Source organism: Quercus suber, unplaced genomic scaffold (genome assembly GCF_002906115.3).
Source record: "Quercus suber isolate HL8 unplaced genomic scaffold, Cork oak 2.0 scaffold_150, whole genome shotgun sequence".
NCBI lineage: Eukaryota > Viridiplantae > Streptophyta > Magnoliopsida > Fagales > Fagaceae > Quercus > Quercus suber.
The window spans coordinates 1,132,832-1,204,920 of record NW_027069611.1 but is presented as its reverse complement, the minus strand read 5'-3'; the positions used below and the strand labels follow the sequence as shown (position 1 = coordinate 1,204,920).

Here is a 72,089-nt window from a genome sequence, read left to right as displayed (position 1 = left end):
ACTTATATATGTGTGTGTGTGTGTGTAAGGTTAAATGAAATGTCAAAAAATGAGATCATAAAATTTTTCAACTTTATTTTTAATATAATTTCTAAATTACTGAAGAATATCTTATTTTTAGTTATGATAGGAAATATAATTTTCCTAGTTANTTTTTTTTTTTTTTTTTTTTTTGAGAAGCAAATTAGTGCTTTTCAATGTCTCTACTTTCTCGAGAATTTTTTTTAAGCTTATTTTATTTTTTATTATTTGGTTTATCTTTACTATTATTTATGAATTTTATTATACTTTTAATATTTATATTATTTCATCTAACTTTTAATTTTATTTATGGTATTTTTAATAAAAAAAATTCAATTTAAGCTAAAGAAGCATTCTTAAGGTGCGTTTGAATACCGCTTATTTTACTGAAAATTAAAAATAATAAAAAAGTTATTGTTTACATGTAAGTTAGTATTTATATGCTTGATGCACCGTTTATGTCTCATGAACAATGCACCAAGCGCTAGTAAAAAAAAAAAGAGGGAATGCAAAACACGTAAATGTGAACGTTATTCAAACGTTCACTTAGAGGGCGTTTGGACTCAGTTGAAAGCTGAGTTCACGTTTTGCGTTTTTCCTTTTTTTTTTTTTTTTTTTTTTTTCCGCAAGTGAACAGTAAAATCGCATAATTTTACTGTACAGGAGAAAAAAAATACTGTTTATGCACTGTTTACACACTAAAAAATATTAAAAATGAGTCCCACGGTACTATTTACATATTTAAAAATTATTTTATTACAGTATTTTTAGTTTTCAGTTTTCAGTTTTCAATTTTAGCAATAATAAATTCAATCTAAACAGACTCTTAGTATTTATTTGGTATCAACTTATAAACATACTTTAACAAAAAGTTAAATAAACTGTTCCTTTAGCGGCAAGGCCACTGTCAAGAGGAGAAAACCAATTTTCATGCGACTTTCGTGGACTATTACCTTATTGGACGTACTGATTGTCCAAAAAAGTATACAATCTTATTGGACAACCGAGAAAATCGTAATAGACATATTGCAATAGTGGCCCCTATTCAGTATCAATCAGTTAACCCTATCTTAGGTAGGGAGGGGGCCCCCGGTCTAGACTTTAGGAGCCTTTTTTTGAGAGAATTCCTACCTCTCTAAAGTCTAATTCCCCTCCCATTGGAGGTGGTATAAGGTGTTTGTGGGCCATTTTTATGTGAGTGGAAAGATACATGTATCTAAAATATTTTGTATTTTCTCCTCTTATTAGCAGATAACCATCTCCTCCACCTAAATTACAAAGGATTGTTTTTTTTTTTTTTTTTTTTGTTAGAAAAAACTACAAAAGAATCTCAACAAGCATGTGGGGCCTCTTTCTTATTATTTTAATTAGTCGTAGACCCACGCGTTATGCGTAATAATTTTTTAAGTAAAATATTATTTTAGTCCCTAGACTTTACAAAAAGTTTTTTTTTTTTTTTAAATAATAGTTTTATCATATTTTTCATAATCTTGTCTTGTCTATAACATTTTTTTACCATTATCATATATTTATTGATTGGTGATTTGCATAACATAGACATTAAATAAGACGTAGAACTGTTCATTAGATTTTTTTTTTAACTCATGGTGTATAAAGATTATGATTATATATATAAAGTAAGACTTAGGAACAGTATTTAAATGTTGTTCTTTAGATTTCCTTTTTAAGATTTTGCCACGTGGATTTTTTCTCATGAGATGGAAGTGTAGTTTTTAGTTAAATAGCCACATGGCTAAATCTTAAGAGGGGAACCTAAGGAACAATACCTAAAATACTGTACTTATATGTGTGTGTGTGTGTGTGTGTGTGTAAGGTTAAATGAAATGTCAAAAAATGAGATTATAAAATTTTCCAACTTTATTTTTAATATAATTTCTAAATTACTGAAGAACATCTCATTATTAGGTATGATAGGAAATAGAACTTTCCTAGTTAGAGTTTGATTAGTTTTAAGTTTAAATTTTGTATTATTATATTTAATTTCTTATTATTTATTTAATTGAGTGAATGTAATGGTTGGTTTTATTGCACTATAATGTTTTCAATGTCCTCCGTATAGTCATCTCTATTTTATTTCTTACTTCTCTTGACCACCTTTTTATTTTCCAAATAACAGTTATTAATCGACGTTTGATTTTATTTCTTTTTTTCTTCTTTCATTTATTCTTTATTACTTTGTATGTTCCCTTGCTAGTTGTAAATTTTATGGTTATCATTGATGACTTAGATAGTTATAGATGAAGTTACGTTAACGTTAGTGGTATGTCAAAGAGTGGCTATTAGCTCGTAAATTTACTTGTAAAACAGGCCTACCTGAGCCTCTGATTGTAATATGTAATTTCTCTATGTATGAATTAATAATATCAAGATCTTTCGTTTTTCTCTTTCGTTTTTTTCTTTTTTTTTGTGTTTTTTTTTTTACAATAAATACTTAGAACTTAGAACTCTTATCTTATTCAATCTACTGTAAAACAAATACTTAGAATTTGGAACATTATCTTTTCCAATCTACCGTAAAACCAACACTAAGTACTTAGAACACTTACCTGGTGCGCCGGCCAGCACCCTAATCCTTCCTACAGACGGCGCCAATTGTAGGGACCCAATTTGAATTGAGTGTTGGGTTTCAGCCCAATAAGCCCAAACAATAAATTTATAGAGAGTGGGTTGACAGGCTTAGGTGCTGGCCGTCGATCACCACGCTCAAACTTTTTCTTATAAAAAAGGGCTAAGTGTTTCCTTACAAATAGGGGAATGCTCCTCGGCCATAGGCCGAGGATGCCTTCAGGTTTTCCCCCCTCCTTTTTGGCTTTACTAGTTCTTCTTTTATAGTTTTCATCTTCCTATCTTCTGCTTCCATCTGTTGATCGTCTATTTGCTTTTCTTCTGGTTGTCCGTCCCATCAGAGGCATTATCCGCACTCAAGTGGCTCACTCTAACCAACGTTATCCTGTCAAGGGGTTACCTCCCCATTAATGCGGCCAGGGGGGTTGGTTGAGTGCATTCAATGCGATAGTGATAGCTTACTTTGGGGTTAACCTCTCCCCAAAATCACCTTTGTCAGGCCGAGGACAAGGTATCCTCGGCGTGGATCCAGGAGAATAAGCTTCCCCCCCTTCTCTTCAGGAATAGCTTGCGATCCTCGGCATGGGCCTTGGGCCTGCTATATGATGGGCCGAGGCCATCAGGCCCACGGACCCCACAATTAGTTTTAAGTTTAAATTTTGTATTATTATATTTTATTTCTTATTATTTATTTAATTGAGTGAATGTAATGGTTGGTTTTATTGCACTATAATGTTTTCAATGTCCTCCGTATAGTCATCTCTATTTTATTTCTTACTTCTCTTGACCACCTTTTTATTTTCCAAATAACAGTTATTAATCGACGTTTGATTTTATTTCTTTTTTTCTTCTTTCATTTATTCTTTATTACTTTGTATGTTCCCTTGCTAGTTGTAAATTTTATGGTTATCATTGATGACTTAGATAGTTATAGATGAAGTTACGTTAACGTTAGTGGTATGTCAAAGGGGTTTTTTTCCGGATTTTCAAGGAAATATGAAAGATATTTCTCTAGTTTGGTCTCAATCAATTAAAATATCCATAATATATTAACAAAAGTAATAATGAGCCTTGAATATTTTTTAATGTATGAAGTGGTTACGTTAGTGGTATGTCAAAGTTTTTTTTTTTTTTTTTTATTTTTAAAATAATTCCAAGGAAATGTAAAAGGCATTTTTTTGAAAAAAAGAAATTGTGACTTTTTGACATTTCATTTTACCTAAAATACTGTACTTATATGTGTGTGTGTGTGTGTGTGTGTGTAAGGTTAAATGAAATGTCAAAAAATGAGATTATAAAATTTTTCAACTTTATTTTTAATAAAATTTCTAAATTACTGAAGAACATCTTATTTTTAGTTATGATAGGAAATATAATTTTCCTAGTTAGAGCTTGATTAGTTTTAAGTTTAAATTTTGTTTTATTATATTTAATTGTTGATTATTTATTTAATTGAGTGAATATAATGGCTGATTTTTTTTTTTTTGAAGATGATGTTGGCTTTCATTCATTTAACTGAACCGAGTCATGATGCAACGCATTAAGAGCTGGTGGAGGGGCATCCTCCATCTAGTACATATCTCCCTTACATGTTTTGCATACCGAGCCAAAATGTGTGCCATAGAGTTTGCACTCCTATTGACACAGCTGAATCTTACCCATCTAAGACCTTGAGCCAGTCATTGAATATCTTGGATAATATGGCCAAGTCGTGACTGGTTTGCCCTTGAAGACGTGAGAACTTTCATGACCGCTGCGTTGTCCCCTTCCACGATCAACTCTGTGAAGCCTGCATCAATAGCAAACTCCATAGTCTTTCTGCATGCGAGTATCTCAGCCTCTTTGCTATCATTAATGGTTGGACCCCTTGCGGACATCGAAGCCATCACTTCTCCCTTTTTGTTGTGAATGATTGCTCTAGCGCCTGAACAGTTCAAGTCTGAAAAAATTATGGCATCGAAGTTGAACTTTAGAGCTGGATTCAGAGGGGGTTGCCAAGCTCTTGTAGTTGCACCAGAGTGACTCGTTGGAGGTTGAAGCTGTTCTTGTGCTTGATGAAACTCATCCAAGAACTCCCTAGCACTTTTATTTAACCACCTCGAATCTTTCACTTTACCCCCATGCGCCACCTCATTCCTCTAGTTCCATATCAGCCAAGATTGAACTAGGAATAACTCAAACTTGGCTGTGGACAGTCTAGTCATCATCTCATGGAATAATTCAAGTGTATCCAGTTGGCCTTGACAACTTTTTTGCTGTCTAATCAAACACCTCGCATGGACCCCTATTTCAGGCACCCCAGAGCAGAGCAAACAACCATCTTCCTTAATAATTTTTCTTCTCACCAAATTTGCCCGTGTAGGCAGTACATCTTGGCAGTCTCTCCAACTAAACACCTTGATTTTGTTAGGCACATTAGTTTTCCACAGTGTTGTCCAAACTTGGCCACCAATAGGTCCTATGGACGTCTCTTCCACATTTTCATTTTTCTGGATCTGTCTCGCCACATGGTAACCCGATTTAACCGAGTACACCCCCTGTTTATTGTGTTGCCATACTATTGCATCCGAACTATGTATGTGGCTCAGTGGTATTCTTAGGATAGCATCAGCATCATCCTTGTGAAACTTTTCAGTGATTAGCTCTCTTCTCCACCATTTCAAGTTCGGGTCAATAAGCTCTGAAACACGCCATTCCCACTCCTCCTCACTTGGTGGGTGAATCACACCATTTGTTGGGTGATTTGGGATCCACCTGTCTGATAGGACTCTAATATTTGAACCATCCCCAACTCTTCAGTAGCACCCCTTTAACAGGATTGGTTTGGCTGTCATAATGCTCTTCCACACATAGGAAGAGGCTGGTGGGTCTGAGGCCTCCAAGAAGTGACTCCGTGGAAAATATTTGGCTTTGAAACATTTGGCCATTAACGATTCTTGCTCCTATATTAACCTCCACCCTTGTTTTGCCAACATGGCAAGATTGAAAGTCCTTAGATCACGAAAGCCGATACCTCCCACCCTTTTGGCTTCTGTTAGTTTACTCTAACTCTTCCAATGGATTTTTCTCTCATCCCCCACCTGCCCCCCACCAAAATTTTGCACACATTGAGTATGTAGGAATAGAGTGAGCAATTGCCTTTATCAACACCTCCTTCCCTGCTCTAGCTAACATCTTCCCGTTCCAATCCTGAAGCTTTTTGCATGCCCTATCTTTGAAGTTTGAAAAGGAGAGATATTTTGTTCGGCCTATTAACATTGGCAGACCCAAATAAGTGTCAAACTTCACCACTTCTTTGACCCCCAATGATTTTTTGATCCAGTTTTTCTGCTCTATTGGTGTATTGCCACTAAAAAACAAGGAAGATTTCTCCATATTAATACGTTGTCTAGAGGCCCAAGCATACACCTGCAAAATCTCAACAATCTCCTGAACCTCACGTTGGTTGGCTTGAAAAAATATCATTGAATCATCTACAAACAATAAATTAGTAATTCTTGGAGCTTGCCTACATAGAGACACTCCTTGTTTCTCCTTTCATTTTCAGCTCTTTGTAATAGTGAAGTGAAGCCCTCTGTGCATAAGAGAAACAAGTAAGGTGAGAAAGGATCTCCTTAATGGAGTCCTCTAGATGGAGTAATATGGCCATATGGTTTCCTGTTAATCATAATAGAGAAAGTAGATGTAGTAATGCAACACATCACTTTATCCACCCAAATCTCAGGAAAACCCATCTTAACTGTAATACCTCGAAGGAATTTCCATTTAACTCAGTCATAAGCCTTACTTATATCTAATTTAAGAGCAAGGGACCCTTTTTTTCCTTTTTAATGACCATTCATGGTGTGTAGTGTCTCATATGCCACCAAAAAATTATCCGTAATAAGGCAGCCAAGAACAAAGGCACTTTGGGTTGGGGAGATTATATGGGGGAGGATTTTTTTCAATCTATTTGCTAGGACCTTGGATATTATTTTATAGATGACATTACAAAGACTAATAGGGGGGAAATCATATATTTTTTCAGGGGCTTTAATCTTAGGGATTAGGACAATATGAGTGTGATTTATTTCAGGCACCATATGACCAAATTTTAGAAAATCTAACACTGCATTGACTATTGTATCACCCATAACATGCCAGAACTTTTGATAAAAAAGAGCATTCATACTGTCGGGTCCAGGAGCTTTTGTTGGTGCCATTTGGAATGATGCTGTTTTGAACTCTTCTGCACAAAAGTCACTACCCAAAGCTTGTTGCATGTCAGGAGTAATCTTTGGAGTAACAGTATCCAAACATTCCTCTATTCTTTTACATGTACCTGTCGTAAACAACTTCTCAAAATAATCTTGAGCCACCCCTGCAATATCCTCCACCTTTTCCACCCACCTGTTCTCATCAAATTTTATGCTTTGAATATAATTCCTTCGTCTTCGTTGGGATGCTTTGGAGTGGAAGAACTTTGTATTCTTATCACCATGTTTCAGCCAAGAGAGCCTAGTTCTTTGTGCCCAATAAATCTCTTGCTTAAGGTGTAAAGCATCGAGATTCCTACTAGCCATCAAAAATTTTGCTCTGCTGTCCTCAGTAAGATCAGCTGAATTCAACACTTCAAACTATTTTTGAAGCTTCTTAATCTCCTCTGAATTGGGTTGGGCTTTGGAGGAACCCCAAGCTTGTAACTTCGTTGCACATGTTGCAATTTTTTGTTTTGCCAAGCCCAAATTCGAAACATCAGCACTACCTGTTTCCCATGCTATTTTGATCACTCCATCACACTCATCAGACAACAACCAAGCTTCCTCGAACTTGAATCCCCTCTGACCCTTATGTCTTAACTTCTTGCAGCCTTGAACTTGCAGAAGGATGGGAAGGTGGTCTGAGGCACGAGGAGGTAGGTGGGTCACTAAGATAAGTGGAAATCTCGCTCTCCAATTCATAGTTGTCGTAGCACTGTCCAGTCTCAATCTAGTGTTTGCGTCTCCAGCCCTTTGATTATTCCACGTGTATTTGTATCCTTTAATATTATTAGGGCTGTCTCTTGCTTAACTTCTCTGTGGAGTTTTGGATTGCATTAAAATCTCATATACAAACCCATGGGCCGTCCACCATAGATCCGATATGGCATAGAAGCTCTCAAGATTTAACTTTTTGACAAGCTAAATCAAACAAAAAATGAAAAAAAAAAATGAGAGAGAGAGAGAGAGAAGTAAAATTTTTTGTGTGAGAAAATTATGCATAGAATGAAAAAAAAAAGGTCAAATTTATACTAAGATGTTTAGAATAAGAAAAGTCAAAATAAAGGAAGATAAAAGGATAGAGAAATAATGATATTAAGGTAGAAAGTAGTGGAGAGATGAAGAGGTAAAAGGGAGCGAGAGTTTTGGAAATCAATAATAAAAATAATGGTTAAAAGATATTTTAATTTTTAAATAATGGAGTTTTTAAGTAACTTTAAATGAGAAAATATTTAAAAAAATATATAAGAAAAATTGGAAACGAAAAAATGATAATAACGTGGCTGCTGATATGGCTCAACAGGAGCGTAGCAAAAATAAATGCTATGCTTAAGCTTTTAAATATATATAGACTAGTCGTTAACCTATGTGATGCATGGGTTTATGATTTATTTGACTTATAGAACATGTTTTAGTGTCCATTAAGGGCTTTTTCTTTTTTTAGTAGAATAGCGTCCATAAAGTTGCTAGTTGAAATGCTTAGACATGTTATGTGGTTCAAGCTAATACAAAGTTAGAACATTTGTGTTTGTAGCTTACTCATGAACAAATAATTAGAAAGCCGGTATTACATTTTGAACATAAGTTGATAATACATGTTCACCTTATAAAATAATACAAAACAAATAATTAGAAAGCAAATAATCCTTTGCTGAGTAGATAACTTAAAACTTTCTCACATCTTAATCCTCGCGTAGTATATTGCAACCTGCTAAGATAATTTCCCTCTGGATTCTCCCTTGATGTTTTGGTCTTCTATTTGAACCATTCACTTTCCTCTTTGATTGCTTATCATCCAAATCAAAAACTACAATTGATCCTCCACCCAAGATGGAAATTCCTACATACATTTTCTTTGGGTCTAGCACTAAGACTCACACAAATATACACATAAATATGTACATAAATATTCATACTAAATGATATACTTTTAAGATCTTAGTGATATCAAGTTAGGATTTAAGACACAAAAATCCATCTCCAAAATATGCATGCAAATTTGGATCTAAGACACACACACACACACGTATAATTGTGTAAATTTCATTTATAGTTATAGTAACTATGTAAATTTGCATTGGAACTATTCATTTTGCATTTAATTTTTTATTCATTCTTTAATTACTTTAAGAATGAAGAAAAAGAATGGATAATTATTGTTGTGTGTGAATTTTTTTTTTTATATTATAATAAAATAGAGTTTATAATAGATAGTTTAATGTGAATATTTTTGAAGAGTAATTACATAAAATAGAAAAAATAGATTAAACTGATGTGAATACACTTAAAAAAAAAAGGAAGTACGACTTCGAGTCCGTCTCAGACTTTTCTTTACAACGGATTGGGATCCCATATAACTCCTACATAAGACATAACTACATTGAGTTGTGTCCTTCCGTCTCAGCCAAAGACGCTATTACAAGTTTCAAACGAAAATAACCTGTCAAGGGAGTTGGTAATTAAGCAATAAATAATAATAGAATAATTGTTGTCACTTTACAACATCCTAATTAAATTTCTTCTTCATCTTATTCTTCCCCTTTCTCTTTTGTTTTTGTGTCCGCTTTCCAGCTCCACGTAAGATAGGCACGATAATCTTAATAGCTTGACTAATGGCTTGTTTGGAAGTTTAAAGAGGGAGGAGAGTAGAGGGGAGGAGGGGGAGGAGAGTAAAGGAGAATGGTCATCCTTCACCTTGTTTAGATATTTTTAAAATTAGTAAGAGGGAAGGGAGTAATTAGCCTTTCCTTTTATTTGGATGTTTTAAAAATTAGGATGGAATAGAGAGAAAATGATTTAAATAGACAAATTTACCCCTATTTGAAAATGGACTTGCAACATTGGTCTATGATTAATTTGTTAGATTAAATAATTATTTAATCAACATTCTCATTCCATCAAATACCACTAATAAAAGTACAAACTACTATTAACTATTATAAAATAATTTTTATTACCTCAAAAAAAATTATAATAAAAAAAAATTCAAAAATTCAAAACCCAAACAAAACCATGAGTTCCACAAGAGGTTCAATGAAGGGTGGCCGAGGCAAACCAAAGTCCTTAAAGTCTGTTTCTCGGTCATAGAAAGTTGGGCTTCAATTCCCTGTGGGTCATATCGCCCGGTTCTTAAAAGCCGGCAAGTACGCCAAGCATGTTGGTGCCAGAGCTTCGGTTTACCTCTCTGCCGTGCTCGAATACCTTGTTGCTTAGCCTTTGATTTCTTTTTTTTTTAGGTTCGATTTCGTGGGGGTGTATGGATGCCGAGAATATGTGGGAAACTGGGTGTGACTAATTTTGTGTTTTGTGATCATTGCTCTGTTAGTTTATGGATTTGGGTATTGGATCTTTGGATTTATGCAATTAGAGACTTTGTGTAGTATTTGGTTTTGGGTTTCTCTTTTCTGTTTGGTTGCTGAGAAAATATTGGATAGAAACTGTAAAGATACTAAATTTAGTAGAAATTGTGTTTGGTTTGTAAGAAAGCATTGGGAAGATTTGTCATTTGTAGTGTTAAATTTTCTCAAGAAACAAAGAAAGATTATTTATATAATTGGTTTGGAATTTTGTTAATTTAGAGAGGGTAAATTGGGGAATTCATTTGGTCAATAATTTATCTCTACTCTCAATCAAAATCTCTCCAATTTGGGGAATTAAAAATAAGGGGTTAGAGGTAATTGAAACCCCTCCAAACCCCTCATCCTCCTTAAAAAACTTCCAAACAAAGTAATTGAATTACTCTCCCTCCTTTTACTCTACTCCCCTCCTTTTGTAAACTTCCAATTTCCAAACAGCCCATAACAGTTGAAAGCAAAATAACCTATAGCTGTGCTGATCTGATAGTTTGTGGGAATGGCGATTCTCTTAATAAAAATAATAATAAATAAATAAATAATAGTGCTGATCTGATAATTGTGTTGTTGACCGCTGTATCTAATAGGAATAGAACGAATGGTTTAGAAGCAATCATATTATAGAATCAGATTATATATAATATGATTCTTCCGTATTTTTGGTTGATTTATTACTGTCCATAAATTTTGAATGTCAACATTTGTATCATTATTCTAATATTTACAGTATGTTTTTGATTTGGTTATTAGAGTTATAAATAGTGCTAATTAAATTATGGTAATCTTAGAATCGGGTGTGTAATTTGTGGGTTTGTGAGATGTATGAGAAAGTTAACTGGATGGATATAGCAATGAAGTGAATAATTTAATTCTTTCATGTTTTGACGATATTGCTAGACCGAAATGTCTACCAAGGGTAGGGTGAGACTCATCGCTGCCAATTGATTTTCAAAATCTGCACTTCGTCTGACATGTTGCCTGACAGCCTAATATCGCTCAACCGAGATTCTTCAGGCAGTAAATCTAATCCCAGCATTTGAACCCTCATCTCAAATAAAATATTGCCATACAATTACATGAAGGTTTAATATGCATGAAAATATTATTCAGTTATAATTTGGTCCCAATTCAATTAACCAATTACTCTAGTTGCCGCATTCTCAAAAAAAAAAAAAAAAAAACAAAAAAACAAAAAAAAAAACTCTAGTTGCCTAATTAATTTAATTACTTTCAAAGTCACGTTAAAGGCATAATCACATCGCCAATCTATAGTAAGTTTAGTGAAAAATAAATTTAACATGATGATATGGCTACAAATGGAAAAACCTTCGTAGGAAAAATCTTAACAGTTGATTATGTAAGTCACCACTCCTAAAAAATCTCCACTAATCAATTGAGGTTGCAGAGTACAAAGATCTTAATTTATCCTAAATATCTATTTACAATAGAACCTACTAATCCTAGCTCAGCTCCTACCTAGTTGGACTTTTATCTTAATGGATTTTGTCAATTAGCATAAATCTCATATTTACGTAGCTAAGAGTTGCATAAATCTCCTATTAATGTGACTGACAATAATGTTCTTCCATGGAAATAATGTTTTGGCCACTGAGCGTGAGAGAAGGAAACTTATGCTTGTTTGGCACAAGGCCAGCCTTAAGGTAAAGCCGTAAAGCCAATCACTCCCAAGGTCGATGAGTTATAACCTATGGATTGTGATGAGTTATGAATATGATGAAATACCAAGAATACCGGCACTGTGGAGAATGTTGGATGCTTGATCTAGAGTTAGAACTCTCATTAAGCTTATATGCTTATCAAAAAGGTTCACCAAAGATATTATGTGACGAAGATTTATGTTATTATAATCATGAGAGAAATATTCTAAAATATCTAGAAGTATGAATTAAACGATTATACTGCTATAGTGTTATTTTCTTATGACTACGATGTTGTTCCAAGTATTGCAGTACATGTTCGTCGATCTGTGAAAAGCATGAATTGAGATTTACTTTATTCTAAGAAAGTTTTCTTGTAGTGTATCCACAGAATATGAAAGGATTTAATGTATAAATACAATCTTACTAAAAATTCTCCTGTCACCTAACCCTAACAAGCTTTACACTCACCCTTGACTATTTTTATAGTAATACTGGGATAGTGTTCTTCTCTTGAATGCAATGACAGTGATAGAGATGACAAGAGGATCTGTAATTTCCTTTATCTTTGTCTTTTAGATTTTTGAGGTATTTTGTATAAAAACGAAGATGCATGCACTTTATTCCTATTAAGCATAGATGTATTTTTTGGGTCTCTAGTTTAGAAGCAATCATATTATAGAATCAGATTATATATAATATGATTCTTCCGTATTTTTGGTTGATTTATTATTGTCCATAAATTTTGAAGGTCAACATTTGTATCATTATTCTAATATTTACAGTATGTTTTTAATTTGGTTTTTAGAGTTATAAATAGTGCTAAATTATGGTAATCTTAGAATCGGGTCTGTAATTTGTGGGTTTTGTGAGATGTATGAGAAAGTTAACTGAATGGATATAGCAATAAAGTGAATAACTTAATTCTTTCAATTGAACTTGGTATAATAGGTCAGGTATACTCACAAATCTCTGGATTACGGTTGTGACACTTTTTACCAAAAAAAGCTTATGTAAATGAACAGGGCCAGCATTGTGGCCTTGGGCCATTTAACATAGAAAGACTAGGAGAGGAAAGAGGAAATAGCTAATACGTAGGCCCAGTTTCAACCATAGGTGGAGAAGTTACTATCTATACTACTATTTAAGGATTTCTCCTATTTGGAATTTTTTTTTTTTGGGTTAAAAAATACCCATATACTTTAATGTTTATGTAAAGACAGAACTAAAGGACAATTCAGTAAAAGTACAACTCTAACTTCCACTAAAATATCGTCTAAAAAATATAGTCTGTAGGGTCTGTTTTTGTAGCCCAAGCCCAAGAAGGATGGATTACAAGCCCAATGAACCCAAGACAATGAATTTGTAGAGAGTGGGCGAAAGAGCTGGGTTTGTTGTGAATTAAACAGTGATTAATTATGATGTTTAAAGATCCATTGGCACAAGATCATGCTCATCTCACTTGACAAATGTGTGTCCGAAGAGGTGTGTTATTAAATGAAAGATGATTACAACTCTTGGAGCTACAGTAAAATTATCTCCTACTTCTCTCCCTCTTTTTCTCGATCCATATTATCAGAGACCTCTTCTCCTTATATAGCATCCTCCCCCATCATCTTCATCGTCCACTTGTTCTTCATCTAAGCATCCACTTGAGTGTATGTCCTATCAAGTATTCTCTTTACCCTTCCGTGAGTGGTAGTAGCTGAGATTATACTGTTCAGGGATCTTCTCCACATTAATGCGGCCAAAAAAGCAGCTGCAGTGCATTTAATGTGGTGGTGGCAGCTTTTCCTTGAGATATTTCCTCATCCTTATCATCCCCAAGTATGGCCAGAACTTATCTTTGTCGTTGGGATTGCCAGAGAGTTCATTTGGACCTTCAATTTGTTGGCTTGATCAAGACTATTCGTATCTGAGGAATAGAACCTCTTTGGACAAAAGGTGACCTCTTCGGATGTTACTCTTCCTACATTTCTGGGTTGGCTGTGTTCAGATGAATTCTACCCCAACCTGTTATTCCTCTTCGGACGTACAGTACTCCTCAAGACAGGGCCCCCGGCCCAATAGGTATGTCTGGGCTTTTACCCCCCCACAATAGCCCCTCAAAATCCTAATTTCTCCCTCACATCCGAAGAGAAAAAGTGAGATTTTGACTTGTCACAAGGTGAGAAGCTTGAGAACAGACAAATATCTGAACTGGCACATGTGTAGGCCTAGATATAAGCGCTTCATCATTGTCGCTGTTACTTTCGTATTTCCAAGGCGCTGCATTAATTACTCCAGGCGGTGCCTTGTCCTTTGTATCCAATGGTGGTTTGTTGATCTAACGGGCGTGGTTCCTCTCCGGGATTTAGGCGAGGTAACTCCTGCCTCTTCGTTTGACCTCGTATAAAATCTCAGGAGAAGTTACTCCTTCTTCACTTTGCAAACTATCAGACTTCCCAGCAAAAACAAGCACACGACTCCACCACGCTCTTTCAGTCATCGATCCCAGTCTTCTCCAGAACCTTTGAGGATCCTTGTGCGAGTTCGAAGATCAATCTCTAGTTCAGTTCCTGTAAGTTTTCATCTTTTTGATCCATCAATTTTCTCTTCGGACAATTTTCTCGACTTTTGAATAATCACTTCCTAGTTGCTACGCTCAGTGCTTCCATCTTTCCGTTTAAGTGTGATGGGTAAACTCCAATATCTGGTGGACAGTCCTGCCCAGTTGGAGGAATTTAGGGCCACCTATCGCATACCCCCAAATGTGGGTGTGAGGTATTACCCTCTCGAAAAAATACTAACAGATCGGAGAACGGGCGAAGTCGTAATCCTCGTCAGCGCTTTCCTAGAAGGGGGGATGACAATCCCCATGGGCCCCATCACCACTAACTACCTTCAAAACCATAGACTTAGTCCCGGCCAGTGTGCGCCCAACATGTTTAGGATCTTAGGAGCAGTTGAGGATCTTAACCGTCACCTAGGATTGGGGCTCACTTGGCTGGACGTGGTATACATGTACAAGTGTCACAGCCAGTAAGGGGCGAGATATTATCTAAAATTCCGGTCCGATATTGTTAGCCTTGTCTCCTGTCTTCCTAAATCCAACAAAGGGATGAAGGACGACTATGTGATAGTCTCGGGCGCATGGCACGACAGTTATCATTGCCTAACCAAGCCAGGAGAGCCAGGTGGGACATGCTAGACTTAGGTTCACTAACAATAGGCTTAGGGTCTTTGACTTTTAGCAATTTTTAATTCTCTTCGCACTACTATTTTTAAGTCTCTGATCGAATTTTGCTATGATTTCTAACGAATAGAGACCAGGTTACTCCTCGGCTCAGCCTCACAAACACCGCCGCCCTCAATTACCTGCTAAGATCGGAGATCTTTGTTAGCGAGGACGGGCAGCTCCGGTCGGTTCCACTTATCCTTGGGTATACAGCGAAACCGAAGGATTATCAACCGATCGGCAATGCGATAATGCAGAGAGATTATCGTCTCAACCACATAGACGTTGCTCGGAAAGGTTTTTTGGCACCGTACGACCTCGCACTCGTTCCACATCCAAACCCTCAAGGTGTACTCCCGCTCGTCTAGCTGATCCAGCAAATTCCCCTTGAACCGGCTGTAGTAGGCGAAAGGGTTGGTTCTTCTACCTCCTCGCTAGAAGAGCAGATAGATAAATTTGAGTTCGGGGAAGAAGCTTCAGGAGGGGAACGAGTGATAGAGCTTTCGGACGCCGAAGAAGAAGCCGACAGGCAGTCCAATATTCATCCCATTTTGATAACTGCCCTTTTCGAAGACTCTTCGGACGAAGATATGGTGGACTTAAAAAGTTTAATGAAAAATAGGGGCAAAAAGACAGAGACCAAAGGGACTGGTACGTCCCAACCAGCTGCGAACCTTCCACTGCCACCTCCTCAGATTCCTCTAGATCTTTGCATCAAGCAAGTGCCAGATCTGAAGAAGAAGAGACCCATCGGTGACACTGAGGAGAGGGAGGTGGTTCCCCCAAGAGGGACCAAGTAGCAAAAGGTGGCGAAAGGTCACCGGGACAAGAGGGCCTCTTCTACTGAGAGCCGAGAGGATGTTCATGTAGCCGAGGTGCACCGAGGGCCCCGCACTTGGTCCCCAACCAAGGCTGGAGCTAGATGGCGTTCCAATCCCTTGGGATACCTCCCTCAGAAACTACGATAGGGGAGAGCAAGTGTTGTTGCCGAGGCTCTGGAGCAGCCACTTCTCCTCCCAAAGGATATGGATTCGTATCGACGCTTCAATCAATATGACCTTTTCCTATCCCTCAAGAGGGATATAGCCATGGTGAGTGAACTGATCCTCTTAATTCAGGTGCTGCTTTTTATTTTACCTCCTGTCTTTACTCTATGTTGAAAATTCTTTTCATGCAGATTACTCAGCAGATATATTTGGTCAAGGAGTGGAATAAGAAATCCCACCTCGAAGCCCAAGTTGCAGCCCAATCTCAATCAGAGGCAAAAAGATCTCTAGGCAGCCTGAAGAAGAATTATTCTCTGTTCTTCGAGCAATTAAAAGAGATGACCAATCAGAGGAATAGCCTCAACGCTGGGCTCAAAAATGCTAAGGCTCAGGTCGAAGATCAGCGTAAAAGGTTGCACATGGCAGAGATTAACCTAGCGACCGAGAGGGAGCTGGTGAAGGGTCTCAAGGCCGAACTTCAAAAGGCCAAGGAGAGCGCCTAAATAGCCGAGCAGAATGCTCGACTGGCCCAAGAGGTAGTTGAGGCTGAGAGGAAAGCAGCTTACTAGCTGGGGGTGGATGAGATCGGGACCCAGCTTTCGGAGCAATTTGCCTCGGTTAGTCGAGACTACTGCGACATAACTTGGCAAAAGGCATTGGATGTTGCTGGAGTCCCCCCGGAATCTGACTTAAGGTTACCTAGGAGTGTATACTATGATCCTGAAATCCGAGAGCTCCCAGGGTCTGATCCCCCTCCTCTTACATAGCTTCCTGAGGCTTCGGAGCAATCCTTGGTCGGCCAACTCCCACCAGTCAGCCTTGAGGTTTCCAAGGAATCTAGTCGGCCTAATGATCCGAACAAGCCTATTGAGGCTCCCAAGGGCAAGGATAAATTTTTGGGGGAGAAGAAGACCCTCCCAGAGTCCAAGGACCAATCTGCTGATCCCTTGGTCTCTCAGAAGAAGGCCTAGACATTTAGGGGTTTCCATTTTGTACTTATAATAGTTTCTTCTATTATGCAAGGATTTTGTAAACTCTTTTTCTCTTAATCAATGAAATTCTTGTCTCTTCATTGCATATCTTATGACTTATTATTGTTGCAAGCAACTGTCCCTTGTAATTATGGTGACAATATAGATAAATTTATCCACCATATCATGTAGATGACGTAAGTAGTTAAAATTGGCACTAAAAAGAACAGTTAGTATAAGGCTTACCAACAAGCCACAGAAGCAGCAATTAATTATAGGAGTTTCGCGAGTCTTTTCAAATATGCGTAGAGAGCATTATTACCCCTTGTTTTTGAATTAAGTATGATTAAGGAGTCCTATCATAAATTTGAATTAACTTAAATACATTCGAGAATTTCAATTTCAATTAACTAACCTAAATCATCTGGTCCGAGGACTATAGGCATGATTAGATTTAAGTTTAAACACTTAGAGAAATTGTAATAGGGTGTTTAACTAACCTAAATCATTTGGTCTAGGGACTACAGGCATGATTAGATTTAAGTTTAAACACTTAGAGAAATTGTAACAGCGTGTTTAACTAACCTAAATCATCTGGTCCGAGGACTATAGGCATGATTAGATTTAAGTTTAAACACTTAGAGAAATTGTAACAGAGTGTTTAACTAACCCAAATCATCTGGTCCGAGGACTACAGGCATGATTAGATTTAAGTTTAAACACTTAGAGAAATTGTAACAGAGTGTTTAACTAACCCAAATCATCTGGTCTGAGGACTACAGGTATGATTAGATTTAAGTTTAAATACTTAGGAAGATGTAACAGAGTGTTAATGTATCAGAGTGTTAACTAACCCAAATCATTTGGTCTGAGGACTACAGGCATGAATGGATTTAAGTTTAAACATTTAGGAAAATGTATCGGAGTGTTAACTAACCCAAATCATCTGGTCCGAGGACTACAGGCATGAATGGATTTAAGTTTAAACACTTAGGAAAAATGTGCTTCAAATGACGAGTTGGCATGCTGATTAAAGGGAAGATTCGATTAATAATAGTACCTTTTGAGGTTATTTACATTCCAAGGGCGGGGTATCACATGGCTATCTAGATCTTCCAGGAAGTACGCCCCTATGCTAGCCCCTGAAGTAATACGATATGGCCCCTCCCAATTAGGCCCTAATTTTCTCCAAGCTGGGTTCTTTGCAATGCCGACAACTTTCCTCAGCACTAAATCACCAGGTTCCAAAGGTCTTGGCCTTACGTTGGCGTTGTAGCCCTGCCTGAGCTTTTGTTGATAATATGCCAGACGAACCATTGCATTTTCCCTTTTTTCCTCAACCAGGTCCAAACTCTTCTCCAGTTGCTCATTGTTGTCAATCGGATTGAATGAACTAGTTCTCAACGTCGAGAACCCAGTCTCCAAAGGTATTACAGCTTCAGCCCTATAGGTCATTGAAAAAGGGGTCTCCCCGGTAGATTTTCGAGGCGTAGTTCTGTAGGCCCAAAGTACATGCGGCAATTCTTCTACCCATTTGCCCTTTGCGTCGCCCAATCTCTTCTCTAGGCCATTTACAATGACCTTGTTGACAGCTTCTGCTTGGCCATTACCCTGGGAATAAGCTGGGGTGGAATATCTGTTCGTGATTCCCAATTCGCTACAATAACTCCTAAACGCTTTGTTATCGAACTGCAGACCATTGTCCGAGATGAAAGTATGAGGAACCCCAAAACGAGTGATGATATTCTTCCACGCGAACTTTTGTACGTCTACATCTCGGATGTTGGCAAGAGGTTCAAGTTCGACCCATTTGGTGAAGTAGTTAGTACCGACTAGCAGGTATTTCCTGTTCCTTGCGGCCTTAGGGAATGGCCCCACGATATCTAAGCCCCATTGAGCGAATGGCCACGGACTGGATAGTGGGTTGAGGGTTCCACCTGGCTGGTGTATATTCGGCGCAAATCGTTGACATTGATCGCACTTCTTCACATACTCTTAGGCTTCTTTTTGCATGTTCGGCCACCAATAACCTTGAGTAATGGCTCGATGAGCCAAAGATCTACCCCCAGTGTGACTCCCACAAATCCTTTCATGTAGCTCTTCCAGTAGCAACTCAGCGGCTTCAGGATGAATGCATAGTAGGTATGGTCCTGAATAGGAGCGTTTGTACAGTTTCTGGTCCTCAGATAGCCAGAACCTAGTCGCTTTCCTTTGGACTTTATCAGCCTCACCCTTTTCTTTGGGCAAAATATCACACTGCAAGAAGTTAATGATAGGATCCATCCAACTAGGCTCGGCTCTGATCTGGTGAACCTGCACTGCCTCTATTCCTGCTTCTGTAGGCCCCTACAGGTCCTCGACGAGGATGACTCTCGGTAAATTCTGCACCGAGGAGGTAGCAAGCGTGGCTAGAGAATCGGCATGTGCATTACCATTTTTGGGGATGTGCAGCAAATTAAAAAAGTCAAACCCCGACCGCAAGTGCTTAACTCGACTCAGGTATCCCTGCATTCTCTCATCCTTCGCTTCGAATTCACCTTGCACTTAATCGACCACCAATCTCGAGTTCGAGAATGCTTCCAATGATTTTCCTCCCATTCTCCGAATCATGGCCATTCCTGTCAACAGGGCTTCGTATTTGGCCTCATTATTTGTGGCCGTGAAGTTCAGTCTTAGCGATTTTTCGATAACTATCTTCTCTAGAGATATTAATACTAGTCCTACACCAGAACCCTTTTGATTTGCTGCGCCATCCACGTACATTTCCCAATGGGAGGGGCCTTGTTGAGAGATCATGCCAACCAATTTTTCATCCATGTCTGACATTGGTATCGCTTCTTCTAAATGGGTTCCGTGAACTCAGCCACTAAATCCGCAAGGATCTGGCCTTTGACTGACGTGCGAGGCATATATTTAATGTCGAAGCCTTAAGATCGTACCCCATTTAGCAATCCGTCCGGTGTAGTCAGCGCTTCAGAGTACAGCCTTGAGTGGGAGCTGAGTGAGGACGATGACCGTATGGGCCTAGAAATAGTGAGGTAGCTTTCATGTACCAAGCACTACTACTAGGATGGCCTTCTCCAGTGGCAAGTAACGGATCTCGGCTTCATGCAGCGACTTACTTACGTAATAGACTGGTCTTTGCACACCGCAATCTGCTCGGACCAACACCAAGCTCACAGCATAGGGGGCCACCGCAATGTAGGCAAACAAGACTTCATCCGGCTTAGGGCTGGACATGATTGGTGGCCGAGCTAGATAATCTTTGAGTTGCTGAAAGGCCACAGCACATTCTTTAGTCCACTCGAATCTCTTCCACTTGTTGAGCAGAGAGAAGAAAAGCCGACACCTGTCTGCTGACCGGGAGATAAATCGATTCAGGGCAGCAGTCATTCCAATCAGTTTCTAGACTTCCTTGGGATTCCGAGGAGCTCGTAAATTGTTGATGGCCTTTATCTGGTCGGGGTTAACCTCAATTCCCCTGTGAGTCACCATGTATCCCAAAAACTTGCCAGATCCCACACCGAATGAGCACTTGGAAGCATTTAGGCGCAGCTTGTACTCCCTAAGGACTTCAAAGGTACTTTCAAGGTCTTTCACATGCTCAGCAACAACCTTGCTTTTCACCACCATGTCATCTATGTAAATCTCAATGTTTCTACCGAGCTGTGGCTCAAACATCCTCGTCATCATTCTCTGATAGGTAGACCCCGCATTTTTTAAGCCAAATGGCATTACGTTATAGTGGTAGTTACCAATAGGGGTGACGAAAGCGGTCTATTCCTGGTTGTCCAGGGCCAAGGGTATCTGGTGGTAGCCTTGGAAGGCATCCAGGAAGCTCATTCGAGGATGGCCGACAGTGGCATCCACTAGCTGATCGATTTTTGGCATAGGGAATGGATCTTTAGGGCAAACCTTATTTAAATCGGTAAAGTCCACGCATACTCGCCATTTCCCATTCTTTTTCTTCACTACCACAGTGTTCGCTAGCCACTCGGGGTAGAAAACTTCCTTAATAGCTCCAGCTTATTTGAGTTTCGCTACTTCTTCCTTTACTGCCTCAGCGTGTTTCTTGGATGGGCGCCGAAGAGGCTGCTTTTTAGGGGTTATCAGTGGGTTGACTCTCAGATGGTGACAAATGAATTTTGGGTCCATCCTTGGGGCTTCATAGGCGTCCCAGGCAAACACGTCAAGGTTTTTCTTAAGAACTCTACTAACTCTTCCTTTTTTCGAAGAGGCAGCTGGGATCCGACTTGAAAGAATTTTTTCGGATTCTCTCCGATGGTGACTTTTGTCAAATCTTTGCATCTAGTTTTCTCTCCTGGGTCCTCGGCGGGCAATTCTTGAGATTTTAATTGCTATAAACCCCTTTCGGCCCTGAACGAGGACTCGGCTTCGGGCTTATGTTGGATGGTAGCCACTAAGCACTGTCGAGCTGCAGACTGATCCCCTCGGATCTCATAAATTTGTCCTTCAGATGGGTATTTGACTTTCTGATGCAAGGTAGAGGAAACAGCCCTTAGTGTATGAAGTCAAGGTCTGACCACGATTGCCGTATAAGGCGAATACACGTCCATGACTACAAAGTCCACCTCCACCACTTTAGACCCGGTCTGCACAGGTAGGCGTATTTGGCCTTTCGAGGTGACGACCCTTCCTTCAAAACTCACAAGGGGGGAGTTGTATGGCATTAAGTCTTGAGGTTTTAGGCCTAGCCCTTTGTAGAGATCGGGGTACATTATCTCCACAGCACTGCCCTGGTCCACCATCACCCTTTTCACATCATATTCCCCAATTTTGAGGGTAATTACTAAGGCATCATCATGGAGTTGGATGGTCCCCATCTTATCCTCATCCGAGAACCTTATAACCAATTGAGCAGCCACCTTAGCTCTCTTTGGATCTTGGCAGGAATCCATTGTGGGTGAACGGGCAACTGACATCACCTTCGATGGCAAGGATCCTGTTCTTCCCGGTGCGGCAAAGAAGACATTAATAGTTCCCAACGGAGGCTTGGACAAGTCGTTTCCTCGGGATTCTAAGCTCATCTAACTTCCTCGGCCACTAGAGTAGTGCAGGAGGTGTTTTAATTTACCATCCCGGACCAGTTGGTCCAAGTGGTCCCACAGGCTCCTACAATCCTCCGTGGTATGTCCATGGTCCTGATGATACTGGCAGAAGAGATTATGATTGCGCCTTTCGGGGTTCCCCACCATCTTATTTAGCCATCGAAAGAATGGTTCACTCTTAATCTTTTCCAGAACTTGGTGTACTGGCTCTTTGAATACAGTGTTGACTGCTTGAGGGTTTATTGATCTTGTTTGCGCAGAAAAATCTCTCCGCAGTTTATTGCCGTTGTATCGATCCGACCTGAAATCCCTCCTTTCTTGGGGGATAACATTTTCCTTACCCTTCCCTTATTGCTGATCTTCTTCAACTCTTATATACTTTTCAATACGGTCCATCAGCTGATGCATGCTAGTGACTAGCTTACCAGACAAAGATGTCCTTAAGCCATGGTCAGTGGGGAGGCCGAGCTTGAACGTGTCGAGGGCCATCGCGTCAAAGTTGCCCTCTATATCGTTAAACATCTTCCAGTACCTATCTGAATACACCTTCAGAGTCTCACCCTCTTGCATACTCAAGGATAGCAGAGAGGACAAGGGCCTGGACATTCTTCGGCAGGTGACGAAACGCAAACCAAAGGCTTGAGTGAGCTCTTTGAAGGAACTGATAGAGTCTGCCTTCATGCTGTCAAACCACCTCATCGCAATCGGTCCAAGACTGGAGGGGAAGACCTTGCACATCAAAGCTTCGTTCCTGGAGTAAACTACCATTCGTTGATTAAAATGACTGACATGTTCTACCAGGTCCGTTTTACCATTATAGATGGTGAACGTAGGCTGGTTAAAACGCCGGGGGAGTCTCGCTTCTTCGATCTTGCGTGTGAAGGGTGATCTAGAGATTTGGTTCAAGGCCTTGCTTATGGCATCGTTCCCTACACCTCCGCATGGTGGGCTCTGAGGTTGCCTCTCATGATGACGCTCCTCCTGGTAGGAAAAGGACTCACTGACTGGCGTTCGTGATCTTTGTTGGTAAGTGAAATCCTGTTGGTCGTCAGACTCCTCATCGTAATATGAAGGAACCCGTTTCTGTTTTGCATGATGCAGCTCTCTTTTTAACTTTTCAACCTCCAGTTGCAAATCCCGGTTCTTCTATGCATGGGATACATGACTCCCATCATGTGACTGGCTTTGCCCAGTGTGCACGGTGTGCGCACTGCCCTCACGATCCTATCTCTACTCCAAATTAAGGAAAGGGTCCACATGCTGGGATGCCCTAGACTCTGCCTGTTGTTGACTTCGTTCAACCATCATCAACTGTTGTTTTCACCCCTACACAAGCTCTTCCCACAGACGGCGCCAATTGTAGGGTCTGTTTTTGTAGCCCAAGCTCAAGAAGGATGGATTACGAGCCCAATGAACCCAAGACAATGAATTTGTAGAGAATGGGTGAAAGAGCTGGGCTGGTTGTGAATTAAACAGTGATTAATTATGATGTTTAAGGATCCATTGGCACAAGATCATGCTCATCTCACTTGACAAATGTGTGTTCGAAGAGGTGTGTTATTAAATGAAAGATAATTACAACTCTTGGAGCTACAGTAAAATTATCTCCTACTTCTCTCCCTCTTTTTCTCGATCCATATTATCAGAGACCTCTTCTCCTTATATAGCATCCTCCTCCATCATCTTCATCGTCCACTTGTTCTTCATCTAAGCATTCACTTGAGTGCATGTCTCATCAGGTATTCTCTTTACCCCTCCGTGAGTGGTAGTGGCTGAGATTACACTGTTCAAGGGTCTTTTCCACATTAATGCGGCTAGAAAAGTAGCTGCAGTGCATTTAATGTGGTGGTGGCGGCAACTTTTCCTTGAGATATTTCCTCGTCCTTATTATCCCCAGGTATGCCCAGAGCTTATATTTGTCGTTGGGATTGCCAGAGAGTTTATTCGGACCTTCAATTTGTTGGCTTGGTCAAGACTATTCGTATCTGAGGAATAGAACCTCTTCGGACAAAAGGTGACCTCTTCGGATGTTACTCTTCCTACATTTCTAGGTCGGTTGCGTTCAGATGAATTCTACCCCAACTCGTTATTCCTCTTCGGACGTACAATACTCCTCAAGACAGGGCTCCCGGCCCAATAGGTATGTCTGGGCTTTTACCCCCCACATAGTCCATTTCCTATTGATTTTCAAATTAATTTATCTATTTATAAATTAGATTCTCAAAATAAAAATTATATACATAAAATAAAAAACAGGTTTTTTTTTTTTTCTACAAAATAAATGTGTAATATTTGTTGAAGCTAGTCTCACGATACTCTTAATTGTATTTATAGTTCTAAATACTTAATATTAATGAAAAAACATATAAGTCTAAAATTAAAATGAAGGAAAATGACGACACAATAAAATAAAATAAAGCTTTATGGCACGTGTGAAGAGAGCTGGTTGCTTTTGATGGCTTCAGTTTATTCGGATCAATTAACGCAGAAATAAAAACAAGGGAAGGAATGGAGATGCGGGGTATCGATCCCCGTACCTCTCGCATGCTAAGCGAGCGCTCTACCATCTGAGCTACATCCCCATCTTGCTGTTTGATTTCACGCTTGTAAAGGTTTACGCAGGCAATACTCGAAGTGTCGCTTTCGCTTCTTGTAGTCGAGTCTCTACTACCACCGCGTTCGACTTGTTAGCTTTCCATAACACGTTTCTTTTCCTCTTCATCTTCTCAAATCCCAAACAGTCATTTCGTCGAACACTGAGAGGACAATGCAAACGACTCCACTTCTCCACCCTCCGCCACCATATCCGTCCACCGTTCTGGACTTTACAACTCACCTGTCAACAATCAATCTCAATAAGAACAAAATTTAGATAGAACAAACCACGTGGCCGTACACCAACACCCACGAACTTTATCATCAAATTCTGAAGAGGTAAGATAAAAAAATCTGAAATCTTTTGCATGGTTCTAATGGTGGTTGCTTAACACATGTGTTAGTAAATTCATTTGATGTTTGTGTTTGTGGTTTTTACTTTCATCAACAACATAGTATTTTTTATTTTTTTTTGTTTTATGTTTAAATATGATAAAATTTGCTGTAACTAGGAGATTTGAGGGTTACGGATGCTTGGTGCTTATGTCCTGCCATTTGGGAATGTGCAGTTTTCAGCAACTTATTTGCTATAGGTGATACGCAGAAAAGCTAGTTCTGGTGCTTATTTGGTTAAAGGTAAGACAAAAAGCAAGTGGCTTGAAGCAAACAGTTTTTCCCAAAATTGAGGAAGCTTGAATGTGATATAAAGTTTATAACTTGTGTAATTATTTGCTTTCTTGATTAATGGGTTGCATTACATGATTTTCGACCATTTGGGAATGTGCAGTTTTCAGCAACTTATTTGCTATAGGTGATACGCAGAAAAGCTAGTTCTGGTGCTTATTTGGTTAAAGGTAAGACAAAAAGCAAGTGGCTTGAAGCAAACAGTTTTTCCCAAAATTGAGGAAGCTTGAATGTGATATAAAGTTTATAACTTGTGTAATTATTTGCTTTCTTGATTAATGGGTTGCATTACATGATTTTCGTATAGTGAAAGACAAATTGCATACCAGTTCTTATGTTCACAACGTGTCCTTTTTGTGATTTAATAAAAGCTTGATTAATTATTTAGTTTTTTGCTAATTTTTTTTTTTTGGCCTATATGCTAAAGTATACTTGTGTACTTTAATAAAGTGAGAAAAAAAATAAGAAATAGTGATGTTTTAAAAATTTGTATATAAAAGCTAAAAAGCAAAAAGTTAGCTTATAAATTAGTCCCAAACACACACTATAGCCTGTGGGTGTCATATCTCACGTTGAAATAATGTGAATCAACTTTTATGGCAAATGGACTGCCTAAATGGAAAATAATATTTCTATCAATACCTAAAATTGTCATGGGCATATTTTAGTCTGCCACCTTATAGCTCTAATAGAATCTGAAAAATAATATGGTATTGAAAATTCACTGTTAAATAGTATGAATACAGTGAAGTACGTCAATAAAATTGCCAGTGATTTAAGCTAAGAGGTTCAAATAATTTTTGTAATAGGGCTGAGCTGCAGGGGAATAATATGCTTATAGAATATTGTGGAATTTATTTTGAGATTGGGGTTAATGGGCTGGGCTGAAATTTGATATGAATAATATCAGTATGAACTATGATATCTATTAGAGAAAACTTTGTTGTGGTCTTGTTCTATGTTTTTATGCTTGAAAGAAAGACATTAGTCTAATTGACTAATTGCCAGTTTTTCCTACAATTTCTTGTTTCTTAGAATACATGTAGTAGTTACTTTGTTTGTAAGTGTTATTTATATATATATATATATATATATTTTTTTTTTTGGATTGGTGCGTTATGTTATTTGATGTGTGTAATTGTGTTTTGGGAATCTCTTAAAGGTGGTGTTAGGATTTCTTTGTTCCTTGAGAGTTTATGTTGCGAGATTTATGAGATTAAAATGCTAGTATTAAGTTGTAATCCTTGGCTTAGATGATGAGAACATCAAGACTTGAGCTCCTTTAGGGCTAAGATCTTAACCCTGCTGGTTTTCAAGTAAGGGACTTGTGATATGGGTCATTTGTTAGATCATGAGATTTTATTACAAATTATTATGTATTGAATTGTTATCTACAATTATATTTCTCAAATTTCTCAACTAAAGCATTTCCCTAAGTTTTTGAAATATGATTACATTATTTCAATTGGTTGAGACTTAGTTACAGTTCTTTAAGTACAGTACCTTAGGTCCAATTAAATCAATCATGTAGTTGCATTGGTCAATAAGTTATATGGTTGAATTTATTTTTCCTTGGGAAAAGATAACACTATCTTGTTGTATTGGTCAATGCAACAACATGGTTGAATTTAATTGATAAACTTAAGATACAACACTTAAGGAACCATACTAATGTTTTATATATTTTAATTATGTAAGAATAATTGTTTTAAGAGAATGCCATATTAAGAATGTTGTGGAGGTGCTGGGTTACATCTAAAATATTTGAAAATTTTATGGTTTTGAGAGTATAAATGAGCATTTGTGGTGGCATGCTGTGAATTTAGCCAGTAAGGGCTAACAATAATGGTCTTCCATGGAAATAATGTTTTGGCCACTGAGCGTGAGAAGGAAAGTTATACTCATGCTTGTTTGGCACAAGGCCAGCTTAAGTTAAAGCCAATAACTCCCATGAGTTAACCTACAAATTGTGATGAGTTATGATGAAATACCAAGAATACTGTCTCTGTGGAGAGTGTTGGATTCTTGATCTAGATAGTTAGAAGTTAGAACTCTTGCTAAGTTTACATGCTTATCAAAAAGGTTAACCAAAGATATTATGTGGCGAACATTTATGTTATTATAATAATGAGATAAATATTCTAAAGTATCTAGAAGTATGGATTTAATGATTATACTGCTATAGTGTATTAGTTTTATTTTCTTATGACTGTGCTATGTTGTTCCAAGTATTGCAGTACATGTTTGTTTGTGAAAAAGCATGAATTGAGATTTACTTTATTCTGAGAAAGTTTTCTTGTTGTGTATCCACAGGATATAAAAAGCTTTAATGTATAAATAGAATCTTACTAAAAATTCTCCTGTCACCTAACCCTAACAGGCTTTACTCTCACCCTTGTCTATTTTTAAGGAACTAGTGTTCTTTCCTTGAAAGCAATGACAGTGATAGAGATGACAAGAGGATCTGTAATTTCCTTTATCTTTGTTTTTTAGATTTGTGAGGTATTTTGTATAAAAACCAAGATGCACTTGATTCCTATTTAGAATGGATGTATTTTTTGGGTCTCTAGTTTGTTGGAACATGTTAAACCCTTGATATTTTGTTGTTGTTAGTGTTTTTTTTCCCCCTTTTTTTATGAGTTAGAATATTGTTGCATATTGCTGAAATTTGGAAAGAAAATATTTGTAGGTTACATGGAGATATTCATGGAGAAGATTCTGTCCTTGATGATTTCCTATCTACTTAGGGATGTAACGTTTTAGATGTTTTGTTTTTATTAGGAAAGAATAGAGTACTTGTCTACAAATTTGTTTTGGTTAATGTTAGTATTCAGTTGAACTTGGTATAATAGGTCAGGTATACTCACAAATCTCTGGATTATGGATCGCAGTTGTGACATTTCTTACTTACCAAATAGATCTTATGTTAAAGTTAGTTTACCAAGAATATGCAAGAAAATCATTTATATCACATAAATTTTACATTCGTTGTATAATGAATTATCAATTTATCACGTTAATGGAAAAAGTTAACAAATGCCTTAATGACATTGGTTTATGAACTATTTTTAGAAACTTCTTATTGAATTGCTTTTTATATTTTCCATGAAAGTAATATTATTTATTTATTTATTTTTTTATAAAAAATATTCCATTAACAAATGCCCTTAGGGAACCTGTTAAGGTGTTAACAGGACCCTAATGATACATACAAGAATTTGAATCAATAATGTTACATGTTGGACATTTGTGGTCTTCTCTCTTGGGTTTCCTCTCTTGAGTCTCTCGAGTCTTCCTCTCTCTAGAAACGTAGGAGATCTTCTCTCTCTCCAAGCGTAGAAGTCCTTTTTCTTTGGCCTAGATTAGGTTGCTTGTTATCCTATTCTGGTGGTCAACTGATATGCTCAAGCTAGGATGGAACAAGATCTAATAGAAGGGATATAAAGCACATGCGCCTAACCAAGGATGAAGAAGTTCAGATTGCAGTTTTGAGGGAAGGCAGAGCTGAAATATTGGAAGAATGTGCTCTCAGTATGGTGGGCCGATTATTAACAAATAGAAAGAAAAATATAATTCAATGTCTGGGAGAATGAGAGATTTGAATTTTGGATGTCTCAATTGAAAATAGCAGAGAGTACCATCCAATTGAGCTACAAGACTCTTGGCTTAGGAGGGTTTTGGATGCTGGAGTGGTGGTTATGTCTGACATTTGGGGATGTGAAGTGTTTTAAATGAACCTGGAAAGGTTGAGGATGTTAGCACAACGGCTGAGGAGGCTTGAATGTGGTATGAATTTTATAACATATTGTAGTAATGAATTATATGCTTTCTTGGTTAATGGATTGCAATACACGATTTTTCTTATAGTGAAAGACAAATTGTATACGAGCTGTTATTTTGATAATATGTCCATTTTATGATTAAAATTCTTGAATTATTGTCTATTCTATGATTAGGTTTGAATTGTGTAATTATTATCAATTAAAAAAAAATTAATTGTGTAATTTTTGTTGGGGAGATAAATACTTTGGGGAGATTACTTGAATAATTAATATAACATATAAAGACACTTTAACCCAAAAGGCCTAAGCCTAATGTGTATGTGTTCAGTTATATTATTATATTAACCACTTATTATTTTCATCATTATTTAATGTAGGAATTTTCTCACACGTGTATACCCAACAATTTTTTGGTATTTGTTTGCATGCACAATTGTAAATGGATTGGCTTGGGAAAAACATATCATACGCCTAGTTGGCAGGTGTCATATCTCATGTTGAAATAAGGTGAAGTATGTTCGTAAAATTGCAAGTGATTAAGTTAAAAGGTTCAAATAATTTTTGAAATAGGGCTGAGCTGCAGGGGAATATTATGCTTATAGAATACTGTGGAAGTTTATTTTGAGACTAGGAGGCTAAGGGGTTGTGCTGAAATTTGACATGAATTATATCCAGTATGATATCTATTATCTATTATAGAAAATTTTGATATGGCCCTGTTCTATGTTTTTATAGACGTTAGTCTAACTGCTATGTTTTTGTACAATTTCTTGTTTCTTAAAGTATTGCAGTAACTGCCAGTGCCATGCATGTTCTTCTCTTCTTCTCATAAAAAAAAAAAAAAAAAAAANTTTTTAGCTAACTCTATTCTACTCTCCTTCAACACCCCCCCCCCCCCCTCCTTCCTCCCTCCATCCAAACAGAACATTAGTCTTGTGCCAAACAATAGCGAGTACAACTTTCCTTCTAAGGCTTAGTGGCCAAAACATTATTTCCATGGAAACCAAACCAGTATATATTGTTTCCTCTTCCTAGCTACAGAGTACAGAGCATACCAGAACACTTAACCATAAATGCTCATTTACGCTATCACATCTATACTTTTTTTTTTTTTTTTTCAAATATTTTAGATGTAACATAGCATATCGACAACATTCTTAATTTATCGTTTTCTTAAAAAATTTCATTGTTTTATATAATTGAAATGTGCACAATTTAGGTACGGATGTACAGTCTCACTGCTCTCGTCATCTAAGTCAAAGATTACAACTTAATACTAACAATTTCGATCCCATCAATCTTGCAATCTGAACTCTCGCAGGATCAAAGAAATCCTAACCACCTTAAAGAGATTCCCAAAACACAATTACACATCTAAATATCTAGTAACATAATGCACCAATCCAAAGAAAAAACATTCAAAAACAAAGTAACTACAGTGTTTTTTTTTTTTTGCCTAGGACTAGCATAAATGGCAGAGAAAATCCAAGAAAAATTGGAGGCACGCACCTTAACTTCAACATGGATTTCCTGTTCTGTCTTAGCTAACTCCTTCACTAGCACTTTATCAGCATTCCACAGCAGCCAGAGACCACCCGAGAGACCAATAGTTTCTGTGTGAATTGCCCCATCAAAAGGCAGTCTATCCGTGACCTCCTTTGCTCTGCTTCCTCCAAGTTTAGTCTCCATAATTGCAAAAATAGCAGGATCATGTTTCTGAGTAAGATCATGAACATAATTTTGAAAGGAGGGCTTTAAAGCCCCTCTACAATTCCAAATTAAAAAATTCATGGGGAAAGGGTATAAAAGAAGAGAATAAAGATCAATCAGAGGAAGGAGCTTCAACCCCATCCTCCAATTCCATACCAGCAGCACCCATACCTTCTCGGTCTGACCCCTCCCTGAAACAAGGGTTGGAGCGATCATCAACACTCTCATCACCATTACCATGATTGGTGAGTGCATCGGCCTTGGTTGGATCAACTAAATGGCCACTGCCTTGACCACCTTGAAGCTCCTGCCCAGTCAAGGATGAAACCGTGAACTCAAAGATGGGTTCAGAGGATCCACACTTCTCATGGGTAGGAGAGACACGGTTAGAGGAAAGAGAGGTGATATTTGCAGCAAAGCTATTTGAAAGGGGGTTGACGGCGACATTGGATGAAGCTTTTAATAGAGACCCTCTGGCAATTGCTTTCTTGCCTTTCACAGAAGATGCTAGCTTCTTAGTAACTTGTCTTGATGAGCTTGGGCTAAAACCACTGCTTTGGGCTAAGTTAGTATCTGTAGACTTACCAAAACCCATATTGTAACTAGTTGGGTCCGGGTTCGAACCTCTCACAGGCCCATTGAATCTATTAGCCCACTTCTCGTGTCCCTTCCTGGGATAAACTCCTTCTTTACGTGGCACACTCTGACTACCCACAGGATCACTAAATGGCGTGCTCACCCAGTCCGAATTTTTTGGAGGTAGGTGAGGTGCAGTCTGCCAGGTGGATTTCCTGGTACTATCCGTATTAACACCTGGTGTGGTCCCCTTCCTTCTGTATGTCCTTTTTCTCACTACCATCCACTCCCCGTACTGGCTGTCCACCTCTGATGACTCACCCACGTCCACCACAGGATGCGCCAAAGAAGATGGTTGATCAACATGCGAACCTCGTGGCTTATCGGAACACAAACTCTGAGCTTCCTCCGACGGGATTGACGGTTCTTTCTCCTTCCTTATAGTATACGGACAACCATCAACTTTGTGACCAAGCCTCCCACAAGAAAAACAGAGGCTGTGAATACCCTCATACATCACTGCCTGTTCGAAACGCCCAAGGCAGATAGTGTTCACCAAAGGTTCATTGACATCAATCTGAATACATATCCTTGCATATTTACCACGAGCTTCCAAGGCCGTGTGAGAGTCAATCCTCAAGACCTTGCCAATAGACTCCCCAATCTGCTTTAATACCTCAGTATCATAAAGCTCAATGGGAAGTTCATAAAGTCTGATCTAGACAGCAATGAGAGCAACATTTGCCGTCGATGGTTTGAAAAAGGGCTCCCATGGTCTTATAGAGAGAAAATGGTCTCCTATGAACCACGGTCCTTTCATGAGAACTGAGTCAAGATCCTCTTTGGAGAAGAATCTGACCAAAAAGAACCCATAACCAAGGTCCACACAGTCCATTCTAGCCGATGGCCTCCATAGTTGGCTTAGTTTAGATTGCAAGTAAGTAAAACCCACTGACCTCCCAACAAGCTTGACAATGATAGCTCTTGACCAAGGTCCTCTGATGCGCCGCTTCGTCTCCTTAGAGAGCTTGACATTTACCCTACCAACTCTGTTCCGATTAGCAGCTTCTTCATTTTCACAGTCAGACTCCACATCTTCATCCATAAGATTCTCAAACTCAAACGCTTTCACATACGCCCCTGGTATGTCACCCACTAGCTTGTCCTTAAAGGAGCCTCTGAAGGAAGCCTCTGCATTCTGGGAATCTGGCGAAGGAGAACCCTCCCTGGAATCATTGTTGAAATCGGCGTGGTGAATGTCCTTCACCTTTTTATTACTCCGAGCCAGCTCCGCTTCTTCTTCTCTAGAGAGCAAACGTGGTTTCATACTAGCTACTCGTTTTCCTTGCTCTAGAATATTTGTGCCGAGTCAATGCAGTAGAATAATTTGTGCCGAGTCAAAGAATTAAGAGCCAAAGTTACATGCTTTTATTGGGAAAAAGTACTAAGATGGTTAGTTTCAAATAATCAAATGTTTTAAGTTGTTTTGTTCTCCTTCACCTGTACCTATAGGCTATATGGATCAGGGAAAACAGAAGAATTAGTTATTTACCTCGGAAACTGATAGCCACACTTTATGAAATTAATAACTGGAAACAAAACAAGTCAATAATTTTAGCAAAAATATATATACACATACACACACACACAGTGTCTAATTAGAAGGCATCTCCAAAGATACACAACAATCACAACCATAAAATTGACCTAATTGTAAGAGCTAGACACATCAAATCTGCATTCTTCTCATGTTTATACCATTATGAAATTAAACTCAATTATTCGAAGGCTCTTTCCCTCAAACGAAACTTCTATAAATTATGGAGACTTTTGTGTTGGAATAATCATGCTTGAATGATTTGATAGGTTAAATAATCAATAATATAAACTAATTTATGAACGAAAAAGACTTGCATACAATGTGCAATCCTTCTAGAAACAACAAGCTAAAGTCAGAAAAATATGATTCTACGAAAAAAAAAAAAAAGCTGTATTTGTTTTGTTTTCTACAGCTCTGTGTATAACAGTTCTTTCTCTCTGTACTTTTTCTGTCCCATTAAATTCATGTACCAAACAAAAAGAAGTTGCATCACTTTACCAAAAGCTTAAGCTGTGGCATAAAAAAAAGGCTTAGCTGTGTGGAGACAGGCTCAAACTCATGACTACTTATATGATACGTGATAAAATATTACTTGTTGTAGACGTTAAGAAGAATTTAATCATTATTCTAATCAATATACGAATAATCAATTTAAGCAGAAATATCCGTGGATCTAATAGTGAGTGAGTGATCTTGGTCTGAATATTTTATAAGGGGGCAACCCTAAGTGATCGATTTTCTCTTTCCATTCATTGAAGATACAGTCAACTTAGAATATTACATGAGAAATTAAACATACAGAAAAGCTGAAGCAATGGTCCTTAGACCAAATAGCATCCCCCAATAAACAAGGAGTAAAGGATGAGATCACAATTCAACACAACAAATATGTAAGTTGAATGTGCCATTAAAAAAGAAATAGCTGAACCTACAAGAATTTTGAGAATAATATAAAGAACCTGGCTTGATCACAAACTGGTACCACTTTGGGAGAGGTCTGATTCAATTCAAAGGATGAGTGGAAGTAACATTAAAAAGTCTAACACTCAATGAAAGAGAAAAGAAATCCAGAGAGTAAAAAGAGCAAGCATCAGACCATGACTAAAGATGGGAAATATTATGTGGACTTGGATGGACAACAGCGTAAGGATTGGTTAGCTTGCCATGACTACAAGTCAAGGAGGGTATTTTCTATGTGAAAAAGGTTGTATTACAATTGGCATAACTCCACTATTTGTGAGGCAATCTAGTCAAGTGATTAAGAAACACAGGAAAAGGATTTCTCCATTGAACCCTCTTTTGGTCTAGCGGCCTAGGGAAAATTATCAATGGGACCATCGTCTAATATCTCCCTCTTCAACAAGTGGGATCCACATGCAAAGAGAGGTTGATCTCAAGAGATTGTCTCACAACTTCACAAGATACCCTTTCTATATATGGTTTTCTTGTTCTTTTCCTTGTGAATTATCAAACAAATGGGACGGCCAAGAAAAAGTCCTCTCTCCACATTGCTATGTGGGAAACAATCGGTGGCACTGTTGGTCAAGGAGCATTAATTCTTCCAAGATTTATGTGTTATCTGGTTCAGATTGTATGGTGTTATAATATTTTCTGACTTCTTNCCCCCCCCCCCCCCCCCCCCCCCCCCCCCCCCCCCCCCCAAACATTTCTCAACTCAACTGAGTTCTATTTAAGTCTTGTTCATGTTCTGTTCTGCAAGCTGTATTTGTTTTGTTTTCTACAGCTCTGTGTATAACAGTTCTTTCTCTCTGTACTTTTTCTGTCCCATTAAATTCATGTACCAAACAAAAAGAAAGTTGCATCACTTTACCAAAAGCTTAAGCTGTGGCATAAAAAAAAGGCTTAGCTGTGTGGAGACAGGCTCAAACTCATGACTACTTATTATGATACGTGATAAAATATTACTTGTTGTAGACGTTAAGAGAATTTAATCATTATTCTAATCAATATACGAATAATCAATTTAAGCAGAAATATCCGTGGATCTAATAGTGAGTGAGTGATCTTGGTCTGAATATTTTATAAGGGGGCAACCCTAAGTGATCAGATTTTCTCTTTCCATTCATTGAAGATACAGTCAACTTAGAATATTACATGAGAAATTAAACATACAGAAAAGCTGAAGCAATGGTCCTTAGACCAAATAGCATCCCCCAATAAACAAGGAGTAAAGGATGAGATCACAATTCAACACAACAAATATGTAAGTTGAATGTGCCATTAAAAAAGAAATAGCTGAACCTACAAGAATTTTGAGAATAATATAAAGAACCTGGCTTGATCACAAACTGGTACCACTTTGGGAGAGGTCTGATTCAATTCAAAGGATGAGTGGAAGTAACATTAAAAGTCTAACACTCAATGAAAGAGAAAAGAAATCCAGAGAGTAAAAAGAGCAAGCATCAGACCATGACTAAAGATGGGAAATATTATGTGGACTTGGATGGACAACAGCGTAAGGATTGGTTAGCTTGCCATGACTACAAGTCAAGGGTGGGGGTGGGGTGGGTTGGGGAGGTGGGTGTGCTCTTATGTTCACGTGGAGTTTTATTAGTCTTTATAGACTTAATCTGTTGAAGCATGTTGATCTTGCCATAACATCTTGAAAAATTAATTGTTGAGTCCACATCATTCTTAGCAGCTTGGTGAACTGTAACAAAACAATTTTCTTCCCATTAAGTGTGTAGTACTATGGGGAGTGAATCTAGTAAAGATCTTTTGTAATCAATAATTTATGCTGAAACTCCTAGGACCCTCATTCAGTGTCAATCACACATTCTCTCATAAAATCTGAATAGCCATACAGAAATTCAATAAAAAGTAACTAAACTAAATACTGGAAACTTTTGAATTGCCAATTGAAGGAGCAGAATCAAAAACAGGTTTCAGATTGCAAGAAACTAAGGATCAATACTCAATATATTTCCAATTTAACATACAGATTGCCAAGCTGCAAAAGATCTGTCTGAAGAGAGAGTGAAGGAGACATCAAGCATTTTATTCTAGTATTTATTTCTGAACATGGCCAAGCATTAAGTAGGAGTCACTCCAATTTTTTTGAAAACTTGGCCAAGTATTTTCTATATGCTTCTTTTTATATAAGATTTGACTGAATATGCTTATTATGTCCTAATGCCTATTTTGTAACTATGCAGGAACTCAATTATGGAGCTGTCAGGGACAATCTTAGAAATTGCAAAAATAATATGGGCTCCAATTGGTAAATGTGTGAAATATCATAGAAGCCTTGATGAAAAGATGATAATTCTCCATAACAAGTTGGAAGCAGTGAATAGTCGGAAGGAGGACATTGAATCAAGAATGAATGTAGAGCTTTGTTTAGGGAAACAGTTAAAGAAAGAGGTTCAACTTTGGTTGGAAAATGTGCAAAAGATGAATGGTGAAGCGGAAACCATAAACCAAGAAGTTGGAGAGGGGAAATTTCTCTTACGCGCTCATTTAGGAAAACTTGTTACTAAAAAAATTCAGGAAGTGGAAGAGCTTCATCAGAAGGGTAGTTTTAATGACAGTTTGGTAGTTGATGGTCCTGATGGCAATAGGGTGATGCTGCCGACCACAATAATAGTAGGTGACACAACTAGAAGAAATATGGAAGAAATTTGGGCATGTTTGATGGATGATGATGTCAGAAAAGTATCAGTTCATGGAATTGGGGGTGTTGGCAAAACAACCATCATGAAACATATCTATAATCGACTCTTGATTGAGACTGGTAAGTTTGATAATGCCATATGGGTCACTGTACCAAAGGCAACCAGTGTGATTCAATTGCAGAGTAAAATTGCACATGCCTTTGAATTAGGCCTTTCAGAAAACGAAAGTGAAACAATAAGGGCAGCAAAGTTACTGGCAATGTTGAGAATGAGAAAGAGGTATGTTCTAATTTTAGATGATCTGTGGGAAGAATTTGAACTTGAGGAGGTAGGGATACCAGAACCTACTAGGGATAATGAATGCAAAATAGTGTTAACAACTCGATTATCTGATGTATGTGTAAGGATGGGATGCAAAAAAATAAAAGTGCAGCTCCTTTCTGAAAATGAAACATGGAATTTATTCTTGGAGAAAGTTGGACGTGACCTTGTTGCTCCAGAAATAGAAACAGTTGCAAAGGATATTGCTAAAGAGTGTGGTCGTTTGCCACTAGCGATTGTCACAATAGCTAGAAGTATGAAGGGTGTAGTTGACCATTGTGAGTGGAGGAATGCTTTGGAAGAACTGAGAGTATCTACATCGGGCCTCAGTGGCATGGGGAAGGTATATGAACAGCTAAAGTTCAGCTATATTCAACTGCAAGATGAGAGACTTAGACATTGTCTCCTTTATTGTGCACTATACCCAGAAGACTTTTTGATTGGGAGAAAGGAGTTGATAGAGCATTTAATTGCAGGAGGAGTAATAGAAGGAATGAAGAACAAGCGTGCAGAGTTTGACAAGGGCCATGCTATGTTAAATAAGCTTGAAAATTCTTGCCTACTAGAAAGTGTTGTGGACCAAAACAACGATATGAAATGGGTGAAAATGCATGATTTGATTCGAGACATGGCACTCCAGATCACAAGCACAAGTCCTCAATTCCTGGTAGAAGCTGGTGTGTTTTTGAGAAATTTTCCAAACATTGAGAAGTGGGCAGAGAATCTTGAGAAGGTCTCCTTAATGCACAACTACATATCAGAAGTCCCTTCCAACTTATCACCCAAGTGTCATAGGCTCTCAACCCTGTTGCTATCATCAAATCATACTTTGACTCTCATTCCAAATTCTTTTTTTGTGCATATGCATGTGCTCCAGGTTCTTGATCTATCCGATACTGGCCTTGAGATTTTGCCAGATTCCGTGTCTGGGTTGGAGAATCTCACAGCTTTACTGCTGAGAGGTTGTTACCGATTGAAGTATGTGCCCTCCTTAGCAAAGATGAAGGTGTTAATGAAGCTAGACTTCAGTCATAGTGGAATCAAGGAGGTACCCCAAGGAATGGAAATGTTGGTCAGTCTTAAGTATCTTAATCTCTATGCACGCAATCTGGAAATTATACCTTCAGGGATATTACCTAAACTCACTTCTCTCCAATTCCTCATGATTTATGGGGCTTCAAAAACCTTGAAAGTGAAAGGAGAGGAAGTGGCAAGCCTAAGAAAGTTAGAAACTTTTGCAGGCCAGTTGTATGACCAGAATGATTTTAATGCATATGTGAGATGTCTGCAAGAACAAGGACCAAACAATTATTTCATCCGAGTGGGAGAAGTGAGTAATGAGGCAATTGAAGAAGAAATGGAATCTTTTCAAAAAGAAGTACATTTTACAAAATGCAATATTGGCAGAGGAGAAGACACGATGCTTCTTCTGCCAGGCGACATTCAGAGCTTACAAATTATCAAATGTCATGGTATCATCAGCTTATCCAGTATTTCTTCATTGAACAATGCTAGTGAATTAAAGACTTGTGTACTTTCTGGTTGCAATGGAATAGAGTGCATACTTCAACAGTCATCTTACATCCTACTTGAAAACCTTGAGTCCCTAGCACTTACTAGATTGCGCAACTTGTGTGACCTTTTTAGGGGAGAAAGAGCTGCACCACTGCCTCCTGGCACATTTTCTGCTCTAAAAAAATTATCCATTTATTGCTGTCCAATTATGAAGAAGCTGTTTGAGGTCAGCTTGCTGCTGCACTTTAAAAACCTGGAAGCTCTTACAGTCTGTGAATGTTATCAAATGAAAGAAATAATAGCAACAGGACATGAATATGCGCTGGGTGAGAGCAGCAACCTCTCTGCTAATAATGATTTCACAATATCTCTCCCACAACTGAGATATCTGTCCCTTGAAGATCTACCACGACTGGAGAGCATTTATAGGGGCACAATGGTCTGTTATTCTCTCGAAGTAATCCAAGTATTTGGATGTCCAAAACTAAAGAGAATTCCTCTCTCCCTACCCCATATTGGCGGACAACCATCTCCTCCACCTAAACTACAAAGAATCTCAACAAACATATGGGAAGCCCTAGAGTGGGACCATCCCAATGCTAAGAATGTCCTTCAGCCTTTGGTTCGATCAGTACAGATTTGGGGATAGCCATCATAGCCTTCTTTTTCTTTTTCTTTTTCTTTTACTTTTTTTAAGTGTTTCCTATGAATTAAAATTTTCTTTTACTTTGGAACCCACTTTTGGTCAAATAACCATGTATTTTTGATAGATAGAATTTAAAACTTATGGGTATGACTGACATCCATTTAATTGTTCTTTATCATCAAGTTAAGACACTAATAAGTTTCTTTTTTATGTAGGTAGAATTCAAATCCAAATCTCGGTAAGAGACATACTAGTTGAGTTAAGAGGAACACAAAACCATGTATTTCTACACTGAGTATATTAAACTTCCTTTATGGGAGCTTTTGGAGCCCTCCTATCCTCTCCTCTCAATATAAAGGCTTCTTCTTTATGCTTAACCTTCTACAAGTTCTTTTATTGTGAGTATCCCTTTGAATATTCATTTTAGCCTGATGTGGGATACATAACAAAAGGCAATTAAAGTGAGCTGAAGTCTGAATGCCTATATTTTAGTCAAGTTGTAGAATAAGTAATGGCACTCACTTCTTTGCTTCAAATCCTTCTTTAGGCAAGAGCAAATGTAACTTCTTCAAGCAGGCTATCCTTCTCCATAATTTTGATTTTTAGTGTAACTAGTTCTTAACACATGCGAATGCACGGGCAAGGATACAAAATATAACAAGGAAACACAAATTTTAGTTGGATATTTAGAACGGAAATCGCAACCAACATGAGTGGACTTTGGTGTAGATTAAACATTCCTAGCTAAGAAAAGAAAAATCCAAAAAATCCAAGCATACAAGTATAAAGCAATGCTTATCACCTTACAATCCTTATGAAATCCATCCGTACTCTGTCACTACACTAATGTCCCAATTTAATTATACAACGAGTAGTGTTTTTGTCATACCAAGAAGAAAATGTAGCTTCAATATGAAAATTTGGGTGCCAAACTATCTTACATGATGTTATTTACTTATATAAGATACTTGGTTAATGCTTACCTTGTGAATGATGAAATTTTCTTTTAATTATGAGAATATCGAGACTTGGGTATTACTATTATCAAATTTAACAAGGGGGATTAAAATGTGACTAGTCTTGTACTTTTTTTTACACTCGCCCTTATCTATTTTGATAGTACACACGTTCTTTTCTTGAAAGCAATGATAGTGATAGAGGTGACAAGAGGAGCTGTAGTTTCTTTTATCCATGTTTTTTAGATTTGTGAGGTCTTTGTATAAAGCCAAGATGTACCTTTTATTNTGGACGGAGGGACCAAGTTTTTCTCATAGTGGGGCCAGCTCTTAAATGAGAAAGTGTGAGACTTATTTTTTCCTACTATTGTAGAAGAAAGTGTATCATATTTCGGTAATATCAACTCAGCAATCTGTTTTAGTATTTCTTACCTAATAAATGAGTGACATCTATTTCCAAAAACCACATCAAACTACTCCAATAAATTAATCACAATCTTTTATACTATCAGGAAGATAAATTAATCATTTATTGGAGTAGTCTGATGTGGTTTTTTGAAGCAGGTGTCACTCATTTATTGGGTAGAAAATACCAAAACAGATACTAAGTTGGTATTACCGAAACATGGTATACTTTCTCTAGAGGTTTTAAAAAATTTTAGGGGACAATGCCCCTCCCCCCCCAAAAAACATAACATGCCTCCGCCCCCATGCATGGTACAATTGCATATAGCAATTGCACCAGATCTCAATCTATTGTCTATACACTATAGGTAGTTTCATTTTTGGAAACTAAAGTATTAATTGTTTAATACCAAGTTCAACTAAATACTACTATTTCTCAACCAAAAAAAAAAAAAAACAATAAATACTAACATTAACCAAAACAAATTTGTAGACAAGTATTCTATTCTTTCCTACTAAAACCAATGCATCTAAAATTTTACATCCCTTAACTAGGTAGAAAATCATCAAGCACTGATATACGCCATAAATATCTCCATATAACCTACACATATTTTCTTTCAAAATTTCAACAATATGCAACAAAATTCTAAACCATCGATAAAGGAAATCATACATTCATACCATCTGTCCAACATTTATGTACATACTCAACTCCAAAACAACAAAATATCAAGGGTTTAACATGCTCCAACAAACTAGAGCCCAAAAAATCCTAGTTATTAAACCTAGACCGAATGATTGACCCAGTCTATGAGCTAAAAAATATATAACATTTAACATCTCAAAACACTACTTTATCTATTTTAACACCCCACTTTATAATACACCTAGCATCAAAAGTTTTATATTTTTTACCACTTTATTAAAATATAATTTCCTTATTCTTTTTTATTCTCTACATCTCTTTCTCTCTCTTTCTCTGTGTTTATCTCTCTTCTCCCAAACAAAAACACCCAAGCCACCACTCATGGCCACCGCCGCCATCAGAAACCCAACCCACTGCACTACCCATTGAAACCCACTGCAAAACCACCGAAATCCACCAAACTGCAAAACCCAACCATTGTGACCAGCCACCACCACCCACACCCACTGCCACAGCCACCACCAAAACCCATTGCAAAACCCACTGATACCCAACCCATTGCCATGGCCATTGCCATTGCCCATTGAAACCCACTGCCGCTGCCCACAGCCACAGCCACAGCCACAACCATAGCCACGACCAGCCACAACTCACCCCTAACCACCAAAATCACAAACAAAAACAACCCAAAATAAATCACAACCCCACTTTGAAATCAAACACAAATCCAAACTAAAAATCCTTTATTTTCAAACCTTAACAACCAACCCAAATAAAAAAATAAAAAATAAATCTCATTTTTCAATTCCCAAACCCACTGATCAAACAGGGAGCCAAAAAAATATATATATAGAAAGAGCTTGAGAGAAGAGAGAGTTCGGCCTTGAGTTTCCCACCATGAAGCTGGTGGTGAGTGGTGACGTTCTTGTGGAGATTGTCCATGGAGGTTCAGCCTTGGAAGGTAGGAGCGAGCATCTCCAACATTCCATGCATGCCCTAAATATTAGCTATAATAGAGAATGTGAGCAAAACAACCAACTCCAGTGGATTATGCATACCCAATTTTTTTTTTGGCTTATGAACAGTAGCCCATCAAGTCTGATGGGCTACTGTTCATTAGCTATTGAATTTCTTGAATAAAATATTATACCAACTATTTTTTATATTAATTCTCTCTCTCCTCCTCCAGATTTCTTTTTCTCTCCTTCTCTTCGTTGTTTTTTTTTTTTCTCTCATTCTCTCTGTTGCCGTTGCTGCTTCTTTTTCTCACAAACCAAATGAAATTAGAAAAAAAAAAAGGAAAAAAAGAAAAGAAAAAAGAGAGAGCCCTGTTCATAAGCAAAAGAATAAATCCAAACACAAAACACAAAACAAAATCCAATTTTTAAAATAAAGTTGAATCAAAACAAGCAAATATGAAAAAAAAAAAAAAAAAAAAAAAAAAAAAAAACAAGCTGATCTAACCTAAGCCGATCGGTGGGGAGGACGACGAGCGGTGGTGGAGATGTTGGAGCATCGGCTGGAGTGGCGCTAGAGGCCTAAGCGATCTCTCCTCCTCTCTCTCTCTCTCTCTCTCTCTCTCTCTCTCTCTCTCTCTCTCTCTCTCTCTCTTTTTGATGTGAAGAGAAATGATATTGCCGGAAGGTTCTTGATGAGGAGAAAAAGAAATAAAAGAAGGGGATAGAGGACACGTGTGTGGAGAGAATGAAATGAAAGAATAAAAAATAATATAAAAAATAAAAAATCCTAATTGAAAAATTCTACCACAATATTTTCACAATAAATTTTAAGTAACAGATTGTTATTAGTTAATATTGGCGAAAAAAAAAATTCAATGGTGAGTTCAAATTAGAACTAGTAACAGCTTTTCACATAAATTTTGTTGTGAAAGTATTGCGTAAAATATTGTGAACATAACACTTCTCATTGAAAAGTATAGTTGTTAAAAAAAGAATAAATGATGATTAAAAAAAGAATAAATAATAAATGAAGAAATAATATTTAAATGAGATAGAAAATCTGTTGGAAGTATATTTGAAAAAGTTGGTAGGTAAAAGCTAAATGTCACTGTTCATTCTCCAAACAGTACAAAAATTTGCTGAAACTGCTAGAGATGCTCTTAAGCTGTGAAATAGATAGAAACAGGAGACACGAGAAAGAGAGAAGTGAGAGAAAGAGAGATCGTTGGAATTAAAAAAAAAAAAAAATTAGTTTAACATTACTAAAAGAGCTGTTATATAGTGTAAAATTTTTTGACATTTGAGAGTTTTGATGTTGTTGGATGTTAAATTTGACTTTTTAGCATTAGCATTCTTGATGTGAATGCTCTAAAAGAGTCAATAAAGTGGACCAATTAATGTAATTTTACAAAATTCACAAACTCAACCGGGTTAATAAAACCCAGTAAAGTCATACAGGTTTCTTAAAACCCACCGAGTTGCATTGGTTTTGACCGGGTCATGTACTGTTCCGATCCAATTGATCACTCGGCTCGATCTATGTGCTAGGCCACTAGGTCACTGGTCCAACTGGTCAAGGCGGGCCGGGTTTAATAACACTGCAAAAACTACATCAATGCTTAAAGGAAATCAAATCTTATGGGTTCTAGTTAGCTCAATTGGTAAAGTCTCTGATGGTTGAATAAAAAATCTAGAATTCAATCTCCGCCTACACTAAAAACTAATTGGTGTCTTAATATGATAATAAAAGGCTTGGTTTAGGTCCAGTGTATCTAGTGCATTGACCCGATTAGATGGTGACATGTGTATAAAAGTGAACATATGTCATCATCTCAACAGATCTAGTACTACTGGACATTGGACCTAAGCCTGACCCGATAATAAATAGCTATTATCATAACAGACACCATAAATTAAAATTCTAAATAATAATAATAATAATAATAATAATAATAAAAGGTACATCTTGGCTTTATAAACTTGAAGCCCAAGGGTTCATGATTTCAACCCCCTGAATTGGCAAAAAAAATAATATATATATATATATATATTATATAATTTTGTTTTAATTTTTTTGACCCTCTAAAATAAAATCTTGAACACCATGACCTTAAATATTTTTTAAGTCCAACTAAAATAAATGTGAATATGATCATGTTATCAATATCCTGGCCTTTAAAAAATAAAATAATAGGACTCAACAAACCAATTTGAGCTAAAATTTGGAAAAATAAAATAAAAATTAATAAGCTCAACAACGAAAGTAGAAATTTCTTAATTAAAAAACCTTAGAAAAAAGCCCATTTAGATCTTAGCAAATTTGAAATAAGTCAATCAAATGGGAGATTAATGGATAAATGATTGTTTGGTTATATACATTAGAAGAGGTGTAACTCGTAGGATTAATAATAAAAATATTATACAATGGTTTCAAAATATGAAACCTCATAAAAGGCAATTGTAAAACCTTTTTATTTTTTGGCGATGTGTTATATTCAATTTCTCTTTTGTTTTAGATTTTGTATCATTTCTGCTTCTTATTAACTCCTAGATAATAATTATGGAGCCGCAACTGCTTCCAAATTATGTAATTAAAAAAAAAAAAGGATAAACTCCCATATTGGTGTTGTAATTATTGTTGTTATTTGAAATGTAGTATCTTACAATGGTGCGGAATGTGAGAAATCTAATTTGAATAAAGCTGACATTGGTTTTTGTGATTGCTGGATCTTGTCACTTTTGGTTTTAGTTGATTTGCATATTTAGTGGATGAGATCGGAACATTGTTCTTAATATGTTAACATCATGCTCTTTCATATCATGTTGTTTTTGGATTACATTGTATCTTTTTTTTTTTCCAAAATACTTTTATTGTAGACTAATGCTAGTGACAATGAGGAAAACTTGGCCCCTCCTCCAATACGTAGCCATAAAAATGCCTCACCCCAAATTCCCACTTTTCATCTTTTTGACTTTTCCTTTCATTCTCTAAGACATGTCAGCCATATCTCACTTTTTTTTTCCTTGAGTGAGGCCATGTCCCATAGCTATTCTAAGACCTATGTTGTACTGGTGTGGGAATTATCATTAGAGAGTAGAGAGACTGTGAGGGTACAGTATTAGACTATTAGTAGGAATGAAATTGATTTTGAATTTAGTTGAGACGAATGAAATTGATTTTGAATTTATTTTTTATCATAGTAGTCTAATTTGGTTGAATTTAACTGCTATTTATTTTATGGTTGCTTATAGTGTCTTTGCTATATTTAATTTCTATAAATATTATTTCTTGTATATGTAGTCTAATTTTGGTTAGATTTAATGTTTTTTTTTTCTAAAACTAATGCAGGAAGACATGTATATATGTCATACTTTGTATTTTTCTTGAATTGCAAATCAATATGATAATATTACCTCGGCCCCCCCAACCAAAAATTTCTGGCTACGCCCCTGATGACACTAATGATGACTTGGAGAGAGAAACTACTAGTGAAGTTGGGGACACACAATGTGATGGAGAATGATGACTAGAGAGCAACTCAAAAGAAGATGGATCTTCCCTTTTATTGATTGTTTTATTTCTGAGTGTTGTCTTTATGTGATTTATTTATTTTTGAAACCTATGTGATTGTTACACTATATAACTTTGTTGTAATTCTATACTACTTAGGGTCCGTTTGGATATCACTTATTTTGCTAAAAACTGGAAACTGAAAACACTGTAGCAAAATAATTTTAAAATGTGTGAATAGTGCCGTGAGACCCATTTTTAATATTTTTTTTCTGAATAAAGTGGTTATGGGTCCCGTGAACAGTACATGAATAGTGTAATCCGTGTGCATTTTTTTTTTTTTTTTTTTTTTGGAAACGCCAGATGCAGACGCTGGCTTTTCATCCATATCCAAATGCTGCTTTAGTACTCCTTTCGTATTTGTAACCATGAATTTGTAAACTATTAACCTACGATGGACTAATTTTCACCAATTGTGACATTGTTATAGTTGGAGTCATATTCATATGTAAATGGTATGGTTGGTCAATAGTCATGATAGACCTTATTTAATGTTAATGTGATGTGTTACTGCTAAAGGTGTGTTATAATATTCACATGTAAGTGGTGTAGTTGGTTAAATAGTGAAGTTTCACATTAGATAATAGTTGTTTCTTCTCCAAAAAAGAAGGAAAAAAAAAAAAGATATGAGTTGTTAGTAGAACATAATTAGGTCAAACTCATAAACTTAAACTTTTGGATTCAATGGTGTTCCTATCAAGAAAGTCAATTCCAGCCGTCCTAGCGATATATACCATATCGGTCGTTAAACTAATACTAGAAATTTTTTTAAATGTACTAGACAAAATGTAGAATTGTGCCTTGTTGTATTGGCCATATTGTAGATTTTTTGAGTATTTTGGACAGTATTGATGTTTCAGATGATATAATAAAATGATTACATTGGGTTAATGTACTTAGGATAATACTTAGGCTTATAAAATAAGTGCAATTTAGATTATATTTTTATAAATATAAAAATAAATAAATCTTTGTATAGGAAAATGATAAAGGTACTACAAGTTTTACTACATAATGTTTACAAACTGATATAGCAATAATTGTGATTGGTAGGCTTCAACAATCTCATAAAATAAATATTTGAATTGTCACTTTGTGATTGGTAACACACTAGTTTGTTAGCTCAATGTCGTAAAACTTATATCACTACTCATATATCTAATCTCAAAATGGTACACCGGTATCAAAATATTTCATTTCTTTGGCCAAACCAAAATGACACGAAATTTACTCTCTTGGTCCTTATATGTTATATCAATTACTAATTCGAATCTCCTCAAAGTGCTCTCGCAATTGGAACCCATGCAGAGATTGCAGATGGTCATTTTTGCCACTGATTCTTCAAAACCAATTTAAGAGAAAATAAAATTGTCCAAAACATGAAAGTATCTATTGCAATAGTTCTACCATATCAGCACCCTTGCGGGTTTACAACTCAATGAACAAGTGACATCTACAAAATAGCCATGTTTGCAAAAAGTTGAATAAAAAAGTTACAAATTTAATTCAAAAATGATTTCTTAAAAATTCAAATTACTATTCCACAAATTTTTTAAATCTAATTCATTTCCTATAAAGAGCCACATTGGTCACACGAATTGATGCGAACTTCAATTGACACGCTTTGAGACCCAACAAACAATATTTTAATAATTGCCCAAGAAAGCTAAAATTCAAATTTTGATAGAACCCTAACCCAACGTTTATAAGTGAAACGTGAACCAAAGTCATAAGTAACAAACCTTGACCCAATGATTATAATGGAATCACGAACCAAATGTATAAAGTTTGAACGCCAAAAGAAAGAATCCCTGATAAGTTCACAATTCTTGAAGAACCAAAAGAAGAGCAAAGCCTCACCTTTTCTAATTTTTATTCAATAATTTTCTCTATTACAATGAGTGCATGCTATTTATATGACATGACTGGAAATAGAAAATATAAAAAACGTACAAAATAATAAAACCCTAAATAAAAGTTGATTTGGTCTGAAATTAGTAGATCCAAAATTGGAAAAATAACTAAAAACGTTCTAAATAATAAAAGCCTAAAATTAAGGTAGATCTGGTCCAAAACTAGATGCTCCAGACTAGGAAAAATATCTATTAACTGATATAGAGTTGGAGAATCAATCAACCATTAATTCACACCATAAATCATGCCCAATTAAGCCAGATCAGCCTTCAGTAGCTTGGATTAAATTTATTATGCCTTCATCTTCCTTTGGGCCAAGCTTGGAATGTCCTCCGTTAGAATCAGCCCAAATCTCTTGAACAAAATCATTAAGTGCTTCTTTGATCTTCTTGGATCTTGCTTTAGTAATAGGCCCAACTAGAACATGCAATGGATCCTTGAATGCTTGTTGATTCTCATCATTCCCCCTCTCTTCAAAAGGATTCGTCCTCGAATCGTCACCTACATCAAAGGGAGAAAGATCAATTCATAGGATACAATAATAAATGGATATTGTTCTTGGTGGGACCCGTAAGAAACATTCGTCGAAAAGTACACTTTCTTTTCTTCTTCTAGTTTCGAACCAACCCTGAACCCCCAAAGCTAAAAGAAACTGCTGAAGAAAATGGCGAGGAAGGAAATGAAATAGACAGCCCAGACCCAGCTCGTGCATTTGAAATAGAAAGGAAATCGAAGGGTAATGGCCATAAAAAACGCGGTGACAGTGAAGAATCGACCCAATCTCTGGAGCACTCGAACAGTGACGACAAACTTGGAATCAATGAATTCGCTAACGAAGAAACAAGCAAAACCGAGTAGAACTGTTAGAGAGAGCCAGAGGAGCGATATGTGGAGTTGGATGTGAATTTGAATTGGCAGTAGCGCTATACCAATGGCCAACGCAAAGCAAAAAGCAACCATAGCATTAGTCCAGTTCATTTTGCGGCGCTCATGCTCAACCACCAATCCAGGTGCTTGTAGTTCATCAAGCTCAACATCTTTATTGGTAGGTGAGGTTGGGAATCGTGGATCAAATTTCAATAAAACTGGGACCATGTATGTCAGAATCATTGTGAAAAATTCCTTGGCATTTGAATTCAAATTCATGTTTTGATTGAACACACACTTAAATCTTTTTCAACTTTGTTATAGCCGCAAGCACACAAAATGTAATAAGTAACAAATAATTGAAGCTATTCGGAGGAGATTTATAAATAAATTCAGCAACGTTATTTCGGGGATCGGAAGATCTCTCAGTAAGCAAAAATAAACTTAATAATTGCGCGCCGTTATTTCGGGGAAGCTATCAGTAAGCAAAAATAGTTAAATGCATAAATATAAACAATAATAAATGATTGAGCGCCGTCATTTCAAGCAGATTTCAGTATTTCACGAAGCAGAAATAAATATTCACTTACGCGTCGCCGACTACGGTTTAGGGGGAAAAAATCCAATAAATAAAGAGAATAAATTCAAACTGAATTGGGGTGTAAGTAAAACCAATGCAACCATTTTATTAACTTTTTTTTTTTATGGAAACATCCATTTTATTACCTAAATCTTTACACGTTAACCAAAGATTTTTTATTTATTTTTATTTTTTAAAAGACTTGTCTAAAGTCTTTAGTCTTCACACGTCCGCTGGTGCTAGGGAAAAAATGACCCTAGCAAGAGCAAACGTCATGCATCCATTTTATTTCACCCTTGATGCTTGGTGCCCTTTGTGTATGGAATATTCTGAATCTGTTATTCGTCTCCTGCGAGAGTATAGGCATGAGAAACAGCCCTCTTTGCAAATAGAATATGAGATTTTTGCGTTGGCCTCATATTTGATCCATTAGCTCTTTCTACATAGGCTAGGGTGAAATTAGTTGGTTTCGGTCCCCGTGCGGGGGGGGGGGGGGGGTGTTGAAGGAATCGCTAAACCGAAATTTTTGGTTTTGTCATATTTGGCACCGACACTGAACTGTAGGGAAGGAGTATCGAACAGTGGCGGCTCTAGAAATTTTGTTCAGGGTGTTCTTTAGGAAGCATAAATTACACAAATTTTTTTTCTTTTTAGCCTTTAGGTAATTAGGTTTGATTCAATGTTATTAATTCCATTCCATTCCAGCCGTAATGGCTGGAAAATACCGTGCCGGTAAACAAACCGGAACAGTAACCCACCATATTCCACTTCAGAAAAAATTTCGGGTTATTTCGGCCTATTTCGGGTGTTTCGGTAAATACCAACCGAAATTCAAGATTCGGCCGGCATGAAGTTTTGCTTAAAAAAAAGAGGTTTTTAAAACCAAAACAAATTTGCATTTTGTAAACCAAAAAACCTCAAAAGGAAAAAAAATGGAAAAAAAAAAGAAAAAAAAAAAGAAATAAGAAATAAACAAAGGTACCTATACAGCTAAAAAAAAAAAAATCGTATTGAGAAATTTGAGACTCAAAACTTGAGAAGAGGCAGTGCTGCACCAGTACTGGTAGAAGACACAGAAGTTACAAACAAGGAGGAATGCAAAATATAGATGTAAAAGTGTAGATGAAGATGAGATAAAATTTAAAAATAAGAAGTGTAAAAATTGAGGAGACAGAAGACGTGTGTGCTTAAGAATAAACAAGAAAAAATAATTAAAAATAAACAAGAAAAAATAATTAAAAATGAGAAGTAAGTAATATATGTTTGGTGAGGAAAATAATACTGTAAAAAAAAAATAATAAAATGTTGAAAATTGTGTTGCATTGGGCAATGTGCTTAATCGAAAGAATCAAGCCACTGCTCATCCTGTAGTAGTTTTCTTATAATTTTTTTTTAAAGATTTTAGTTTTTTTTTTTTTTGAGTTTTTCCTTTTTTCTTGAAAGACCCGAATATATTGTTAAGCTGCTCAAATTATGGACCAAAATTTAATTTTATTGGCATAAAAAAAATTCAGGGTGGTCCTAATTTTTCTTTTTAAAGGTAAATAAATATAAAATTTTAAATTATTATCTATATGTATTTTTTTTTTAGGTCAGGGTGATCCTGGGACCACCTTGTCCATAAGGTGGCGCCACCACTGACATTGAACCGAACTGATTGCATTTTAATCTATTCGGTTCGCTTTGGTCGGCTTTCAATTTCTTCTAAGTTCATATCAACCAAACAGATCAAAGGAAAGAAAAACCCTATTTCTCTTTATTTTTCCACATTTTCTCAACTCCCAAATGCCAAACACCAAAAAAATATACTCAAAATCATGTATTTTTAGCAAACAAACAATACAAAAATCAAACAAACAACTCACAATTAAGCAAAAAATATAAATACAAATTTAGCAAACATACCCAAAATGAGAGAAGTGATGAGGAGGGAGGTGGAGAAAGGTAGTAATGATGGGGGCATGGAGGAGGTGATGAGGAGTTGCTGAAGAGAAAGCCAAAAAGTAGGGATGGCAATTTTGCCCAGTTCCGCTTTGACCCGCCCTACCCCACCTCGCCCCATGCGGGTTTTCCTCGCCCCGCAAAGGTGGTAGGGAGGGATAGGGCAATATTATGTCCCCGCACTCCAGGGCGGGGCGGGGATGGGTTTAGTATTTTTATCCCCAACCTGCCCTGCCCCGCACTAATAAGGACTATAATTGTAAATTTAGTAAACCCTAAATCACTAATATTTAAAGTGAAACACAAGAGTACAAGACATGAGATAGAATATTTTTATTCTAAAATCCTATTGCTATTGCCGCCTCTGACCTATCCCTTTCTCTATAGTCCATATGTTTTTCAAGGTTCATCTTATTCACTATCTTCCTTTTGTTTTAGTGTTTCTTAAATCAATTTTTTTTTAATTTAAATTTTGGTTCTTTTTTTTCTTATCTAGAATTGGTATTTTTGTTTATAGCTATTGAAGAAGCACAGTTGAAAGGAAAAAAGGCTTGTCACGTTACGTAGTGCTTCTAGACTTCTAGTAGGTAGTAGGTTTTTTTTTTTTTTTTTGAGTAAACAATAATATTTATTATATCACACATGAAAATAATAATAGGTAGTAGGTTTGTTTCATGTTTTTTGCACATTGTTTTATATATTTGACTATAGTAGGTAGTAGGTTTGTTTAAATACTTGGATTTTAAAACATTTTGTTTTGTTGTGATTTATATTATTGTAGCAAAAAATTTATTTATATATATAATTGTATTTGGGGCAGGTCGGGTCCCCGTAGGGCCCCAAGGGGTGAGGATGGGGCAAGGTAGTTTGCCCCGCACCCCGGGGCGGGGTAGGGATGGAGAAGGGCAACAACCATGCGGAGCGGGGACGAAGACCCCATCCTCCAGCCCTGCCTCGCCCCATTGTCATCCCTACTGGAAAGGAGTGACAAAAAGAGAAAGCGAGGCTTGACAAAGAGAAGGGGAGGGGTACAAACTTGAAACACACATGTCCTTGTCACTATGCTAAGTACAATTTTGAAATAATTTGTATATATTAATATTTGGTAAATATCAGTTGGTTTCAGTTCAATTTAATTTAATACTTTGTAAATTTGAGATTGAACAAAAAAAATAAAAATCGATTTTTCAAAAATCTAAACCGAAACTGAACTAAACAAAGAAAAAATTGGAAAAATTGGATTTGGTTCGGGTAGTTTCAGTCAGTCCATTCAGTTTATCGGTTTTTTTTTTTTTTTTCAGCCCTTACACTGGCTCATGCTTGAAGGCACATCAACTCTCTTACTAGCTCCAGAACCAATCAGAGAGGTATCTTAAGCAGCTGGTTTATCAACAATGGCAACGACCTAAGCCTGGGGGCAACGACCTAAGCCTGGGGGCAACATACTTGTACAAGCATTTAATTTGATTTCCAATTTCCATGTTAAAATAGAAGCATAAGAAAAGAAAGCTGAGTCAAGTTGTCCCCTACTACCTTGGTTTTTTCTAGTTTTTGGTACCTGTTGTGAAGGCCATGTCTAGCATGTGAAAACCAAAACCAAACTAGATGAAGGGAAACTTACATTATAATAGAGACTAAAAAAAAGTTAAGCAAACCAACAAACTACTTGATATTTAATCATTCCAAGACCAAAATGCCATAACAATTAATTGTTGCTGCGAAAATTCCAAACCACGTCTTTGTATTGCTGCACATCAATACCAAATAACCCTTGGGAATATTTTTTTCCTTCTTTACATGTAAATGCAATAGTTTGAAGCCTATTATGACCAGGATTAGGACTTCATGTACACAAATAGCAGTAACCAAAAGTTAATTTTAAACTCATGAACACAACAAAAATCAGCTTATACATTCTACTTACAGAATGTAATTTTATAAAAACAGAGAAATATGTAAAGCGAGTAATAGTTCCTGCAGATTGGAAAAGACCATAAATGACAAGGACCATCTTGTTTCTTGGTCTTGCTTAATTTTAACCACCAAAACTAAAATTTTATAGCTAAAATAGTCAACAAAGCTATAATAGTTTTTCTTTTTCTTTTTTTTCTTTTTTTCATTGTATTTCTTGTTTTTTAATCTCAGACAACCAATTCAAGTTAGTCCTATCACGTTCAGTAAAAAAAATGTTTTTCTTTATAACTCAACCTTTTTGCATAGTTTATTTGAATTCTTATTGTATGGACCTGATTTGAACTCCTAGCCCAAAAGGTGTATGGACTTAAGCCCAAAACAATAAATTTGTAGAGAATGGATTGAAAAACTGGGCTTTAGTGAATTATGTAACAAGCCAATAGATTTTGATGACAAAGAAAGAAAGATAATAGACGTTCACTAAAGAAAAACGTCCTCGGCCAAATCCGAGGAGACTGATTCTGCTATATTGCTTTTGAAGCTTTATTACAAATCTGGTTCTAGGTTGCTACAGTATTTCTTTCTTGTTTTTTTCCCTCACCTTTCCTCATGGAGGGTCTCTTACATTATATAGTTCCCCTTAGACCATCCTGATCCTACAGTTATTGATCATTTGAGCTCTTACTTGAGTGCTCATCCCATTAGTCACCCTCTTTGGCTTTCTGTGAGTTGTGGTAGCCAAGGCAACACTATTCAGGGGTCTTCTCCACATAAATGCGGTCAGAAAAGTAGCTGCAATGCATTTAATGCAGTGGTAGTAGCTTTTCCTTAGATATTTTTAGGTTTCCTTCCTTCTCGTATGTTCATAAGGTACATCCCTATCACTGGGGCTCCTATGAAGGTTGCTTTCATTGTTAGAATACACATCTAAGTGATATCTATCATACCCAAGGAGGAATTCTTTTTCGAACCGCCTTCCACTCATTTCTTATTTATGAGACTCTAAACTGGAATCCCTTATAGCTATTTATCCCTCCTTGGACTTGTCAACCTTCTCGGACAAAACCCAAGACCCAATATATGATTTTGGGCTCTTATCCCTACACTTATATTTTACTTAAAACCAAAAAATAAAGAAGAATTATTTCATCTCTGTAACCCAAAACACCTTTGATAAATAATATTGTTTGATTTCATTTTGATTTCTCTTTTTTCACAATCTTAGGGCCTGATTGGTAGAAAGATTTTTGTTTTTATTTTCAAAATAGTATAAAAACAATTTTAAAAAAAATTTGAACTTGAAAATAGTTTTCAAATAATATTTTTATATTATACGTGTTTGGCTCCCACTTTGAAGAATAATTTTCAAAATAATAAAAACAAAAAATAATTGTTTGGGAGATTGTTTCTATTTTTGAGATTTTTGTTTTTTTTAAAAAAAATTTACAAAAAGTAACATGTAAAATATGTACATTACTTTTTTTGTGGATAATAATAAGGGAATAGAGTTCATCACTTTTTTTTTTTTAATGACAAGTTTCAAATTTGAAGTGTGAGAATTCTTTTTGTGATAAAGATAAGCTTCTTGATTTAAGAGATAAAAGAGTTTGGACAAATATGTGAGATCCACTGTTTTCAATTTATTTACAACTATGTCATTAAAAATATTTTCTGTATCCTGAAAACACCCACTTCACCGTTTTCAAAATCCTGTTCTAAACCAGAAAAATGTGGGACCCACCATTTTATAGATTACAGAACAAAAAATTATATTTAAATACACTTACCAAACATGCCCTTAAGCAACCGAATAGAGATTCAAATATTCAATTCAACCAAAATCCTCTCATACTAGAAGTAACATAAATCGTTCTGAACCTTCTCTCTCAAGGTAGTTTGGTATTTAACCAAAAAAAAAAAAAACCTTGCGGTTAGGGGAAAATAAAAAGTGGCGATGCGGGGTATCAAGCCCCGTACCTCTCGCATGCTAAGCGAGCGCTCTACCATCTGAGCTACATCCCCCATGTTGGTGGTTCGTTTCACGCTTGTAAAGCTTTATTCAAACAATACTTGAAGTGTCACTTCTTGCATTCGACTTGTTAGCCATAACACGTTTCTTTTCCTCTTCATCTTCTCAAATCCCAAACAGTCATTTCGTCGAACACTTAAGAGGACAACGCAAACGACTCCACTTTTCCACCCTCAGCCACCATATCCATCCACCGCTCCGACCTTTACACCCACCTGTCAACTATCAAGAACAAAATTTAGAAATAACAAACCGCATGACCGTACACCAAGACCCACGAACTTTATCATCAAATTTTGAAGAGGTAAGATAAAAATCTAAAATCTTTTGCATGGTTCTAGTGGTAGTTTCTTAACACATGTATTAGTAAATTCGTTTGATGTTTGTGTTTTTTATTTGTTATTTTCACAACATCTTTAATGTTTGATGTTTGGTTAAGGAAGAACATTGTTATGGAAACTGCTAAAGCTTCTGCCAATTCACTACAAAAAGGCTTATAAGGTGATATAGTAATGAACGTGATTAATTCTTCTTACATCAACAACATAGATTTTCTTTTTTGGTTTTATGTTTAAATATATCAAAATTTGTAGTAACGAGGAGATTTGAGGGTTTTGGATGCTTGGTGGTTATGTCCTGCCATTTGGGAATGTGCAGTTTTCGGCAACTTATTTGCTATAGGTGAAACACAGAAAAGATAGTTTTGTTGCCAATGGCGGAGCTAGGATTTCAAGTCCAGGTGCAAAATTAAAAGACAAGATTAAAGGTAAAATTAATCTAAAATATACTAATCGATACTAATAACAAAATAAATAAATGATTATTTTCTAAAGCAATTGTCATACACAATCTAATATAAAATGTAACTTTAATTCATTTTTTATTCCTAATTTACTTTACTTAGATGCAAAATCTACTTCAATACGAGCTCATTTAGAAAATGATATAGACTTATTATTATGATTGGGTTCCCCAATTACATCACTACATGGCTAATAACAATTAAATCAAGGGATTAAGAAAACTTAGGTAAAAAAATAATTATCAATTCATAACTAATAACAATTAAATCAATGGATTAATCTAAATACACACAATTTAAACATGTAATTTGAATCTTTAAAATAAATTGGAAAAATAAAGCAATGTAAAAATATCAAGAATATAGCAATATACTTATGAAGTTGTATTTGACTCTACGCGATTCAACGCCATGAATGCTTCTAAAATTTCTTGTAGACATTTTTACTTTTTTAAGTTGTTAAAATTTGAGTTTATAGGCAAAAAATCAAGTTTGATATTGAAAAGGTTGATAGCTAGAGAAAAAATTGTAAGTAGGAAACCAACTAGTGAGGCACTAAAGAAGGCACATTACACATAAACATAAGTTTTTTCTTTCAAAGTCCAATTCAGTATTTTTTTTTTTTTTTTCCAATCGTAGTTGGCAAAGTAGTGTGCAAAAAAATGTACTATTAGGTGAGACCCATTATGTAATAAAAGTGTTGCCGTGTGAATGTAAAATTGTCTTCTTGTTGACAAGCTAATAAATACTATAACTATAAATAACAAGAAAAAATAGATTGTCCTTTGTGTCAAGTGGGGACTTTTACCGCATTTTAGTACTAGTACTACTGCTTGAGAATTTTTGAGAAGGTCAGAGGGGCAAGTACCCCCTCGACCCCCCTTCCCTCCGCCCTTGTCTATTGCTTATTTGGTAAGACAAAAAGCAAGTGGCTTGAAGCAAACAATTTTTCCCAAACTGAGGAAGCTTGAATGTGATATAAAGTTTATAACGTAGTGTAATTATTTGCTTTCTTGATTAATGGGTTGCATTACATGCATGATCTATTGATCTTCATATGGTGAAAGACAAATTGCATACCAGTTGTTATGTTGACTACACGTCCTTTTTGTGATTAAAAAGCTTGAACTATTGTCAAGTCTATGGTTATGTTGCTAGATTGAATTGTGTAATTTTCTGCTATAGATTCATCTGTACAATTATAAATTGATTGGCTTGGTTTTAACATATAGTGTGCCTAGCTAGCCTGTGGGTGTCATATCTCATGTTGAAATAATGTGTATAAAATTTTATGGCAATGGACTACTACATAATGGAGAATAATTTTATTTTAATACCTAAATATGTCACGGGCATTTTATAGTCTGCCAACTTATGGGAGCTCTAATAAAATCTAAACAAATAATGTGTTGTTGAGAATTCACTGGTAAATAGTATGTATACTGTGAAGCATATTCGTAAAATTGCAAGTGATTTAAGTTAAAAGGTTCAAATAATTTTCGTAATAGGGTTGAGCTGCAGCAGAATAATATGCTTATAGAATATTGTGGAATTTATTTTGAGACTGGGGTTAATGGGTTGGGCTGAAATTTGATACAATTAATATTCAGTATGAACCATGATACCTACTATTAGAAATTTTTTTGTTATGGCCTTGTTCTACGTTTTTATACTTGAAAGAAGCATATTGATATAGTGACATTTTCAGGACCTATAGTGACGTTTTGTAACTCAACTTCCATAAAATCGAGTTATAGGCAATTTTTTTAATTCTTTTTACCTATAACTCGATTTCATAGAAATCGAGTTAAAAAACGCCACTATAGGTCCTAAAAACGTCACTATAGCCTTCTAAAAAACGCCGCTATAGGGCCTAAATCGATTTTGAGAAACTCGATTTTCAAAAGAGGAGTATTTCTCTATTTAGTTTGGAAAAAAGGGCATAATGCTGGTTTTTTTGCTCAAACGGGACATTTTCCAATTTTGTCCGATAAAGTCGTGTTTTATGTGTAAAAGTTGTGGGGAATCGGTGATTCACCTTCTCCTTTATTGTCCTATAGCTTATGAGTTGTGATCCATGGTTTTTTGTTTGTTTGGTATTCATTGGGTTATGTCATACAAAATTAGTGAGTTGTTGACTTCTTGGTAGGGCAAGTTTGGTAGGCATCAAAATATAGATTTATGGAGGTTTGTGCTGCATTGTTTGTTTTGGTGCTTATGGCAGAAGCGGAATGCTAGATGCATTGAAGATTGGAACGGTCTATTCTTGACATTAAATCTTTCTTTTTCTGTACTCCCCTTGATTGGAGTGTAGTTTTGCCTTTTTATTCTTGTTTTTCTCTCTCTGATCTTATTGATTATTGTAATTTGGGCTCTTGATTTGTACCACTCTAGTACACTTCCAGTATACTTGCTTGGTTTTTTCTAATAAAATTTCTTACGTTACTTATAAAAACAAAATGTGTTTTGGGAATCTCTTTAAGGTGGTGTTAGGATTTCTTTGATCATGTGAGAGTTTGGGCTGCGAGATTTATGAGATCAAAATTGTTGGTATTAAGTTGTAATTCTTGGCTTAGATGATGAGAAAATTGAGACTTGAGCTCCTTTAAGGCTAAGATCTTAATTCTACTGGTTTTCAAGGAAAATTCTTAGATACTTCTGGAGTATAATGAAATGGTGCTTGCTTCTCTTACATTCATGATGGACACTATCATAAATTTAATGAGTAGACCCCACTATAAATATGAGAGGAGAGAGCATCATTCACCATGTTCTGGGACTTATGAATTACTCGATTTTCATTTATGGAACTTGTGACATGAGCCTTTTGTTAGTTCATGAGATTTTATTACAAATTAATTATGTATTGAATTTTATCCACAATTATATTTCTCAAATTTCTCAATTGAAGCATTTCCCTAAGCTATTGAAATATGATTATATTTTCAATTGGTTGAGACTTAGTTACGTACAGTTCTATGTACTGTACCTTAGGTCCTTAAGTTCCCCAATTAAATCAATCATGTGGCTTGTCAATAATTTATATGATTGAATTTAATTGTCCATGGGAAAAGATAACACTATCTTGTTGTATTGGTAAATGCAACAACATGGTTGAATTTAATTGGAGAACTTAAGATACAATACCTAAGGAACCATACTAATGTTTTGTACATTCTAATTATGTAAGAATAATGGCATGTTTTAAGAAAATGCCATATTAATAGCGTTGTGGAGGTGCTAGGTTACATCTAAAATGTTTGAAAAAGTTATGGATTTGAGAGTATAAATGAGCATTTGTGGTTAAGTCTCTTGGCATGCTCTGAATTTAGCCAATAAGGGCAGGCTAACAATAATGGCTTTCCATGGAAATAATGTTTTGGCCACTGAGCATAGATGTACTTGATTCCTGTTAAGCATAGATGTATTTTTTGGGGCTTGTGGATCAGCGAGTTTCAACAATGGTGGATCGATGCTTGGATTGTTGCTTGTGACCGTGAATGGAGAGAGAGAGTTTCAGATGGGGAATGGAGAGAGAGAGTTTCAAACCATGAATGGAGAAAGAGAGTTGAGATAAATAATAATAAAAAAGTGAGGAAAATGATTATATAAATAAAATAGATGGTAGAATAAAAAAACTGATGTGAGTGTTTTGTAAAAATGGGTATGTAAAATAGAAAAAGTAGGGCTCTTTTGCAAAATAGACAGAAATTTTGCATTGATTGATGCAGTTGCTCTTACATTCTTACTAAAATTTCTCCTGTCATCTAACCCTAACAGGCTTTATACTCACACTTATCTATTTTTTATAGCACTACTGATTTGTAATTCCTTTTATCTTTTGTTTTTTTGGATATGTAAGGTCTTTAGTTTCTAGAAAGCAATGATAGTGATAAAGATGACAAGAGGATCTGTAATTTCTTCTTCCTTTTTTTTTTTTTTTTTTTTGGTGTGTGTGTGAGGTCTTTTTGTGTAAAAACCAAGATGTACTTAATTCCTAGAAAGCAATGACAGTGATAGAAATGACAAGAGGATCTGTAATTTCCTTTATCTTTGTTTTTTTTTGATTTGTGAGGTCTTTTTGTATAAAAACAAAGATGTACTTGATTCCTGTTAAGCATAGATGTATTTTTTGGGGCTCTAGTTTGTTGCAACATGTTACACCCTTGATATTTTGTTGTTGTTGTTGGTTTAGAGGTGTCAATCAATTGATTTATAAAACTCTTAGCTATTGTTTTGGAGTTAAGTATGTATATAGAGGTCAGACATATGGTATGATTGCCTTTTTCGATGAGTAAGACTTTTGTTGCATATATTTGAAATTTTGAAAGAAAATATTTGTAGGTTACATGGAGATATTCATGGAGTAGATTTAGTCCTTGATGATATCCTATCTACTTAGGGATGTAATATTCAGATGATTTGCTATTATTAGGAAAGAATAGAGTATTTTTCTACACATTTGTTTTGGATAATGTTAGTATTTAGTTGAACTTCGTATAATATGTCAGGTATACTCACAAATCTCTGGATTATGGATCGCGGTTGTGACACTTCTTACTTAATAAATAGATCTTATATATATGCTAGTTAACCAAGAATATGCAAGAAAGAAAATCATCTATATCATATAATTTTCATAAATATTTAGAGAGTATGTAGTTAATGTAAGTGCCTCTAACCTTGGGACAAGGAGATTTGTTTTTGTTTCACATTGTGCACAACAAAATGATCCTGCTTATGGTTTGACATTCTTTCCATGAAGTACGCACAAAATATAATACCAACCCATCATTGGATCAATGTTGCTTATTGTTGCAATACCCTAGCAGTTCACATCCCGCAATGAACTTTGAAGTTAATATGTATTGCTTTTTTAATGTAAATAATATGATGTATTATTATTCTTTTCATGTAAATGAAGAGTATAATTTGAAATGATTAGCAAACCTATTTCGCGGGATCTCATTCAATGCATTTTATCTCTGTTATTGTCTTCATATTCTTTAAAGATAAATTCTCCTATGAAAATTGTTTTTTAATGTATTTTTTATATTTCTTATATAGGATAATGTTTTTTACCATTCTTATCATTGAATGACATTTTGTGAGATAGTATATGCTATTTATTAGACTTTTTCTTTTTTTTTGTTATTATAAATTCTATAAATATGCATTTGTCAATTATTTTAGCAACCATAGAAATCTCAAAATTTATGTATATTTTTGTTGCACTGGTCAATGGCAAAGAGAATTTGCCCGCATAAATTGCATAGAGCATTATAAATAAACAAAAGCGCATTGAATTGAAATTGAGAAAAAAAAGGAAGACATGATTTCAAAAGAGAGTTTGTAAGTGAGTAAGAGTTTTGGCTTTGATTTACACGTGAAAATGATCAAACTTGGGTCATAATATGTAAGGTAATAAATGGGCTTGAGTTTTTTTATAAGATTTGGTCTATTTTTAAAAGTAATTCATTTTGTAGAGAATAACATTTGGTCTAATTGTCAAGAGCAGCCCATATTTTATATGATAGTAAAAATAAGTTACTATTACCTATTGGGTAACAGTAAAAATAACTTGATAAAAAGAGGTAAAAATAGCTAAATGAAAAATTAAAACGCCACATGGCAGGACCACATACACTCTTACATGAGATTTCTGCTTATATATATATATATATATTGATTAAATGGATTTGTGGATCAAGTTTCTTCTCAGCTGTTTTTGTTGACCATTATTAATTTATTCAATTATTTATGTATATAGAATTATGCAATATTTAAATCTGTTTGAAACAATTAAAATTGATTGGTACTGGTTACTAAACAATTAATATTGAAAAGGTTCTTGTTTAGCTATCACGAAAATATCCTATTCCTTGCTAATAAATATAAGATAACCAAAAAAATAAATAAAAACTTATTCTTCACCATGATACCAAACCCCCTAGCCCCAATCATGGTTCGCGCAATTTAATTCCCATTGTCCATGACAAAGTATCCCCATTACTCACTCACCTATATTAGTGCATCCATATTCTCTTCATTAATAACTTACAACTGCTCCATGCTACCTTAACAGGTGAACTTTAAAGTTCAAAGAAATGATAACTTCAACATGTAGCATTTTGCTAGGCCACACATTTATCTAATTGCTGTTATTAATCAATACAGAGGTAGGGGAATGAACAATTTTATGGTACAAATAGCTTTGCAACACAGCTTGAGTCCTCAAACAAAGCATACAATATTGAAAGACATTATAATGAATAGAAACTGCACTTGATGTGGCTCACTGCATAAGTAACAACATATTAATGCCTGTCAATCAAGCTTCAATGTTGTTTCTTCAGCTTGCTTAAACTGAAAAACATATCCATTTGCAATCAGTTAGTCTTAGCGCATAAAAACTTGGTAGAAAGTCAATAAATAAGCCAGACAATAAAATAAAATAAAATAAAAAATCTTAATTGCTCTTGAGTTTCAATCTTGTCTCTCCCACTGCAGATCATATCAAATCCTCCCTGATAAAAAGAAAAGGCGAGCAGATTATAAAGAAAAAAAAAAAAAAACTTGAAATAGAACTTATATTTAAAATGGCATATATAAAGAAACAAATTGATGGGTAGAATATTGTAAAATACCTTAGGTGGTGTGGCACATAGGAGGTAAAAGCAATGATATTTTCTTTTAGATTTGGTAATCTATCAACTAGGAAAACTTTCTAGCAGATTCGTTCTAATTTCTGCCCCACTATAACTACATAGTAATGTCACTATGACCTTTTCAAGAAAGAAAAAATGTCACTATGACATGAAAGAGACATTATAATGAGAAGTTCAAACAGATACACCTAAAACATATGCATAATTAAGAAATATATATGCAGTATGTATAATTGAAATGAAAGAAATAGAAGTGTAAAGATAGTATTCATTGAAACGCAAACCATGGAAAACTAATAAAAACCTTGAGTTGTTGTTTCAAATTGTTTTGCATTGTTAAAGGCCTCAAGAACTAGGTTGGACTGTGATATTAAAGGTCAATGTGGACATAAACCTTGATTTTTACTTAATTCTTCCAATAATATGCCAAGCATATACTCATAGGAAAATTTGAAATCCAACTGTGCATCCTTCTACTCCAGATTGCCCACTTAAGTGTGCAAGATATCTCATGAGCATCTTTGTTGTCTCAATTTTACCAACACCTCTATCTCCACTAACCAAAATTGAATTGTCTTTCCTTCATTAATCATTGCCCTATTTTCTTAAACAACACATCAAATAAGAAACTACCACATAAATAAACAAAAAAAAAAAAAAAAAAAACTGTCACATCCAGGAAGTGATATGAATTGTATACATTTGAAATGTAATTAACTTGACTTAGATATTTAGGAAAGATGCAGGCCATTAATAGTAGTATGAGGTCTAAGAATGGCTACATATAATTAGATGTAATTTTTGTTTCACTTTACCGCAATTAATTTATAACATGCCTATCTAGATGATCTCAATCAAATTTAAAGCTGTAGCTATTTAGTTATATACATATATATATAAAGAAGGTATAGTCCAGAATTCATTCCTATCTAAGAAGATTATTAAATTTTCTAATGTTGCAACTTGGGTTTTGATGATGGAAAGCTCTAGTGTGAAGAGTACTAAATTGCCACTTATGTTGATGACATAGTATGCCTAAATGCACATTAGAAAAAAATGCAATGACCAATGACAACTAAAACCAACAGGTACAAACCATGGAGTGGATATAAACTAATGCAAGAGTAAGTAAGACACTTTGTCAAACACATGGTGTGAACAAAATTTCAACATTAGAATGTACCAAAAACTGATAATAAACAATCCTAAGTGTGGGATGAGTACATCAAATAGTTCAAACAATCAAAGCCAAGACAAAAATACACACCTCATGTATCAATGTCTAAGATATTGGATTTTTTTTTTCTTTTGAATAATGTCTAAGATATTAACAATTTTTATTATAAATAAAAAAATTAATAGTTTAAAACAGAAATATACAACTTATTTATACATTGAACAGTTCCTATAACACAACAAACAACAACAATAACATAACAAACAAACAAACAAAACAAACAAATTGAAGAGTATCAAATAAACAAAACTACATAACTAATTAAATTATTCCATGAACAGTGTAAAGCCAAAAACCTAACTCTTCCATGGCTTTTATATCATAAGAAAGCACATGATATCTATCTTAATTGATGTTAAACCTTCCAATTCGCAAAATAAAATATGGAACCTAGAATTCAAAATCATACTATTGGGTTTTTGGGACAGTGAGAAACCAATCAGCAAGTGGAAAAATAAGATTAATAAGAAAGAAGCAAAATTAAGAAGAAGGCACACCATATGTGTTCAACTGGGTTTGGTTTACTGCAAATGCATATTATATAACAGCAATCAAATGAAAAATAGTGTTTGAAAAAATCAGAAAAGAGAAGGACAAACAATCTATGGAAGAGTATAAAAGAGAAGAAAAAGAATATGTCCAATACCAAAACAATCTCATAGACAAAACATTTGACTCCATACTTCATCTTACTGTGCGTTTGTTTTACAATTATCAGGAAAAGTAATCAGTACCTTGATTTGATGAAATTATAGACTCTACATTGTGGAAAGATTCCACTTCATCTCTGGAGAGAAAGAAATTGAATGATATAATTCCAAAATAGATGAATTGAAAAANTAGAGGATTATTAAATTTTCTAATGTTGCAACTTGGGTTTTGATGATGGAAAGCTCTAGTGTGAAGAGTACTAAATTGCCACTTATGTTGATGACATAGTATGCCTAAATGCACATTAGAAAAAAATGCAATGACCAATGACAACTAAAACCAACAGGTACAAACCATGGAGTGGATATAAACTAATGCAAGAGTAAGTAAGACACTTTGTCAAACACATGGTGTGAACAAAATTTCAACATTAGAATGTACCAAAAACTGATAATAAACAATCCTAAGTGTGGGATGAGTACATCAAATAGTTCAAACAATCAAAGCCAAGACAAAAATACACACCTCATGTATCAATGTCTAAGATATTGGATTTTTTTTTTCTTTTGAATAATGTCTAAGATATTAACAATTTTTATTATAAATAAAAAAATTAATAGTTTAAAACAGAAATATACAACTTATTTATACATTGAACAGTTCCTATAACACAACAAACAACAACAATAACATAACAAACAAACAAAAAAACAAACAAATTGAAGAGTATCAAATAAACAAAACTACATAACTAATTAAATTATTCCATGAACAGTGTAAAGCCAAAAACCTAACTCTTCCATGGCTTTTATATCATAAGAAAGCACATGATATCTATCTTAATTGATGTTAAACCTTCCAATTCGCAAAATAAAATATGGAACCTAGAATTCAAAATCATACTATTGGGTTTTTGGGACAGTGAGAAACCAATCAGCAAGTGGAAAAATAAGATTAATAAGAAAGAAGCAAAATTAAGAAGAAGGCACACCATATGTGTTCAACTGGGTTTGGTTTACTGCAAATGCATATTATATAACAGCAATCAAATGAAAAATAGTGTTTGAAAAAATCAGAAAAGAGAAGGACAAACAATCTATGGAAGAGTATAAAAGAGAAGAAAAAGAATATGTCCAATACCAAAACAATCTCATAGACAAAACATTTGACTCCATACTTCATCTTACTGTGCGTTTGTTTTACAATTATCAGGAAAAGTAATCAGTACCTTGATTTGATGAAATTATAGACTCTACATTGTGGAAAGATTCCACTTCATCTCTGGAGAGAAAGAAATTGAATGATTTAATTCCAAAATAGATGAATTGAAAAAAAATCTATTATCGAAAAAATTAAAAAAAGAATAGTCACATATTAAAACCTGATTTCCTTAGCCCTAATTTTTGAATCCAAATCTAGAACCAAATTAAAAAAAATTGAAAGCATATAACAGATCTAATTTACCTAAAAAAAAATAAGAGAAAGAATAGAACCCATCGGAGGCGTTGTTTGTGGGCAGAGGGGTGAATGAACTCTGATCTTAGTGAGAGAAACAGAGAGGCATTCTGTCTGAAACAGAGAGGCGTTCTCTTCTTCAATCTTAATTCCTGTGCGCCTTACTGTATCTATGTCTCTCACTATCTTTGTCTCTTTATTTCTATGTATCTGTCTCTCTATGAAATCAAAAAGTTTCAAAACACGATTTATCTCTCTATTTCTTATGCCCAATCGATGCAGTGTTCACCGTTCTGCCTCTTTCTATGTTTCTTTCTTCATGTCATCCTCTCTCTATTTCATCATCTTTCTCTGCTTCTTTCTCCGTGTCCTCATCGCCTCTCTCTATTTCTATTTATGTGTACTCTTTAATCTTAACCAGTTATTTTTTGTTATTTATAATGGGAGGATTTTAAACGGTGTTGTAGCATTGTCAAACAACATAATTTATCGCTTTTTAACTTAAACGTGGCTGCAATTTAGATAGGCACTTTTCCTACATGGCATACCTCTTAATTGTAGGAATCAACTTTCTCTCAGCTACTGCTATTATATATAGTATATGATATATATATATAAAGAGAGATAGATTAAATGGTTTCGTGGATCAAGTTTCTTCTAGTTGTTTTTGTTGACCATTATTAATTTATTCAATTATTTATGTATATAGAATTGTGCAGTATCTAAATCTGTTTGAAACAAGATACTTGTAATTCCTTTTGTATATAGGTTTCGTTTGGATTGTGCACATACAATCTCTCTATATTTCTCTGACTATTTTTTAATGGATTTTGCACATACATTGTGTCTCTTTCTCCCTCATGTGAAAATGATAAAATCCAATCACCTGTTCACAACTAAGCAAGTTGTGATAAAGTGAATGAGCCTAGAAGAACACAAGACAAACTAGAACTTTAGGTTCCTTCTTATGGAAAATTATTAGGTACTTCTGAAGCATGGAAGATGGTGCTCCTTTCTTTCATATCCATAGTAGATCTCACCACAAATTTGATGAGTGGATCTTACCATGAATGTAAGAGGTGGAAGCACCATTCTTTATGCTCTAGGACCTAAGAATTACTCCCTTCTTATGACTAAGATTCTTCGTGCATCAAAACTTAGCCTTCAATATCCTTTTTTCTTCTAGTTTTGGAATTGGAGTAATCCAACCCCTAAAGCTAAAAGCTACTGTTGATTAAAATGGTGAGGAAGGAAATGAAATAGACAGCCTAGCTTGTACATTTGAAATAAAATGGAAATCGAAGTGTAATTGCCATAAAAAAATGTCATGACTATGAAGAATTGGCCAGATTTCTAGAGTAGTCGAACTGTGATGACAAACCTGGAATGGATGAATACGCTAATGAAGAAAGAAGTAAAGTCAAGTAGAATTGCTAGAGCAAGGTAGGGGAGAGATGACTGGAGTTGAAAGTGAACTTAAATTGGTAATAGTACAATAGCCATGGACGATGCCATGCAAAGAACAAGCATAGCATTATTCCAGTCCTTTTTGCAATGCTCATTGTAACGACCCCGCCCCAACTGTGTAGATATTGTCCGTTGTGGGACCCATAGCCCTCACTGTTTTGTTCTTCCCCAGGTTGCGCTGGGGAAAAGGCCTCTACACATTGAAGGGAGGTTATTCTTTATAAACACATTCCCATGTGCTTCCCTAGGCGATATGGGATTCCATAGAATGTAAGACCCCCCTTTTTTGGGTCACTACAATACACCCCCCTTACGAGCACACACGTCCTCGCCTGTGGGACCCACACTTCCGGCTAGGGCATGGCTCTGATATCATCTGTAACGACCTCGCCCCAACTGTGTAGATATCGTCCGCTGTGGGACCCATAGCCCTCATGGTTTTGTTCTTCCCTAGGTTGCGCTGGGGAAAAGGTCTTTCCACATTAAAGGGAGGTCATTCCTTATAAACACATTCTCATGTGCTTCCCTAGGCGATGTGGGATTCCATGAAATGCAAGACCCCCTTTTTTGGGTCACTACACTTATGCTCAAGCCCATTAACTACCAATCCAGGTGCTTGTAGTAATTGTGGATAAATCGCACCACCCCCATTTGGTTGAGCAACTACGTCTATGTCTACATCTTCATTGGAAGGTGGCATTACACGTCGAAGTAGTGGATCAAACTTCGATAAAACTGGGACCATATGTGTCAAAATCAAACTGAGAAATGCCTTGGAAATTGATGATGCATTAAATCGTTAATGAGTTGATCGTCCACACACACGTCGAATGAGGTATCTGAAGAACAAAAAAGATGAAAAACCTACAAAGAGCATTGGTGGAGTGCCGGCCAAAGATCCTTTAAAAAGTTAAGTCAGTGATAGAAGAATCTCTAATAACTTAAAAGTGTAAGAGTTAGGGAATTGCACATACCTTAAGGAAGAGGAGGCCTAGTGCTTATATAGTTGGGTAGAGTTAACGAAGATCCCTTGAATGTAGGGTTTTTCCTTATATAGAAGATTTGGAGTTAAGGCACCGAGATCTTAGGCTTTTCTTCCCATATAGGGAAGACACGAGCGTGGAGTAGGGTCTTTGGGCGTGGCGCACAAATTCTTTCCATATAGGGATGCATGAGTGGAGAATACGTAAAGGTTTGTGGGACCTAGTTACTCAACATGACCATCCATTCATTGGTATCACCATCCGTCTTTCGGTATGAATATGAAGGATAAGACATGACCATCCATTGGGTACATATGCAACCATATGTGGAGCACTAATTTGCAAAGACTTCAAGGAAGTCAAATGAGAAGTTCATCCTGATGAGTCTGTAGTTGGCGAGTCCCACCAAAAGGGGCACATACCCTAACGAGTTAGTGGCGGAGTATTCCATCTTGATGAGTCAAAGTGCTTGAAGGACTTTATTGGATGAAAATACCCTTATCAATGTGCTAGTTGGTCTGTTGATTGGACGAGTATAGTGAGTCGTTTGTCAAAAGTGTCTCATCAATTTAAACAAGTTAGTGTCTGCATGTTCTAGGCAATGAGTAAGGTACCTGATGACCCCTTGATACATGACAACCATTAGGGTGAAATGTGTCGCATGGTGTCAGGAAAGGTACTTGATGACCCCTAGGTCCTTGATGATCCCTGGATACTGGTAACTCACTTTACACTTTAGTCTTTACCATGTTCACAGTTAATTTATAGCTAAATTTGTGTCTTATCTCATTAAAAAAAATAAAATAAAAGTGTCTTATCCAGTCTAACTCTTAGTATGTTAAATTACTTTGTATGTTCTCCAAGTTTGCAAAATTTTAAGATAATCAAAAATCAAAAATTATATTATTAATCAATTATTTATATTCATATTTTTATAATTTAAAATAATACATAAAAAATGAATTTACCGATGGAATGGTAAAATGCATTCAGACCTTTGACCAGTGAAGTGATGACAGGAGTCGGCTACAAACGCACCCTGTCAATGAATAAGGTAATGGACAATAAACAAAAATAAATTTCTGTTGTGGACCATATCTGAACTTTCTTGATCTTCGACTTCTTCCACCTCAAATGAATCAAGCAAGCATTAATTAAACAATTGTTGTCGATCAATGGTTAAACTCTTCTCCGCCTGTTATCGTTCGTGACAATGACCAGTTGTCAAAAATCTTCTTAACCCGTATATAAAAAATAAAAAATAAATAAAAAATAAAAATTGTTTACTCTTCTTGCACACTGTTGTTAAAAATCTTTAGTTATTTAAATTTTTTATATCCAAAGTGCTTATATTTTTGTTACGAAAGAGTTCTAGAGAGTATTGGAAGAAAAGACTTTGGAAGATAATGAATTTTACTCAATAGAATCAGAAAATGGAAAAGGTTAATTAACTTTACATTGTGCCTCTGCTTTATATACACGAAGCAGACAAAACAGAATTCTAACTAACTTAACAAACTAAATGGAATACCAGTTATTTTATAATTTGTTAGTCTTAGATAGTTGTTATAGTTTTACATTGGTTTCAATTTCATATTGTTTTATATGTGTTTGGTTGATGAGAAAATGAGGGAAGAGAAATCGAAACAAGTTATAATAAATTTTGGGGCTTTCTGCCTTGTATTGATGCCATTTGGAATTCTGTATTATGTTGGGTCTCGAATGTACATGAGATTAGAATTTGTTTCCATTTTGAATTATCCTTATCATTGTTTTGTTTTGCTTAACTTGTTTGTGATTGCTGATTATTTGGTAGGTGAGAAAAGAGAGGAAAATATATGATGAGGAAAAAAAAAGTGGAATATTAGGTCTTATTTTGCATAGTTGACCACTCTTTTTTCTTTTTGAAATATGTTTTCTTTTTTCCTCATTTGGGGTTTTGTTTGTTTGGTGTATGGATCACGGGTTTTGTTTGAATTTGGGCAAAGTTTGAGCTTAAATCTGGGCTTGAATTAAAATTTGGGCTTAACATTTTTTTTTGTTTTCTGTTGGGCTTGTTTGGGCCCAATTCTTAAACGGGGCCCGCGGGGCCCGGCTGGGGCGGGTCCAGGCCCCGAAAAAAAAACCCGATTCCCTAAACGGGCCGGGTCCGGGTTATGGATTTTGCCCCGCGGGTCGGGTCCGGGTATGAAAAAACCCGGCCCGAACCCGACCCGTTGCCATTCCTATATGTAATGCAGCCTGATTATCACAAAACAATTGAGCACTACTTGGATGATCAACTCTCAAGTCTCTTAACAACTGAAGAACCCAAACAATTTCACACGTTGTGGTGGCCATTGCCCTGTATTCAGCCTCTGCTGAAGACCTAGAAACTGTGCTCTGCTTCTTGGACCTCCAAGAGATTAGAGAATTACCCAAAAACACACTATAGCCTGTAATGGATCTTCTGGTATCTAGGCACCCTGCCCAATCTGCATCACAAAAGGCTTTAACTTGCATACTTGAGCTACTAGAGAAGAACAGACCGCTGCCTGGTGTCCCCTTCAAATACTGAAGCACCCTATTCACTGCCAACATGTGGGGCTCTCTTGGTTCAGCTAGAAACTGACTTAACCTATGCACTGCATAGGTGATATCAGGTCTGGATAGAGTAAGATATAATAATCTTCCAATCAATTTCCTATATTGACTAGCATTTGGAAGAAGTTTACCAACATCCTTTGAGAGATGCAAGTTTTGTTCCATTGGTGTTCTAACTGGTTTAACCCCTAAGAAACCTGTATCTTGCAAAATCTCCAAGCAGTACTTTCTTTGATTCAAACTAATCCCCTTGTCACTTCTAGCAACCTCAAGACCCAGAAAATACTTCAAAGAACCCAAATCTTTCAAGCCAAACTTAGTATCAAGCAAGAGCTTCAAAGCACTAACACAACCCAGATCATTACCAGTAAGCAAAATGTCATCTACATAGACTAGCAGAACTATGAAGGAGGATCCTTTAGTGTAGGTAAAAAGAGAGTAGTCAGCCTTAGATTGAACAAACCCAAAATTCAACAATGTATAAGAAAATTTGGCAAACCATTGCCTTGAAGCTTGCTTTAAACCATAGAGACTCTTGTTAAGCTTACAAACCAAAGGAGCAGAATTAGAAGAATTAGAATGAAAAACACTCTCCCCCTTGCTGTGAAAACCAGGTGGAAGATGCATATAAACTTCCTCAGCCAACTCACCATGTAGAAAGGTATTATTGACATCTATTTGATGAATACACCACCCTTTCACAGCAGCCATAGACATGACCATCCTAACAGAAACTGACTTAGCTACAGGAGAGAAAGTGTCAGTGTAATCAAGACCTTCTCTCTGAGTGTAACCCTTAGCTACTAAACAAGCCTTGTGTCTTTCAATGGAGCCATCAGACCTAAATTTGGTTCTATAAACCCATTTGCAACCAATGGGAACTTTACCCGGAGGAAGAGGGGTTAAAGTCCAAGTATTTGTGAGTTCAAGAGCTGCAATCTCCTTATCCATAGCAGCCCTCCAATCAGAAGATTGGACTGCCTCAGAAAAAGAAGTAGGGTCTGGGGAAGAAGAATCCACTGCCATGACAAATTGTCTATAGTGCTTACTGAGATTAGTGTAAGTAAGGCAAGCAAAAATATCATAAGGCTCACCAGACAGAGGTTTAGAAGTGACAAATTGGCAAGAATAAGCTTGGAGGTAGGAAGGAGGCTTATGTGGTCTGGTTGATTTTCTGAGGTGTAATGGAGAATTAGGCCTTGGAACAGAAGTAGAAACAATGTTAGTCTCAGAAATAAGAGCAGGAGTAAGATGTGGCAAATCAGATTGAAGTGAAGGAGGAGGAATGGGAGTTG

General features: G+C 36.0%; 1 protein-coding gene, 1 long non-coding RNA gene and 1 other non-coding gene across 3 annotated transcripts; 1 reads left to right on the top strand and 2 right to left on the bottom strand.

The window, feature by feature from the left end:
- Positions 1–24,608: 24,608 nt before the first annotated feature.
- On the bottom strand, positions 24,609–24,681 carry TRNAA-AGC (transfer RNA alanine (anticodon AGC)). The gene has a single exon. It is a non-coding gene; the product is annotated as a tRNA-Ala (tRNA).
- A 10,795-nt stretch (positions 24,682–35,476) lies between these two features.
- LOC112002315 (probable disease resistance protein At4g27220) lies at positions 35,477–39,166 on the top strand. The gene is made up of 2 exons (XM_065777175.1): positions 35,477–35,532; positions 36,223–39,166. The coding sequence occupies exons 1-2, from the start codon at positions 35,477–35,479 to the stop codon at positions 39,164–39,166; spliced, it is 3,000 nt and encodes a 999-aa protein (XP_065633247.1).
- A 22,509-nt stretch (positions 39,167–61,675) lies between these two features.
- Positions 61,676–64,456, bottom strand: LOC136069081 (uncharacterized). The gene is made up of 3 exons (XR_010630359.1): positions 64,390–64,456; positions 62,398–62,535; positions 61,676–62,277 (listed from the first exon to the last, which is right to left on the bottom strand). It is a non-coding gene; the product is annotated as an uncharacterized LOC136069081 (long non-coding RNA).
- Between the last annotated feature and the right edge of the window lie 7,633 nt (positions 64,457–72,089).

What these genes read in the sequence shown, in the direction of transcription:
- LOC112002315 (XM_065777175.1), top strand. Translation starts at nt 35,477, where the DNA reads ATGACTAAAGATGGGAAATATTATGTGGACTTGGATGGACAACAGCGT. An exon ending in GGACAACAGCGTAAGGATTG is followed by an intron (nt 35,533 to 36,222) that starts GTTAGCTTGCCA and finishes GTAACTATGCAG; the next exon opens with GAACTCAATTATGGAGCTGT.